Here is a 72,089-nt window from a genome sequence, read left to right on the forward strand (position 1 = left end):
AAACAAAATAAAACTGAAGATAAAGAAACATAGTTTTGCTTGTAGTTCAACAAGAAATTGTACTTCTTTCAAACAAACCTAAGAGAACAACGTGGTTTCACCTTCAAGAGATAAGTGTGGATTTCAGAGCTTCCTGAAATCATGTTCACCATGCAAACCACTTTCTCTATTGTATAACAAAGAATTCAAGTTTGTTTTTACTATCTCCAGGCATTGCTGCTTAGCACCTCTATTTAGTGTAATACCTCCTGAAGTATAAATACTTTGTACCCACATTTAAGGGGCCTGGGTAGTTTAGTGTAGTATTTGGTACAGATACCTCTGCAAATAAGTTAACGCTGTTCCTAAACTGCTTAAAGGACAAACCATGATAATTTATGTTATTGTGAATTGTGGGCTAACAAATTGCCAAGTTATGCTTTTAGTACATTAGTGTAAAAGCAGTAATAAATGCATTAAATTCTCCATGGAATTTGACTGGGATTTAAGGGGACCACAGAGTTTCTTCTTTCTGAAGACAACCTCTTCCAGTTTGATTCAGGAGTCAAATATTTCTGTTACATTCCTAGTTTTCTATTAAATTAACATCTGGGCTCCTGCACATTTTGTACAGACAATTCTTGCCTATTCACAGCTCAAGAATCCAGTCATTGGCTATTTTTGTACACGCCATTTCAAAAACTGAGACTGTAATGGCACTACAATTTTGGATGGAGATAAAAAATTTTATGGACAATCTGCAAATAGGAAGTAATCTAGGATATGTTGGTATGCACTTCCAAGATGAAAATACTTGTGTTTTTTTTCCTATATATACCTAAGAGGGTCATGTAGTTGAGCTGGTTAATTAGGGCAAACTATTTCTTGATCTTAAAGACTTCTCAATATTTTAAGTAATATGTCTCATTCCTAGTTACTCATTCTAATTTTTTTCTCATGGGAATTCTATTTTCATTAAAATAATCCTTCTACATTACACCAATGTGACTTAAGAAAAAAATTACAGAGATGTAGAGAGGGATTTATTGAATAAAATAGGGCTATCATTCTGTTTTCATACAAAAGATGGACAAATAGAGACAAAACAAGACTTGTGTTTCACTTTTATAATTCCAAGTAGTCTTCCCTTGGATGTCTTACCCAGTGAGCAGCAAGAAGCTACTACTTACTTGACATCTGAATTTATTTTAGGTTTTCTTTACTCAAGAACAATTTATTGCTCAGGACTTAATCTGAAGATAGCCTTTTATCTTTGAGAAATGAGAAATTATAATAAAATTTTTTGTTTGTTGGAAAAGAAAATGTTCTGTATTATCCTCTGATTTTGTAACTAAGTAGCATTTGACTTTAGACGGTTTTCTGGTCCAATTGACGTTTGCAAAGTGAAGACAAGTGATACTAAAGGCATAGGCATAATATTTCTGTGTGTCAGATATGGACATTTAAAAACAGTTGCTTTACCACTTCGTTGTTGATTACCAAACTGAGATATAGCATGCTATACTTTTTCTCTAAAAATAATTGGTTCCAGGTTTCCTGTGGTCTTCCAAAGTACTGGTCTTTGTGTATGTTTTTATAAACATAGAACATTTAGAATGCTTACAAGAAAAGTTGCAGTACCAATTGAGTATGTGCTGTGTGTGGAATTGTTCACTATAACTCACTAGTATGCCTGAGACAAACCAGAGACAATTGTAGGTGAAAGGACATCTATTCTATAATGGTAAATGTGTCTCTTACTTTACCTGCATGGGGAAGTCTTGTATGAGTAAAGACAGTCCCTTTTTTTTCCATGCTTAACTTGAGTTGTTCTGTTTGAGGTTTTGTTGTTTGCTGGGAGAGTTTTACTGACAACAGATTTGACCAGGCTGAGTACATGCCTAGGCTGAAATATGTGTTACTGAAAAATAGCTTTTTAGAATTACTCAGTTACTTTGGGCAACAGCTAAACTAAAATATGTATAAATATATGTGTTGCAAACCTAAGATAAGTAAATGAGTTCCAAGTTCCTATTCCCATTATTCTATTCCCATATTTTACTATTAAAAAGTAGCCATTACTGCAAACCCTATTTAAAATCTTTCTGAAAGAATGTGGAAGTTATATTACTGTATTTTAAGTAGATTTTTTTTGAACCAGTGACTTATTCCTTCACAAAAGTATTAAATGGAAATAAAGGCTGAAAATATACACATGAAGCAATGGAATAAATGTGTTTTGGAGATGACAAGATTAATAAATACTTCGGGAGTTGTTTTTATTATATTTAACAGAACTGAAAACTCAAACATATTACCACCTTTGTAGCAGTTTACAGATACCTATTACTTCTACTAGTTAATGGAGAAGGTTGCAATTTAGGAAAGAGAATAATCAGTCCCTCAATTCCTTATTCAGGTCTACACTGGAAAGTTGGAGTGAGAATGAACAAATCCATTTATTTGGATCCATGTTTTCTATTATTTGTTACAAGCTTTCCTGATCACAAATACCACACTTCTTTTGTTGAATCTGCAGCTACCTAATTATTCTTAATCTTGATCTCTCCATTCTGCCCTTGCCTGTCACATGTATTTTTTCTGCTCCTTGTCAAGAGTCAGGCTTTGTTTGAAATATCTCCCTCTCCCTCTCCCTCTCCCTCTCCCTCTCCCTCTCCCTCTCCCTCTCCCTCTCCCTCTCCCTCTCCCTCTCCCTCTCCCTCTCCCTCTCCCTCTCCCTCTCCCTGCCTTGATCCCATACCACATGTTCCAGCACATCCTATGTTGAATGGAAAACTTTTATTTTTCAAGTTTCTTCTTCTGTTTTGCATCTACAAATCTTTAATTCAAAGAGGTTTTTTATAATTTTCTGTAACACAGTAGCAGGATCTGTGTTAATGTTCCACAAATCTATATCTGCATGCCAGCTACTACAGTGTTAAATATTTTTTAACTTTGTATTACTTTCTCTGTGCTCTGGATTGTCTTTGATATTTCTGTTTAATTATCTTCCTTCTAGTTGCCTATCATTTTCTGATTAATAGATTGAGTAGAGGTGAACAGCTAAGTCACTATTTCACTGGCTGACATAAAATTATCTCAGACCTCAAGTAACAAGTGCCTGCAGATTTCCAAGAGCTTGTGATTGGATCAACTTTGGATCAATTGGATCAATTTTCAAATTTTTCTACTATAAAAATGAAATTACTTTATGATATTTTAGGCTGAAACTTGCCTGATAAAAAGATTGTTTCAAAGAGTAAAAGCAATTGGACTAAAGGTCTAACAGTAATAAATTTGTTCATTTGCTTGGTTTTTTTAAATGAACAAACACTGCAATAATTAGAGGATGAGAATAAAAAAACCAGAGAGGGAAATAAGGCATATGGTGTGTGGGTACTTAGGAAGGTTTGTTAGATTTGCTTGAGACTGGATAAGGCCTTCATCTATTATAGATATTGACCTCCTGAACATGGTTGAACATTGTAAGGAAAACTAAGTAATAATTAAACATTAGAAGATGAGACTGGGTTTCATTATTTTAGGAGTTTTTCATGTTTTAGGAGGACAATTATGTGAAGATAATGTCACAGTTAAAGAAGAAATTGAAATTGTAAGGGCTGTATAAGCAGGAAGTGAGTTCAGCACTAAAAATTAAGCCAAAGGAATGTAGAAATGAGACAGATGCACTTCAAGATGTTTGCATTTCTCAGTAAGATTACTGCTATTTCTGAGGCATTAATGTTGGAGAAGATGAGGAAGAAAATTTCCATAGGAAGGCAACGAGAGAAGTAAAATAAGCTGAATGTATAATAAAAGTAATTCTTCACAGAAGTGAAACAAAAGTAACATCAGTATTTAAAATTATAATTAGATAACATAAACAAAGGTCTTTATGATGTGGTATGTGTGTCAGCAGTCACACTAGGGAAGGAGAGAATGAAAAATGGATAAAAAACAAAGACACATGCAAATTCGGCAATTGCCAAAATGAAATGCACCATCCTTTCTTTGAAAATAAAGTTTAGCATACAGGTAAGGATTTGGTTCTTCTACTGCTATTCCTGGAACAATAATCAGGGCTTATTAAGTATATGTGTTTATTCTTGAAAATGTCAGTTTTTCCTTTTAATTAGAATTAAACAACATGAACAAAGAGACCGCTTCTAACATGCAGGGTAAAAGTCAATGAAGCTCTGTCATTTATACTGCTGGAGGGTTCTCCAGCCATTTATTTATCTTTTCTGCTTAAAATTGATTTTCACTAGCCCACAAGTGATATTCTCAAATCACTTCAGAAATCTGAGTTAAACAAATGGTTATGAGGATAAGAAGCTTTCTCTTCTGAATGAGCTGTCCTCCACAATGAGGAGCACTTTTCTTAGCTATAGCCCAGTGAATGTGTCTTAAAAGCCGTATGAAGGCCTTTTGCAATGAAAGGCCTGTTTCAAAGAGAAGTGACCATATTGACACCCTTGTCTTTGAAAAACTAATGCAGTTCTACAGGGAAAGGCCTTGATGGCATCAGCATTTTATCTCATGTGAAGACACCTTGTCTATTTAATTATGTCAATCACAACAACATTACTTTAAAAAAGGATAAAGGGGGATTTTTAAAATGAGATGCTTGCTTTGGAAGATTGACTGGATTCATTCAGTCACATTTATTAGCATGTTGCTAGGTCAAGAAAACATTTGTACAGATTACACTGGAAACTTCATAGCTACCTACTGTTCTATTCTTGTCAGCTGTAGACTTTTTCTTAATTACACCAGAATGGAGAGTAGAAATAAGCAGAAACATTGCAAAACCTAATGTATTATATAATATATGTAAACAGCTTACCTAGCCTATTAATCACATACTAAAGATGCATATTTTAAAACAAATGTTATACAAATGAACAAATAAATCTTTATATATTTTGAGAAAAACATCTTGATCAGTAGAACCACTGATATTAATGAATAAGCTAACATTCTTTGCTGTGCTGAGCATTGCTAATGCTCAGGTCATAGGCCGAAGTTAATCTCACCTCAATAATTTTTCTGGTGCTCTGACTTAAATGTAACACAGAAGAAATGTTAGTAATTCTTAAGGATTAGGTCTTTTCAAGAGGTGAAATATCTGTGTATCAGAACCCTTGGTCATGTCAATATGGAATCAGTGACTGGAAGCAATTTAGTGTGATTAAACTGATCCCTCTCAGGTCAAACCTGTGATTCATTGCATCTGAGGGGAGGAGGATTAAAGAAGAGCAGTGGCATAATCTAAATGACAGGTGAGGGGGGAAATGCTGGCAGCCTAGAGCTATGTTAACTAAGTAAGGTGAAGGAAAGTAAAGTTTTATCAGGAGTAGTTGAGTTTAGTTTACACCACTGTAGCAATGCCTTGTTTCATCAATTACAAACTTTAATAGTATGACAAGTTAGAAGAATTTTTTTTCTAAAATATGACTTTTTTCCCTTTTGGAGGCAGAACAACAAAATATTTAGCATTACTCTTATATTGGCATTTCCCTTTATTCTGCTGCTATGGATATGACTTGAATACTTGAATCCAACCAATATGGAAGGGTTTATTGAGCTTTTTAAAAATGACCTATCAACTTTTGTTCTGATGGGCACGCTATCCAATTCTTCAGTTATTTTAGCAGACACAAGAATGTAAATCAATGAAGTTCATCTTTTGCCTTGATTTTCTAATCCAGTATAAAATCAGTTGGAAAGAATGAAAAAAAAGGCAGTACGCCATTATGACAAAGACATGGCTTTCAATCAGCTTGGCACTGCTCTGTTACTTAATATTGCATTCATTTTTTCTCCTAAGATTATTTATCAAAGAAAGTGAAATAAAGCCTGGAAAACCATATTAGACTTGCATCAAGTAGTGCCAGAATTAAACACAGTTACTCATATTTACAGACCAGAATGTATAAGACAGTAAGTGTCCCACTGATAATTTCAAAACCCATCTGCTCTGCCTTAACTTACTGTATAATAAATGTATCTAAAATGTAACTTATGGATAAAGCTTAATTCTCTTTCTTTATTAGGTGTTTTATAATGTATTCTAGAGTTTCTTGGAAATAGAACATTAAAGATTTTATTGGAGTATTCTTCTATATTTTTTTTATAAAATACCTTAATACTGCATCTTAACTGAACTATAATTCACTTTAACCTAAGGAAAAGATGGCTTTCCAGGAGTTAATTTAAATCTTTGCATGTGTATTTATACATGTTCATCCATATGTATAACTATAAATTCAGAATCTACAGCTGCACTTAATGTGCACGTGTAGACTCTGACCTTAGGAGTAGACAGCAATACACAGGTAATTTGAAACTTTAGTTTTCCTTTGCTAAGCAAGAAAACCCTGTGCAGAGCATAACAAGTTTGAAGAAAGAAACAGATCATAGCACATTTAGATATAGATTCACTAGGTCAGCATGCTTACCAGCATTATTACACCATCTGCAAAAGCACATTATCTTTTATGGTATCTAAGAATGTGGCTTAGTATCAAGCTGAAGTCTGTGATGTGTCAATATAGGGGGACATAAATAGGAATTCCCCTGCCTGAAAAAATTATTTCTAAAGTATATTTGACAAACTTAGTGTGTGCGTTGAATCCATATCTGAATATGTGCAAGGCAGAATTAACTCAGAACCTTTAGAATCTCCAAGTCAGTCTGAAAAGTCTTGCTTTTACAAGATTAACATAAACTAATGTCAAATATAGTATAAAGCAAATATAGAAAGATACATGTGGTATTTTTGTCCCTGTTAAAGCAAATTATAGTAAACAGTCAGATTTCTCAGCATGTCCATGAAACATCATTCTGAAGGTTACATAGCAGAAGGATCACAGAGGCAGACGTTTGTTTGAAGAATAGGCAATTACAAGCGCATTCATTTTAAGTGTATATTGAATAAAGCAAATAAAATGATTGTGATGTGAACATCCATTAACTGCAGCTTTGCTTTGAATTTGTTATGAATATATTATAGATATGTACATACAATAATCTGTAAAGATTTAATTACATGTTTGATAAATAGAAAATTTGCACTACAATTTTTTTTTAACTTAGGATAAATTGAGATAAATAATAATTTTCTGTGTTCATGACAATCATGTGTTCCATAATCAAACACTTGTTTTCATCTTGAAATTAAATAAAATAGAAAAAACAATTTGGTACATAAAACAAACAAATCTACCTATCTGGAAAATCTTCCACTAAGCACACACCCAATAATGCAAAGAAGTACTGCAACAACAAACATCACGTAGAAATGCCTGTAAGAGAACTGGAAATGGCACAAGTTCTAAGAGGAGTGCTGCACTATGCTCAAAAGCCTTACTGAATTTTAAAGACTGCTGCTGAGGACAGCTCTATTCTAAGGATGAAGTCAATAATATTTTTTCTAGTTTTGCGTTGTTATTTATGCCTTTGGAACTTGCATTGTTACTTGTTCCCCTAGCTTTGAACTTCACTGTGCTGCATAATATGCATGCCACAGTTTATCTCAGATCAACAAACTTGTTTACTTGTGTTACAGAGGAAAAACTGATATTATCATGGTCTTCGTAATATACCTGATATATAAAGATTCAATGTCTCAAACTACAAATTCAGTGCTGTGAATTTCATATGCCCTGGTCAAACACACCCCCAAGTCTGAAACAACTCCTACTGGTGATTAGAACAAAGTGGAATTTTGGCCCTTCATTTCCGTGGGTCTCTCATATACACAAAAAGAAAGCTATTTCTTTCTGTCACTGGGATGTGTTTTGCAAGCTGTACCTCGACAATTTCCATAAGATTTTCAAATTTCTCACTCCAAAATTTAGGGTAAACTTAACCTAGAGCTAATTTACAAATTTTCCCATCATGGAAAGAAATTATCTTTACTCTCTACTCATCTGTGCACTGTGATACTTTCTCACCAAATTGCTCAATTATTTGTATGTCACATTAAAAGCATTGTCTAACATATGCACATCTAATCAACAATATCGCAGAAATGGTTCTAAAGACGACCTTTACTGATAGCATTTTGATTTGTAGAATGGTAACCACGCTAGACTGTCATCCTGATGCTGGTCAAATAAAGACAAAATCCATTTCTCTTTAGCTGGCCAAAGCCTTCAAGTGCCCTAGAATTTTTGGGAGAGTATAACTTTTTAATTAATCTTTAGGTTCTTAATTGCTACACTGAAGAGAATCTGCACATAGGTGAAGTGAAATATCCGATTATGCAAATCTCACCTGAAGAGATGAACATTCTTCTTTATGTAAAAATCTCAGGGGGAAGATTTCAGACAGAAGAAGGTTTTTTGGTTGCAGGTAGTAAATAAACTGTTCAGAAAGATGGAATAACTGAGCATGATGATGTTCATTTGTGAATTAACTGTTCCTCAAACATAAACTCATGTCAGTTTACCGGATTCAAATTACAGAATCATTTATTATGGAAAACAGCATTTTTCCATAGGTTTACAGTTGTGTTTAGGAGACAATAGAAAACAAGAAGACTCCAGACCATATTAATATTATTGGGTTGAACTGTGATGTGAGGGGCAGAACATTTTGCTCATAGGGGTATAATTGTCTGGCGACTTCTTTGCTCAGATTTCCTCTCCAGAAGCACACAGCTGGAGCTGTATGAAATAAATTAATTTAATTCATCCTGAGATTTTGCTCATGGAAACCTATGGTGGAGAAACCTTTAAGAGAAGACCTTGACATGCTCCAAGACACCAATGTCTTTCTTGTAGTGAGGGACCTAAAAGTCAGCACAGGATTGCAGGTGTGACCTCACCAGTGCCCAGTGGAGAGGAAGAAACACTTCCCTGGTCCTGCTGGCCACACTACTGCTGATATAGGCCAGGATTCCACTGGTCTTCTTGGCCACCTGGGAACACACTGACTCATGTTCAATGGCTTTTTCTACAAGGCAGCTTTCCAGCCACTCTAGCCCAAGACATGAAACTAACATTCTTTTCCCAACAAGAAATTTACAATAGCATTTTGGAATAAATTTTTCCAACTGTGACTGCATTCCAAGAATGCATTTCTTGGAAAAAAAAAATATATTAGGCAAAAACGTTCAAGTTTGTTTCAACATTTGGAACAAAATATCGCCTCCCTGGCATGAGAGTGAAAAGTGTGAGTTATATCCCTTTCATCATATATTCTTCACTGACTTCAGAGACAAAAGTAAGAAGGCTTGTGTAAAAACTTTGAAGCTCTTTATTTCCATGTACTGGTGTTGGATTAACATTAAAGTTTATATTAAAAAGTCTGGGTCAGCAATCCGAAAAATAATAACCATTAGGAGGAACTTGGTTCTAAACATACGTGCACAGCATGCAGTTTTAAACTGAGCCAGGCTGACAAACACTTATTGCTTCTTCTCCCTTTGATTGAAGAACTAATTAGATTAATCAGATTACTGTACCTCAGGAGGTTCCTATAGTCTTTGATTGTGTCATTCTCAACATTTTTCTTGACAAGCTAAAGAGAGTGATCTCCTTTCAAGTCCATGATTATGTGTATGACAAAAGGAGAAAAGGCAAAACTGCACTTCGTGAGTATAATATATTAGAGAGCAGGAATTAGGGTTTGGAGGGAGCAAGCATAGGAAATATACAAATCTACATTGATGTCCATACAGAAAATTACTTATAAACATTTGAAAGGAATACCGCAAACAAAGATTGTAGGAAGACTGCCAGAATTTTGATTCTTGAATAATATGTTTGACTTTTCTTTGATCTTGAGATTTTTAACATTATTTGGGGAAAAGAAGTAAAAATACAGTGCAGACACTGTCACTACACTCAGTACATGATCATATCCATGTAAAACCTATATAGCTATAGAGCTATACAGATAGATATCGATATAGTTATAGATATAGATATAGATTATATCCATGATATCCATGATATCCATGATATAAATATATATATAGAAAACACAAAAGTATGAAAATTCTGCTTAAATTAGAAGCTTTCCCCTTGGAAAAAGTTTCATTCATTCGTTCATTCATTTACTTCCAGTCAAGGTTATGGCCGCAATGATACAATATTCACTATATACTGTAATGATTATGTCTTTTTTTTATTTTTTTTTTTCCCCAGAATCATGGTAGCAGCACTGAGGAGGAAGTCTTGGGAGCATCTGTTGTTGAGAAGTGAGACAACAGTAAAGAGTGTGTGCTTGTAGCCATGAATGACAACCACATCCTGGGCTGCATGGGCAGCAGGTGGAGGGAGGGAATTTTGCCCCTCTATTCTGCCCTCATGGGATCTCACCTGGGGTATTACATCGAGCTCTGGGATCTTCAGCACAAGAAAGACATGGACCTGCTTGAATGGGTCTAAAGAAGGGCCGCAAATATGATCCAAGGGCTGGAGCACTTCTGATACAAAGACAGGCTGAGAGTATCATGATTGGAGAAGAAAAGACTGCAGGGAGACATTACAGGAGCCTGCCAGTAACTAATGGGGCCTACAAGAGAGCTCCAGAGTGAGTTTTTACAAAAGAATGTAGTGACAGGACAAGGGCTAATGGCTTTAATCATAAAGAGTAGGTTTACATTAAATACTAGGAAGAAATACTTCATTGTAAGTGTGGTTAAGACACTGGAATAGGATACCCAGAGAAGCTCTGGATGTCCCATCCCTGGAAGTGTTGAAGGAAATGTTTGCTTTGGCTTTGAGGCACCTAGTTTTTAAGGTCCCTTCCAATGTGAGCCATTCTGTGATCCTACATATTGCTATCATATGCTACATTTTTCTGCTTGAGTAACTTACTTTATATCTATTATATTGTAACTCAGTTTATAAGTGACTCTGTTTATATTATTAATCATAATTATTTATAATTTAAGGAATCAACATTTATTCTGTAAAAAAATTCCAGTAGAAATTTTATTACTGTTATTTTGTTATTGGAGGACCAAGAAGTAATTAAACCAAGACCTTCAAAATACATCACTAACCAGACTTTATTCCATATAATATATCGCCAAAAGGATTTTGTACTGTTGAACTCACTGCATCAAAATGGAATTATTCAAGTCAGAGACTGAATGCATCCCCCAAATTTGCAGTTGTATTCAAAGAAGATACTAAGTTGGAGTGATTAGGCTTAGGTTTCGTAAGTGCATTTTAATTGACATTAATTATATTAACTCCTCTTAATTCTTTCTTAATCAAACCCTGTACCAACTGCTCCATTATTTTCTTCAGGATCGATAGCAGGCTGACAGGACTATAATTAACCATATCTACTCCCAGTTTAATTTACATTTTCTAAATATTGACATAGCATTAACTTTCCACTAGTATTAAGAATTTTCACATTCTTCCAAAACTAACATAAAACTGGTATAAATAAGTGTGCCAATTTAAAAATATTACATGCTAATAAATGTCGCTTAACATGCTTGAGAGTTAGCAGCAGAATTAGTGTTGTCATTATCACGTATATACTGTATTCCTGAAATTCAGACATACTAGCTGAACTCTTTTGCCTTTTCTGCTGCCAGCATTGCTGCTGGCAATGCTGGGATGTTCTATGACAGTTCAGTGTCGTGCAGACACTAAAGAATCTTTAGGGCATGTCAACATGTCAGTGAAGACCAGAGACTCTTACACTTGAATATGCAAGTTCATATGGCAAGAAGGGTGTAAATCAGCAATATTGAGTCCAGAAGGCATTTAATACTATTAAATTTTCACTTTGTTTTACCTAGGTGTTAGTAGTAAAAAGTAGTGAGAAATGAAGTTAAAACACAAGAACAAATTTTGGTAGTATGGACTGAGTTGTTGAAAGGAAATTAAACCATCCTCTGAACTTGGCAGTAAGTATTTGCCTGTCTTAGCCTTTTACCACTGAAGGAAAGTCTTATTAGCTAACAAATAATAGAACCATAGATTATCCTGAGCTGGAAAGGACACACATTGAGTTTAAAACCTGCTGATCTGTAGTTTCTGTATTCAGGATAACATGTGACTAAGCATACTGATCATACTAAGCATACAGTGGAATCTAGTCCTCTCAAAATTGTGAGCAATTAGAATGTGTGTGTTTGTGTATTCATTTATTGTTTTACTTCTGAATTTCTACAGTTCACTTTTTTTCATCACTATCAATTTTCTCTTTCTATCACTTGCTATATTGTAGGTATTTGGTTTTGCTTTTTGGTGGATGCTTTCGTTTCTGTTTAAAGAACTTATAAAAATATTATTTCATTTCTTTTTCACTCATGGAATCCAATAAAATATTTTGTTCATTGAGGTTTTTATTTTACTAGCTGCTTTTATGCAAAGTTGTTTTGAAGTATCAGTAATGCTTATTAGTACCTGGAATTTCAAACATAGCACATCTAATAAGATGCCTTTTATTGCTGTGATCTTTTATTGTCACAATATCTAATGTCACATTCCCATATGTCAGAAGCAATGGTCTATAAGAACACTGAAGATAACTTTTAGGAATAGCAGTATCATTTTATAGTTACCTTCTCTGTTACTTGTCATCTATTATAAAATGAAGGCATAGTTATCCAACATTGTTTACTTCAGACTTTTCAATGCCTCAGAATTAATTAGTACAACATTTCAGATAGAAAATCGGTCCTTCTTCCCTTTTGCTCATTTAATCTATATTGATTTTAACAGTGCAATAACATGAATCCCACAAGTTTCAGTACTACCAATTAAAGCAAATTTATGCTCATAAACATGCAGTTCTAATTCTTCCTGTTTATCACTTACACTCTTGGTGCAGGCATATAGACAACTACAATTTTATTTTCTTCAAGCATCTTGTTGGCCTGATTAACTTTATTCATGACACCTTGATCTTATACTAAGTTAACTCTCCTTTATTCACCTTTTGCTGTTAGCTTTATATTTCCCTGAGTAATTAATTTATTTAACTTTTCTTCTAGGTGGTTATCATACTTCTCAAATATATGTGTGGGAAGCTTTTCTCATGAGAAAAAAAGGAATCAGCCCACCATAAGACAAAGAGTCTCTATTCGATGGGACAGCAGTAGAGTAATGTACAAACAATGTAAATTGAAAAGTATGATTGTGAGAAATTGTGAAGTATGGAAATCTGCTTGAACATTTAAGGAAAACAATAAATTTTTGATTTCTATGAATAAAAAATTATATGTGCAAATATTTTCATAATGTCTGGAGGCCTTAGATATTGCTGTTGTAGTAAAGAAATAGAGAAGGTGTAGTTATGCAGAATGTACTATTAATTCTAAACCAGCAGAGAATTCTGAAGCTGCATTTTCAATGCAATCTGTTCCATTAGCCTTAATTTTCTATAGAACGCAGATTCACTCCAAGATGTAATGTACAGTGCTGTGAATTAGATGGTTCAGATCTTAAGTGGAATGCTACTATTCCAATTAAAAACAACTAGTAAAAAATACATCCGTTTCCTCTAAAAAAAACCTACTTGTCAATGTCCAGTTTTGATATTATGAAAATTTTTAGTTGGACATGTAAGGAATGCATTTATTTTTGCTGATTGATATCTATTTATCCTCACAATTATGTATCCAATTTAAATATCAATAAATGCAAATTTTAGTGCTGATCTGTTCCAATCTTTTGCCATAACTGCTGTTAAATATTTTTTCTTGTTAAGTTTCAGTAGGCATAATTGAACTATATGAATTTGAAAACAAATTAATTCAATACTTTGATTGAAAATGCATGTAATGCGTTTAAAATGTTCACTCAGCTCAAACTATAACATTTAAAAACCTACAAGTAAGCTATTTTGCTGCCTTTTTTGTTTTTGTTTTTCAGTATATCAGGCATCAACTAATTCTTTTTTACTAGTAAGAATAAAACCCTAGGTTTCTTATTCTTCCTTTCAGTTTTTTTCTGCTTTTCGTTCCCCCAGATGAGAAAATTCCACAAAAGCTGAGGTACAGACTTGAGCTACCACTATGGGGCAGAGTTGCATCCCTGCTTGTACTCCCCTAATGTTTTTTCACTTTTGGAAACATCTTACAACATACAAATTGTCCAGGTTTGGCAGCATTCCAGTAAAATCCACGTTCTCACAAAAGCTTTTTGTGTTAGCAGACAGGATTGATTTTCCAGCTATGACAAAAGGCAATTAGCATTCATAGCTGTATATTGTTTTCTGATGAAATCCTGTGCCAGAACATCCCTGACTGCAGCAGTAGAACTTCATTCTGCCAAGCCCACAACTTCTATTGCTTTCCTTTCAAAATAAGACAACTTTGAGCAGAGGACACAGGTTTGCAATGACTTAATATATTCATGGAGCTTTGTAGCAGGTGAAAAATTACTTGTCTTAGCTGACCTTAGTGGCTGCTGTAAAACAGTCTAATTATTGCACTCTTAGAATGACTATAATTAATGCAATCTTCAAAGCACAAAGATATTAATATTTCTACTTGCATATTGTCTGTCAATTTTCTGCACAACCTGGTGGTTTTAATGTGCACGCTGCACCATAATTCACAACTAATCTTTCAACACTGTATCTCTAAGGCACTGATTCTTAATAAATTGCAGTTATAAAACTCTAGGTTTGAACTTAGCTATTGTCAAAAACTGGCAATTCAAATCCAGAAATAAAGTAATACAAAAAAACTAAATTAAAACAAACAAAAAACCAAGCAAAAGTAGATACCATCTCTCATGGTAGCAATTAGCAAGAGCAAGGTACTATTAATCAGGCCTAGATATTTAACAAAGTTGACTTATTGTATCCATTGTTTCATATACACCTTCAAAATCTTAACTGTGTTCCAATGGAATTTACAGAAACAGAGGACATGACTTTAATGCTGCCTACTTTAATATTATCCAAATTTTTAAATATCTAATAAAATATTTCTGCTATTAGTTTACAGAGCTTTTCTTATATCTTTGCAAGGTATGTAGTGCAGGCCGCTTTGTCAAAGAATGTGTGCTAACCTTGAATTACCTGATAGAGTTCAGGTATATTTTAATAAGCTACTAAAGAGAGTAGCACGCATTTGTGTTGAAAGGGATTTGTGCTGCAAATGAATATTCTTCCCTGAATTACACCTAATCTGCTTAAAGATTTTTAAGAATTCCGTGAAGAATTTTAATAAAAGTCTTTCCTGTAAATATATTGTTTAAGATATTACAGCACAGACAGGATGGCGCTTGGCAAGGGATATTAAAAATAATAAGGCATTCTGTAAGCATTCAGAAAGAAAGACTAAGGAGAATGTGCCTCCCTGAAAAACGAGAAGGGAGAAGTAGTGGAAGCAGGAGGGGAGGCTGCGGCAAGACAAGAAGCAGCTGGCAGCTCAGCTCTGGTCACAGAGCCAGGACATAGCCCTGGCACAGCAGCATCCCAGGTCCCAGAGTAGGACAGGCAGCTCAATATGTTTCATCAAAGTGGGATTCATTCCAATGGGACCCACAGGTACTGCCTCTGGAACATTAGACAAGCACAATCACAGTGCAGACCTTCACCTCTGCTAATGGGCTCTTCGGAGAAAGTCAATCCAGCCAAGGCTGGCAACACCTTGCTGGCCTGGCTCACTCAATATCTTTGGGTCAGGACTTGGCTGGAGGAGAAGGCATCAGTGTAGCAGAAGTGCTTAGAAGAGCTAGGGAAGCTGGCAGCTGAGTGGGATGAATTCCATAACCAAGAGCAGCTGATGCAGGAGTGTCCAGAGCACAAGATGGAGCAATCCCAGAAAATGGACTTCACCATGATGAGACTGGCCAAAGTATAACAGCAGAGTTGCTTGCTGTAGCCTCCAGCACCACCTGGGACACTCCAAAGATGGGTTCTGTCCACAGGGGAGATGTTCAGCACTGCCTCCAGGTGCAAGTTCAGAGATATCACTCAGGGTGGTGAGAACCAGGCTGTTACAGGAACAGCCTGCACCAGTGTGTATCAGATGTGCCATATGACAGCAAGCATTTTTTCATGCTCCTGCACCTCCATTCTAATCTCAGACAAAGTAAAACTAAACTGTGTGAACCTTAAAGGGCTGCCTATTCTTGTTCTACATCTTCCCTGTTATTTGCAATCTTAAAACCCAGTCCTCCATCTCCATTTTCTTTAACACCTTGGACTGTCCTGAAATCACACTTCTTCATGCACGTTCTTTTGGTTTAGGAATGCAACTTCAGGATTCCTTCCATCATTGTGCACTCTGGCAGGATTCTGTGACCACCAATAATATAGATGCATAGAGTATTTGGTGTAATACTGCACTCATCACCCCTCTGGGGACATATATTTTACACTCAGTCATCACAACTATTTCGGTGCTTGTGTTCCACACTGAGCACTGCAACTCTGAAAAAGAGTTCGTCAGTAGTTCCTCAGACTGGCAAGCAGTGTAACATACAAAAGTGTTCTACTTTCTGGGAACATTGGTGTCTATTTCTGTGACGATTACTACTTAATTTACACTTTTGAAAGCAATCAGATTAATAGTTTAAAACCTTTTTTAAAGTGGCACAATTTAATTTGTTGTCTTTTATGAGAAGAATGTAATTTCTTTGCTGTATTGTAAATGATTGGGTAGATAAAGGGATTTTTGATAAAACAAACCAAGAAAGTGTAAATCTTTCAAGTAGTCTATTAACACAGATTTTTTCCTCATTTTTTCTGAAATGAAAGGGAATTGCCATGAAATGAACAGATATCATTTGGCCAAAGAAATGAATAAGACTAAAGTTAAAAAATGTAAAAGAGAAAGAGATGTAGAGACAAACGTTTTCTTTTTTTCCAGTAGGCCTACTGAAGAGTCAGTTTCCTTTCAGTTCATAAATGTCATAGGTTTGTTTTTAATCTGTAATTTGCCCAACCTTTAAAAAAGCTCAAGTTATTTGGAAAAAGATATATAGAAAAGTACTAATATAGAAATTAGTTATGTTAGCATTTCCCTACATGATTTTCATTGAGAGCTCAGAAATATACTTTCACATAAAGCACCTTCAGAGATGCAATTTTTCTTTTCCTGGTGAGAGAAACTTTTGCAGTGTATAACCCACAAAACCTATTCAAATATTTCTACAAGTATTTTTCTTTTTCTAATCAGACAAGTTAAAATTAAAATGTTGGCAAAAAGAAAATACTCCTTCAGGAAAGTGTAAAGACTTTTGCCTTTTGCATATCTACCATTTATTTTACATTAGCTAGATGTTTATGAAATAATATAAATATCATTTGAACCCAAGTAGCCCTATTTTCTCATCCCTCTCTGGGGGGAGTGGAACTTACACATTGGGGATGTAGCTGCAGAGGCAGCAATGGAGTGACAGCAGAAGCAAGGGAGATGGCTCCTCACAGCTTGTCTCATATTCATGGATGACATCTTTAGCTGGCTGGGGTTGCCCCTCTCCCGGGTGGGAGAACCCAGCTCTGCTGAATTCTATCTCCATGATATTCTCATCCTCCCCTGTCAGCCCCTGCTTCCCTCTTGTGCCCATGTCCAGGCAGAGATGCTCCCAGAGGTTTTGTCTGCAGGTCCCACTCAGAGTGTGAGGTTATGGGGTTCAGACGGGCCCCCAAAGGGAACCAAGGATCAGTGCCAGCCCACTGCTCTCTCAGGAACACCCTCCACCACAGCACGGTTTGGGACACTTCCCCCGGGGCCTCCGGGGAGGGCAGAGGCCGCGGCGCCGTGGCTGAGGCCGCGTTCCCGGGCAGCCGCGGGCACAAACAGCCCCGTCGCTATGGCAACCCGGGGCGTGGCCGGCGGGCCCATGGGGGCCGGTGGCAGCGCCAAGCCCCGCGGCCCCTCAGGCTCCTCCCGTGCCTTTCCTCGGGCCTCTGTGTCTATCGAAGATGCTATAAAGTGGCTTTCTGGGTCCAGGGAAGGCTGGGACACACCGCCATGGTGGGCGTGATGGGGCCCGAAGGCAGGACTGTCGGCTCCAAAGTGGATACGCTGGGACCTCTGCTGGGGGGCAAGAGCGGTGGGGGCTCTGCACGGCCAGAGCTCAGGAGATTCGGTGCTTACTGCTGTCCCTGAAACGGGAAATATCTCTGTGGTTCCCCTGCATTTCATGCGCCAATTTCCAAAGAGCATGAGCAGGAGGAGGGCTGTGCTGCTGTTTATGGGGTGCTCTCAAGAAACAGCCTCTCGCCTAAGTGTGTTTTGGGAAGGTGTAAGTCACCTGCCTTATATTCTGATGAGGGAATTTGTCTTTCTCCCCAGACTACCACTGGCAGAAAGAGTTCAAACGTGTGGTTTCCTTTTTTCATGTAAATACTCTGATAACCTGGAAATGCATGGGACAGACGAGGGTGACATTGGGAACAGGTGGCATCCCTGGCTGCTGCAATCCTTGTCTGAAATTTGCAGTGGAGTGCGTGGTGTCCTTCCTGAACTAGAGATGTGTGGGACACATATTGAGAAAGTAAGAAAATTACAACCTGGAAGATATTCCAGGCTGGAGCTTTTCAGCTCTGTTCCCAGCCGATAAGCTGGTCCAGCTCAAGGCTAGGGAATTTCTCCCAGGGTGATAATTTGGTCAAAATAAAAAGGAATTAATAACAAGATAGAACACCTGTTGTGGTGTGTGACCAGGTCCTGGGAATGGGGTGCCTTCTCTCTGAGCCAATCACCTTTTTTCTACTCTTGGAATTGCGAGTCATGCTATAAAACCAAGTGTGTTTCTGAATAAACTTGTCTATTTCTTCCTGTCATGAAAGATGACCATGTATCTGTGCATCTTATTTCTGCCGCACTTAAAGAGTTAAAACGCCTTTCCACGGCTACAGAGATGCTGTGTCCTGCTTCTGTCAAGTGGATTTGCTTATTGAGGACCTATGTTCCTTTCCTGGGGTCTTTCCCAAGTCTAGGGAAGAATCTATGTATTTATTTAATTTCTCCTCCCCTAATCCATAAACGCTTAGCAGAGGGCCTTTTGCAGCCCTGAAGCTGAAGCAGTGCTTTCAGAGTTGCCCAGGAACTCTGAGATACTGTGGTGGGAGAGCTCACATGCAGACTAAATGCTTCTTGTGGCCAGAGACTAATTGAATATTAATCAGCTGGCTTACTTGGTGAAGATATCCTATTCCTGGCCAAGTGAAGCTAAATCTTCTATTCTCCAGATACTAGCTCAAGAAGTTCTCTCTAACCCAGCAAGAAAGGTGTTAGCTGATGATGCTCATGAGGCTGGAGATCAAACCTTTCTTCTCTGAGGATATCAAAAGAACAAGGCTTATTGGGATTGGGAACTTTTCTACCCATTCTTTGTGAGCTTGGCAGCTGCAAGAACAGCGTCTTGATACTCTTCCTTGAGGAGCCAAGAGAAAGCTCAGGGATTTAGAAATTTGTGAGAACAAAAAGAAGACAGGTAACCCTAGCCCAGGGATTGTGAGAAGATTGACAGGGGTAACAGCAAGAGCTTGGGAGGAGAGCAAGATTTGTTTCCAATGCCCTTGCAGAGGAAATGTTGTGTCTGTAGTGGTGCATAGGGTTGCTAGTGGGCTCTCTGTCAACAAGGAGTGGAAGGTGACTGGTGCAGAACTGTCAAATTTTGCCCTCAAGACAGCCTGGGAGTATTTGCACTATAACCCTGGCATAGCTGCCTTTGGAGATGGGCTGATTCCCAACAAGGAAGCTGCTCCCAGTCACAGTCTGGAGGCATGTTGCTCAATATTTTCAAGGGTAAATTTTTCCAGCTATGTTTACCAAAAGACAGCTATCCCAGTGGGAACTGCAGGGAAGAAGAAGGAGGAGGAGGAGGCCAGTGTCTTTACAGATAGCTGCTCCTCTGGGCACTGGCTTAAAGCTGATTCTCTAAACGCAGAAGGAAGAGGATCACAAGAAGAAAAACTTGTCTTTGGACATTATGAGTCCTCTTGGCCCAAGGACCAGCTGACAAGGTGGCAGCTTGGGAGGTATCATACTCTTTCTGTGTGTGTAGCTCCAGCTGCTGGCCCTGCTGCCCCTGCAGTGGGAACAACAGGATTCCCAGGGTCCCCTTGCAGGCAGAATCCCATTGCAGGTGGGTATGTAACTGCTTCTCCTTGAAGGAAGTATGGATCTCAGAGCAGTGGCAAACTGAAAACAGGCCCTGTGTCCAAATCTCCTTTTCAGCTAGGCATAGCCTTTTAAGGGAGACCACGGGGACTGAAGGCTGACACTGAAAGATAAGGAGCTTCTGGATTTGGAGCCACAGCTTCCAGCAAAGTCCAGCTCTCTTGCAGATGGAAAGCACATCCCAGCCAGCCAACTCCCAGCTACAGTATGGCAGCAACTAAAGCTGACCCACTAAAGAAGGAGGAGGACTGTTTGAGTGCTGCCTTGGCTAAAAAGAAATCTCAAGTCCAGTCAGACTTTCAGGAGAGAAAGACCCAGCCCTTGGAGGCCCAGGCAAAGGGCTGGATCCCCATTCTCCTGCCAGGTAAAGGCATGGTCAATGGCTCCAGGTTTTCCATCTGCTCCATGTGTTGCTATCCCAGCAGGACTTCTCAGAAATCTTTGGTTCAGATATAGGGAATTCTAAGCACCATCGTCTTTCAGGCTGGGGTTATTATGTGAGGCTTTCTGCCACTGTCCCATCACGTCTCTGAGCTCTCCTACTATTTGCATATATGGCTCTGGATCCCATGGATCTGTCCTGGATCAGCACACTCCCACAGACTTCCCCATCCTCCTTTTTCCTGCCTCCATTCTCCTCCATTCCGCCAGTTGCAGGCAAAATACCTCCTGTGGTTGAATTCACATGGAGACACAAGTTCAGACTTGTGGCATTCGAATGGGACTCAGCAGTTAATTGTGGACAAAGTGCCATGTGTCATGGGCAGAGGTGCGTTAGTTGGAACTGCTGCTGCCCAGGGGCAGGAGATAGATATAGTAACAAGAAACACCATTGATGGAGGTTTTGAGGTGTCTGTGCTCCCTCTGAAGCAAAAAACCTGAATCCTGCCACAGCCAAGTGAGACAAGTTGTCAGCTGTCGGGCAGGAGTGGGTTTTGGGCACAAGGATCTCATCTTTCATCGTCTGTTTGACTTTTTTCCATTGGATGCTTTTCACTTGAAGCCAGACATCTGCCTTCACAGGAGTACCACAGCAGGCAGCTCTCTCACAAGACAAGGCAGCAAGCACAGGTGGTTCAGGGTAAGGCCTTCTTCACCTTTTAGGCATCCTCCACAAGAGAGGTGCTACATGTGTGAGGAAATGGGGAATGAGGAGAGTTGGTAGCTTCCAGTGATCCCTTTGGAATGGAACATCTGTTACTGAGAGGGAAGGCAGCTCTGAAGTATCACCAGGCTCTTGCCTATTTGATCCCAGGGGGCCAGACAAGCTTTAAACTGAAAGAAATGTAAACCAAGCGAATGCCTTTGCACCTCTCCCTGAGTTGTGACACTGGTGATCATCACTCGTGTCTCTGTGCCCATGCAGCCAGCCCGACCCTCAGCTTAGCACTGTGAAAGGATCCTCAGTGAAACCATCAGTATCTGCAAAGGCAGATCACTTCCAAGAGGCAAGACCTCTAGGTGTGTGTCATGTGATGGTACAGTTTGGGTGACCAGAGGCAGAGAGGGTGCCCCTGAGCTGCAAAAAACACCCATCAAAAGGCAGGAGCCACAGTATCACCCTTGGCCATGGGAATGCTCTCCAGGCTATGATCAGCCATCCTTGGAACAGATTGACTAGTTGCAGGATTCCACCAATCCCATTTTGTGGTGTGGTGGAGATATGGTGTTGGGGGGCACTGAACTCAGGAGGGGCCCATCAGGTTAGAGAGAGGTTACCCTTTGGAGAAACTAAGTCAGGAATATGTCCAGAGCCATCATCCCAATCACTTCCTGTCTGGTTTCCAGATAAACCTGCCAGAGCTTTCCAGCTTTTTGCAGGCAGCACTTTGAGAGCCCAGTGCACCTGCTCAGAGGCCAGCAAGAAGTGAATATCTTTTAGACATGGGATCTCACCCTTGGGGAGCTCTCTGTGCTCCCCAAGTTCTTCTGATCTGCCTCTCCCTGTCTTCTCCACCTCACTCTCCACCCCAACAGCTGTTGTCTGGGAAGGTGGGTAACCTGCGATGCCTTTGAGACCTGAGATCCCAGAGCCTGAGGTTTTCCAATGAGAGCTAGGTGTCCCAGAGCTCTATACACCTTCTGTGAATATCTCTTGTAACAAGAGGTGCTTGCTAAATAGAGCAATCCCAATACTGCTATCTTTTATCCCAGGGCTATTTTCTTTAAATTTTTCTCTGTTGTACAATTGTGGCTTCTGTGCTGTGCCTATCTGGTCCCCTCCACCTTCCCTAGCACCGCCTGGCTGTCCCCAAGGTATCCTTGCTGAGCTCATGTGTGGTGCTGCTAACCCCTGGGCTTATGTCACAGGTCTGCCCTAGAGATGACTTTTTCAGCAGACACCCTGAGGAGGGCATTGAATTTGTAGAGGTGAGGCCAAATTTCAAGAGAGAGCCTTAGTGTTTCAAGGGCTGGGGCTGAGGTAGACTAAGATTCCTGGTCTCACCTCATTCAACTCGGCATTGCAGACCAGGGATGAGCTGTGGAGTTGTTTCTAGACACATGAAGGTGAATTAGAGCTTTTATGGCAGTGGTAGCTCTTGCTTAGTCGTGGAAGCCTCTAATTCTCATCGAGATAGGTCTCCTTACCCTGCCGTGGTAGCAGGATCCACTGTCTCCCAGAGCACTAACAGTCTTCCCTTGAGCCTGGCCCTCAAGCTCAGCGTGCTTATGCCTGGGATAGGGGTTGCTCCTGGAGAGAAGGGACCCAAACCAGCAGTGGGGTTGAGTGGGAGAAGGGTAGGAGAAGGAGCTGCAGTAGGATAGGTGTTTCAGAGTGAGGAGGAAATGTGCTCCTTGACAGCATCCCTGCATCCTCACAGTTTACTACAGCTGAGACACAACTCCAAGATTCAAAAAGCTGTTTGGCAGTGCTCCTTAGTATCCAGATCCTGGTGTCACAGCTGTAGAGATTGGTGAGCCCATTGCCTGCTGGCTGGGGAAACATGAGTGAGCCAGGAGGGGCAGAAGGGACCATTTCTGCTCCAAATAGTGCTGGGGTGACTGCGCAGGTACAAAAAAAAGCTTGCTGTCCAGACATGCCTATGCCCCCCAAGTGCTGCTCTAGGAACTCTGTCCTGGGGTGGCAGAAGGACCTTCACTGTGTCTTTCTGGCAGGTACAGACACTGAAAGTGCATCAGACACAGCAGGAGCAGTTACTGGATTTTCTCCATCAGCGACACCAGGAGAACCTGTATTTCATCACACATGGCCACAGGTAGCAGCCTGTGCTCCCCTCCTCTGTCAGGTCTTTGCCTACCGCCCTATCCATCTCCCCTGGGGTGAGAATGATGGGGCATCTCCCCAGTCCATCCCTGAATTGGGGCACAGAGCCCATCAGGGGTCTGGTGGTTGCAGAGAGCAGCCCCACAGGTGAGCCAAGGTGGGAGCTTACTCTGCCAACACTGCCATGGATGATGAGGAGGGGCTAATCCACTACCAGCACCCTTGGCCATAGGAATCCCAAGAAAGCAACACTTTTTCTTTGCTGTGACTTCTTGGGCAGCAGCCAGAAGAAGGTGGTGAAGAACAAAGACAGCAGGAGGAGAGGCTGGAGAAGGAACAGCTGGCAATTTGGTTCCTGTTGAAGAGCCAGGACATAGCCGTGGCACAACAGCATCCCAAGTCCCAGGAAGAGGACAAGCTGCTCAAGGGTATGTTTCATCAAAGTGGGATTAATTTCAATGGGACTGAAAGGTACCACCTCTGGAACATCAGCCGCAGTGTAGACCCTCACTTCTGCTAATGAGTTCGCTGGAGAAAGTCCAGTCCAATTGTTATCATAATTGGTAGAATAAACTCCTTAGCACCAATGTAGCATTAAGAAGCAGGCATTCTTTATTCAGTGCTGGATGCACACGGGATATTTCCACCTATCATGCATATTGAGTAAGAAAAGCTCCTGTTTACATACTACTTTACATACATATTCATTGTTTTTTCCAAAAGAAAAATACATTTGATAATAATTTCCCGAAGTCCAATAATATGCTTTCCCTCACACTGATGCATGTGTCCTCCTATCTCAGGGGTCCCTTGGGTGGTCTTTTGTGCTCATCAACCCCAAAGCTGTAGCTGACTGCTTGACGAAATTGGTGTTACTTCCCAAATACAGAGATGATGGTACAACTAGTCTCGTTCTTTGTTTTTGAGACACTTGGTCAAGAGAATGTATTTTCTTGTTCCTCTTCTTGGTTATGTTTAACGTGTTTTTTGAGAATAAGCATTATATTTTCCATAAGTTACGCAAAAAGATCTTCATATGATGACACAGTTGAGCCTGACAAAATGCAATTATACTTTGCATTTTTTTATTTGTTTATTTGACATTTTTTGAGTGCTGCATTTTATATCTTGTAGACTAGCATTTTTATGCTGCTCTGTCTAGTCTAGTTATTATATATTTCAAACTAATAGATATGGATTTTATGCATTTCAGTACCTTGTTTATAGACTGATACAAACACATTAATTAATGACTATTATCAATAAAGAAATTATAACATCCAGTTGCAGTTTTATTGACACTTGGCATAAGTATCTGATCAAATGTCGTGTTTCATTTGGCTTACCTAAAATAAACAAGATTAATTTTCAGCTGATTATATAAATGTATTTCAACTACTTGACCTCCAAAGAGTCTCTGTTCTAACGGAGTACAATCACATTCAGAAATTTGTTCACCTGTTAGTAAATTATTCACTGTTAGAACTTCCTCTCTCCTCTGAAGACATTAATGTTTATCATTCATATAAAGTTAAAAATTTCTTTGTTCCTTTCTTTAATAAATTAAATGAATCACCTGCTTTCAGATAAGTTCCTTTCTCACTAAATGTACATATGATTATGAATTTTTTAAATATTTTAGTGTGCTTTCTGCTATTGTTCACAAAGGTGTTTAGAAAAATATACTATTTCAAACACTTTAGATTTTATGCTTTTTTCATCATGGATATCAATAGTATTTACTTGCAATGCAGAATTTCAGTTTTTCCCTGTTATTTCCTATGTGTCTGTTTTTCAGCACCTTTATATGTAATCATATTTTTCATAACAATTCCAAAGATTATGGATAAAATCCATAAATATTCCAAGGAATGGTCATCCAACTAGAAGCATAGCTTTGAGCCATTAAAAGTAAGTGACTAATCAGAAAGTGTGTATAAGACATTAAAAGCAGCAAAAAAAGAACTTATGAAGGAATAGAGAATAAGAAATCAGAGCTGAGCTTAGCTTAGCTCAGCTTAGTTTAGGTTCACTTCTCTTACGTTTTCTTGGCTTTCTTTTTTTCAGCATTTAAAATAGGATATGCTGCTGAAGCCAGTGATGTGTGGCATTAGGAATGTAATATCATAAGCAATGCAGGGACAATTTTCATAGGCTTTGGAAGCTCTGACAAGGAATAGGAAAGATTGGTACAAAATTTTCAGGTAGGAAAGATTGGTATGAAATGAATGATACCATGAGAGCAGAGGTGTAGATTGAGCTGATGAGAAAAGTAAGGCACACTTGCATACATGCATTTATGCTAAATACACAGTAATAGATGATTTCTCTATTTAGGATATTTAGCAATCTATCTTTCAAATGCAAGTGATTCCTTAAACCAACTTTTCTAACATTTCTCTGAGGCTTTCTTATGGCCCTGATCAATAAGATTTCTTTAACTTAGCTTTTGCTGGATGACTGGTCATATTTCAAATGTTTAAAGTGATATGAGAGTTAAATTATAATATTGGTGGTTGGGGTTAATTACTCTAAGTAGTTATTCTGTATATATATTCTGACCAACTGACTTCTCCTGGAACTCTTCTTACTTGCTGCTGTGGAAAGTAGTAGCAATATCAATGTATCTGGTTTTACATATGTTTCCTCTTTGATGCTAATGCATCTGTGAAACAGATAACATGACTAATTTCTTACAAATTATTTTCATTACTTCCTTAGGAAAATAAAAAAATGTATCGAAAACCCCCACATGGAAATATCACTATCTTCCATCATTGTCTTTTGCAAATTTTATCCTTATTTTTTTACTTCAGAATGGAAGTAATTTATGTATATATAAATATGTATACATAGACAATGTTTGGAAGGACCTATACAGGAAAGAAATAGCTGGGCAACTAAGGGAGCTTTGATAAATGAGCAGTGTGCAAGAGTTTAAAATTCAGTGAACATGTTGAATTAATCCAAACTTATGGTGATTCTTTTTTCTATGTCTGATGTATTGCAGTCCACTGAAGAAAGTAGGAAAATGCAAAATTTAAGTGGAAATTCTAACAGGTCATATCATATATTAGCAGTTTAATCCTGATTGTTCATACTTCCCATTTCAATTTGCAATTGGTAGGAATATCCAATAACTGTGTATTATAGATACACTTCTGTCTTATTTTATTCAGGTTATTTGAAGAAATACAAATTATCAGCACTTTGCAAGAGAACTTAGAGGTTATAAATAGAAATAATTAGCAAGGGAAGATATAAGTTTGTGACTGGATAACATCTAGTGGCCCAGTGTTTTGAAAGTCCCAGGGTAAGGAATGTATGTTTGAAAAAATCTTGTCACTGCTTCCCTCTAACTGCTAGGATAGACTAGAAACAAAGTTATTGAAATTGGTACTTTGAGGCATTTTAGGGAAATATAAAATAAAGTAATTGCTTTACAGAATTTGAAGGGAAACTGTCAATAAAATTACTACTGGGAACAGAGATGAAGTAGAACCAAACAAATTCATGAGTTTCCAAATTTCTTGGCAACCCATACACTGCTGCAATTTATCAAAACATTTTTGTAGACCTATAATTTACAAAAGTTACTGCATTATCAATTTAAGTTGTGAACATTAAACTTGGGTGAAATCACTGTTTTCTTAACTAATTCATGAAAAGGAAGAAAAGCTCTTGAACCAAAGGGAAAAAAAACAATAAAAAAGAAGCCCTCTAACACAGTTGAAGCTTGGATATCTACAGGAGTATTAAATGAATTATAAAGAGCCTGATATTGAAAGGTCATGTGAAAGACTGAACTTCCTTGCATCCTTCTGGCACAATGGCAATGAACAATACATTAAATGGAATATTTGAATCTTGTGAATCAACATCTTTAAACCAGAAAGTCTTCACACTAAAAAAATTTAAAAAACCCCACAAGATTTTACCCAGACACACTGCTGCATTGATCTTTTCAAGCATGATGGTTGATGTAAAAAAAAAAAAAATTAAAAAGATAGCTGGATTAAATATCTCTGTCACATTTTCTTGTCAAAATGGTTGATCCACAAACTTCAATATGCCCATTGTCATCAAGTGGTATCTGGAATTACATTTTGAGATGTGGAAATAAACACAAGTATGTCTAAACTGAAATCCATTTGTAGCTAAGAAGCAAGACAAAACATCAGAACTGTGTGAGAGACTTCCCCTGACTTTTCTCAAATTAAATTAACAGTGTTGATATTTCAATTATCATCACTGAAACAATGTATTAATTCTTTTAGCTGAAACAAATAGAAAATTTCACACATTCCATAGATGCTTTTCATAACTACTTTTCATGTCTTCTTACAAGTTTAAGCAGATGCCTCATCAGAGATATGCTGAGGTTTCGTTCACAATCATAAATGTTAGACACATTTTTAAAATGGAGGGTCAGAATCTGAATGAAAGGACAGAATTGGATTTTTCTCTCTCTTAGCAGCCAGTGAATAGCTTCAAAATGCCATAAATACATACTTATACCATTTGCACTCTTTTCAAAACTTCGGTCTAAAAGCATCTGGGATATTACCTATTCCTTTTTGCTTGAAGTGATTGTATGATTGAAAGTTAAATTTTTGACCCAGTAAGAAAAGGAGATTTCCAAAAATTTGTTATTTGCCTTTCTACTAAGTCACAGTTCTGCAAAATTACATTAAAAATAAATATTTTACCTTATCCTTTCAAGAACAATAGCATGTAGTTTTTACAAATCAAAATTCACCTTCTCAAATTCTAAAAACTTATGTCCGAAAAGGAGTGATTTCCATATGTTTCATTCTTACAAATTTCTGAGTAGGAGCAGTCCCCAGACTGAACTTTTAGGTACTGAATTTTGCAAAAGGGAAGTACAGAGTTTTGGACCACTTTGGTGCATCTAGTTGATCCACCCTTCTTTGGTGGGCTGTTTGCCATACCTAGGCAGACTGCTACTGTAAAGCGTGCTTCAGATATAAAATGAGCTTGAATTTCTCAAAAATTCTGTGGAAAGAAGATAGTTCCATGAAATCATTCTGGTAATTCATCAGAACTGGTAGTTTGTCAGCATTTTTCAAAAAAATAAGCTCCTTGTTTCCATGTCTCTCTTCAGATCTCAAACCGGGCAGTGGTGTGTTGCACTGCTGTTTCACTATTTCAACCACCACTTGTGAGACTGCACTGTCAGGGAAGTAAGTTTTAGTTCCATTTGAGCTAATACTACCTGGCTGGATCAGTGAGGTTTAATAACCTACAGGTCACATGCAGAGGAGAGCCTGTGTCTGTCACCTGGTGCACCCATGAGAGACAACCCTAACAGCAGAGCTGAGTACTGCTGGCAGGAATCAGCTTCACACAGGATATGGATTTCTAAATAGATTGACCTGCCAGACACTTCAGTACATTTTCATCATTGAAACTTTCTCTTACTGGGCAATAAAAAAAGGCTCCTAAATTGGCTTCAGGAAAAAAATTATTGCCTGAAAATTGAAAAAGTCTAGCTGAGAATAAAGGACCTAATATCTAAAGCAGCATAGTTCTTTTGTACCAAACAACTCCAGATAGTCAGGCATTTGATAAGTAATTAATTGTATTACTTTATTATAACAGATAGATGTTATGATTTAGAATGCTTAGATTTCAGATTTTATCAGGTCGATATAATAATGCCAGAAGAGGAAAGAAAAGCTTAAGAACTATGAAAAGAACCCACAGTTTCATATCTGTGTAAATCTGCAGTTCTAAAACTGGATTACTTGGAAAGGAAGAAGTGTTAAAAGTAGTAAAGCACAAAGAGGCTCATGATATTCCCTTGTCCATACCGTTTAGTAAGATAATATTACTGAAACAGAAGCATCCTTTTTCAATGAGGAAGGAAATTTCTTGTTTCTCATTCTGCTAGTAAAAATAAACACAAGCATTGCAGTGGGACTGCAATCATAGGAGACTGTAGAGCATCTTTTATGAGTTGTTCTGTGTTTATAAGAATTGAAATGCAAATTCTCCATGGCATCTATACAGTGAGATGGACTAAGATACTTCATATTTAAAGTAAGTGGGGAAAATGCTCCAATTCCTGTTTATTTTGGGGTTTGGTTGGTTGGTTTGGTTTCTCATTTTTATTTCCTATTTATCTATCTCCTCTGTTGTGTTATTGGTTTAGAGCAAAATTTCCTTCCAAAGTTATAGCCAATGTTAAACTGACAAGTCTGTTTACAGTGAGAAAGGAAAATATGTTACTGCCAATTTCTCAAGTTTAGTGCACTGATACTTCTCAGTTTTGGATGACTGGTCAAGTTTATGACGTGTCATTACTTTCTTTCATGATTTCTGACCCTCTATTAAAAAATGTACTTTTTGCCTACATCCTGATATTACATCTCCTTAATAGGTGAGGTCTATTTCTGTGGCATTGCAGAAGAATAAATGAGAAAATTGTAATTCATTTTCTGGCCTTATGAAGAAGTATTGTAAGTTATTGAAGGTCTGCCAGTTCAGAAGAATTTGTGCAGGAGCAAGAAAAATTAGTTCTGTGGTCAATAAGCATTTATATATATTCCTGTTTATTTAGGGAACATATATCAGTATTCTATGCACTAATTAAGAATAATTTGCCTATATTTCTGGGGTCCTTTTCCTTTTAATATTACTTATTATAGGTATCAGTCCTGTTGAAGACAGTGTGCAAACTTTTTAAGTCAATGTGGTACCAAAGACAGAGTAAAAAATGGCAGTAGATTCAGATTCATAGCAGGATGAATGGGACAGTCGGAGAGACAGATATAACTTTTTAGCTTCTCTCTTCTCTGACCACTCTGTCAATATCCTAACCCCCTGCTCTATCAAGCCATAATAAATCATTTAACTGTAATGTATTTTTATAATTTGTGCATGCGAGGTTACATTTTAATCATTACAACTCCACATTTGAGCTGTGAACCGTAGTAACATGTTTAAAGACTCCAAAGTGTATTTTTCAATTGCTTTATGTATCTTCTTATAAGAGAAAGATGTCAATATTTGCATGTGTGATAAACCTGTAGGTACACGTTTACAGTGCTATTCAGCCATGAACAAAGTTCTTGATTCTGGAAGTTGCCAAGCCCAGCAGCCCAAGAGAGGTGAGGCAGTTGAAGCTCTAGGTTGCTAAGTCCAGCTATGAGCACTGAGCCTATCTACCCAGTAGAGACAAAGGCACATAAGCATAAGACAAAGAAGTGTATGTACATGGACAATCACACAGATAAACACAAATAAAGAAACCATTCCATTCACTCAAGTACAGATTATATCAACAGCATCATTCTATTCTCCTCTGTCTGATGTGGGTGAAAACCTAAATGCACTACAAATTTATATTATTATACACATGTTCAGTACAGGTCTCTTCAGTAGGAGATCAAGACAGGCCATGCAGCAAACTTCAGTTGCATCCCCATTTAGCAGCTCTTCCTTTCACATGGGAAACACCCACACAGGCATGTGCACTTACAAACACTATGGATCCCACTAATAACTGGGTTTGTGCACTCAGCCTAACCAGTAGCCCTTGGATCTGATCTTCCAGTGGCTCCATGGATGAAGATATAAATGCAAGAGGAGTTCCTCTGCCAGCTGATCCAGCTCAATGGCCAGTAGTCTACCTCAAGACCCCGTGACTGCTCCAGCTGCTTGTTTGGATCCCTGATACCTCCAACAGCCAAATCTCAGCCTCCCTGATATCTTCAGTATCCAGCCCGAGCTTATGGCCACCTCAGCACTGGCTTCTCAACCTCTCATTCAAATTTCGGTCTCATATTCACTAGCAAAATCCTGCTGACATGCATACCCATACAAATACATCCACCTCTAGCTGCTGCCAGCACAGATACAGTGTGTGACACCACTCTGTGCAGTCTCTGTTTGCTGGCACTCACCCCCTTCACTGCCTCGTGGCTCTGGAATCTCCTTGCACATGCAGATTAACCTCTAATTGAAGAAGCTAGCACCTTCTTTCTCCATGAACTTCCTTCCACCAGTGAAAATCTGATCTGTTATAAACAATATATAGAAATGATGCCATGTTCCCAAGAAGACATTTTCATTATGGAATTTAATAAAAGGTTAAAAAGTCTAGTGAATTACTCTATGGCATGTGAATAATACTCACTTTTTCAGTTAAAATAAAATTTTAGTTGTCCCTAAATGGATTTGCTGACTTTAATGAAATGGAAAAAATGGAAAAAATCCTGTTATGGCATTCCAGCAATGATAAAGGATTTCTGTAAGTAATGCATTGATTACTGTCAAGAGTACTGAAAACTTGGTCTGCTTCTTTAAACAGCAACTGAAAAACAAAATTTCTAGAATATGTATTAATTACATTTAGGTTCAAACTATTACCAAGTGCTTTTCTTTCAATGTCAAATGCTGCTGATATCTTTTGTCCCCCTCTTTACAGCACTTGTAAAGAATGTTATTTTTCTATTATTGTCTATAAAACTCTACATCTGAGCTTTTGGTTCTTTCTGGTATACAAGAATATTTTTAAGAAATTGATGCTCAAATGTGTTTACTTAATTACACGTATTACATACACCATAATTTTCCTCTTAAAAATTGGACTTTCTAGAATGTGTAAATAAATTTTATTTTGTGCAATATTTTCCATTTTAGTTATTATTAAATCCAAAGCATAGTTCCCTAGCCACAAGGAGCAGGACCATTCCTCAGTGGCTTTAAGACACTTTTGAATTATTTTGTTGTTCTGTCCTATGATTGTGCCACTGTGCCTAGCTTATGTCCTGGTATTACTGGGGGTAGTGGAAGCAGTGTGTACTCCTATGATTTGGACAAACAGCCTTCCATATATATGTTATCAAAAATTAAATGCATAAACTGTATGATAATATATACTATTTCTGCGTTTATTCTCTTAAAATAACAGCACTTTAATAATTCAATTTTTGAAGAAGAAAGAAACAAGAAACCCCAAAGTTTTCACTTGTTAGAATTTGTCCCATCAAAGATTTTCCATGGTTAGAAGGTAACATAAAATTGTAATGAAACATATTGATAATTCTCAGAGCTACTGAAACCCTGAAAGCTATTGCACTGAAGGAATATATCAGAAAAAAAATCAAATCTGTATTTGCAAAGCAAAAGTGGGGGGTTCTTTTCCTCCAAGAAATATTTGGATTATTTTCTAGTGTAACATTTTACTTTTAAGCATTGCAGAGCTAATATGAATTCTTTTTAACAACTTTAATAATATTTCCAAATATTTCTGTTTATATGCATTTTGATACAAAACTACTGTGTTTCTGTTATACTAATTCAGCAGCTAAAATAGATTGAAGTAAATTCTGTTTCTTTTGACATTACATTATAAATATCTCTTAAATTGTAGAGGAACAAATCTAGTCTATTATAGATCTGTTTTCAGGATTTTATAAACTTGAGAAACCATTTCTGTCTTTTCCTTCTGCATCATGTCTTTGGAAATCTACCTATCATAATGGAAGATAAATGCCTTTATTACTTGATCCTCAAAGATATCTCAAATATCCACCCACTTACTGTAGCTCCCAAAAAACAACCTTAAGAGCATACAACAGTGAGGTTGTTAAGGTCAAGGAAATAATGAAAACATTTTAAGGGCATCACTATAACATTATAGAATAACAGAAGCCTAGGTTCATATAGGTTGGAAGAGGTCCTTAAGATCATTGAACTTAACTGTAAACCCACCACTGCAAATCCACCACAAACCATATCTCTAAGTGCCACTCCTACATGTCCCTTAAATCCCTTCAGAGAAGGTGACTTAGCCACTTTCCTGGGCAGCCTGTTCCAGTGCCTGACCAGCCTTCCAAAGAAGAAATATAGCCCCAGACGATCACATCACCCACAGGTTCTTCTCTGCTCATAAACAGCAAGTCCAATTAGGTGTCTTCCCCAGTTATCTCCCTAACCATGTCAGGAAGTTACCTGTCACTCAGAGCAGGAGCCTCTTGGACCATTTCCTCACTAGCTGACATCTGATAAATGGAAATCCCCATAAGAACAAAGATTAGTGATCATAAGACTTCTTCCAGCTGCTTATAAAATGTTTCATCTGCCTCTTTATCCTGGTTAAGTGGTCTGTCCTAGACTCCCACCATCACATGTGACTTGTTGACCTTCACCCTGACTCTTATCCATAAACATTCAATACTGTCATTGCCATTAGGCTCTAGAGAGTCAAAAATCTCCCTAACACACAGGCTTACTCCTACCACCCTATTCTTCACCAACCCCTTATGAGGAGTCATCCATCTCTGTACTCCAGTGATGCGTTATTCCACCGTGTTTTCATGGTTGTAATTACATCATTGTTTCCCAGCTGCAGAATGGTTTCTAACTCCTCCTGTTTGTTGTCCATACTGTTGTGCATTGTTGTGGATGAACTTCAGCTGGGTTATTGATCCTGAGACTTTTTCGGGGGGAGAAGCCCTAATTCCTTTATGACTGTTCTCAGATGCTTCTGTGGTTTCAAATACACCAACAATACTTGAGTCTTTGATGCCAAAGTGTCAAATCTCAGGCATTGATGCCATGTGTATCTCCACCCCCTTCCTTCATTGAGACTTCCAGGCTTCTATGTGCATTAGTCAGGGGACATTTCAAATGTGTCACTCAGCACACTCTGGAGCAGGCCAAAGGGCTACAATAGCAGACCTCAAAAATTGATGTGCCACTCCCAGGCTTATCTCTAATGAGATTGATTTTATCCCTTTCCCCCTCAAATCTAAGTTAAAGCTCTTTCCACGAGCCCTGATAGCTCCTGCACAAAGATCCTTTATCCCTTTGAGACAGCTGTACCCTGTCTGTAATCAGCAAGCCTGATCCATCAGGCTCAAAAAACTCCAAATGTTGCCTGTGATACCAGCCGTGGAGCCAGGTACTGATCTGTTTGGTCTCTGTTTCTCTAACATCATTCCCTGCAACTGACAGTTGAGTACACCAATGTGCTCCTGACACTTCCAAGGCCCTGAAAACTCTCTTGATTGTCCTATGACTCCTCAAATCAACTTCATCTCTGCCTACCTGTGAAATCAATAATGGATAATAATCAAGAAATCAATAAAGGATAATAATCCAAGGCCCTGTAAGATTAGGAAGATTTTTTGTCATGTCTTTCAACTGGGCCACAAGGAAGTAGCAGAATTTCTTAAGAAGTGGGTCCAGATCTTATGTTTAGTTATTTCAAAGGATCTTTTTGTAGTTTCCAGGCTTCCTAAGTGAATGGAATAGAATTTCTCCACTTCTTGTAATACCTTCTGCCACTTGAACATCCCTTTACTTCTCATTTTCATTGCTTTAACTTTCCTCTGTGCTTTGGAAAAATTTCCATTTGATTGATTTACTCCATCTACTTCTTTCTTATATCACATTATCTCCTGATAAAAAATGAACCTATAGTCTGTACATTGTGGATATTTTAAGAGCTTTCAAACACTTGATTGCTGTGTAGTTCACTTTGAATTGTGACTGGAAAAAAAAATGAAGAAAAAGCATCTACTTGGATGAAAGCTATTTCTATTCATTAAGAAAGTCTATTGCAGATCCTTCTTCAGTGCCAGGATAATCTCGACAGTGTTTGTAAGAAATTGTACACTCTTCTCCACTTATTTCCGTGACCTTAATTGATCGATTTGAGAAAGAAATTGTCTTTTATGATAACAGCAAAATAAAAGCCATTAACTGACTGACAAGCATGGGTCCAACTATCTAAAACCACTTTCAGCTAATGGAAACCTGCATAGATGATATGAAAGTTTCAGCCAATGACAAAAAAGGTCACATCTATTTTTAAATTTTTTTAAAGGAGGAGTGAAGAAAAAATGTCTTTATATCAATTAGAAAAGATGGATAAAAGAAAAGGCAACTCTAAAAAATAATAATAGAATTGCAGAATCATTTAGATTGGGAAAGACATGAGAGGCCATCTTGAATGGATAATCACAGGAATTTAGTAGTATGTATTATACCCTTTTTTGTTTGGCATTCTTTCTGCATTCTCTTTTAAAAGCCACTTAATTTTATGTCTGCAAATATAAAGATACAAACATTGCAATAATATCTGATAAAATCTGAGTGTGTTCAGCAAAGAAATAGAGCTCTCATGGTGTGATTCTTTCTCTCGTAAAACCAAAACTTAGATTTGTACACTTTATTTAAAATAAAAAATTCACTAACATAAATACAGTCCAAAATAAGTTTCAGAGAGTAACACTGCATATTGTGAAGATAATGATGCTCATTTCTGTCAGAGTATTAGGAAAGTAATGCCATAACCCTCAACTCAAACTGTTCACGCATCTAGGTTTCTTCCTGGCTTCCCAGTTGAGCTGTGATATTATGGGCACAAGGAGTGAAAAGTGGATAAGGATTCTGTTCTCCTTAAACTGCTACAGCTAAATACAAACACAGGGTTTAAAAAGCATATCAATGGAAACATCTAAAGTGTTTATATATATATATGATGGGGACAAATTAACACTTTTATTTCTTTGGAAAATCAAAGTGTGGAAGAAAATTCAGACGCTTAAGAGAACATAACATCAGTAACACATTTTCTTCAGGATTGTGGTTAATGCTACTGTGTTTCCCCTATTTGCCATCATGTGTCTACTCCTTTTGGCAGATATAACAGGGGGAGGCTGACAAATGCACTGTGAGACCTGTCTATACTAATCAGCTGATGTTAAAATAAGAATCTGTGCTTCTCTAAAATGCTTGAAATCACTTTTATCTCAGATTTAAAATAATTCATTAAAATAATTCTCGAATGCAATTAAGTACAATTTGGATTAAATTAATCCAGGCTATAATTTTATCCATGTAATAATCTCCTTAAAAGGAGAAATAAAGAAGCCTTTAAGTATTCTAAATATGATTTTTTTTTAGAATTCAGCTTTTATTTGATAAGAGCAAGCCTAAATCTACTTTGTATGAATCAAATTCTTCATTATATTTATTAACCATACTATAGTATTTTTAGAAAAAAATATTAATCTCGTAAAATATTTTTTTTCGCAGTTTATGGGCTGACAAAGCCATATGTATAGTCTGACAATTACAATAAAACACACAAGAACCACATTTTCTCTTTCTTTTGAAGACACAGATGGCACTTTTTTTCAACATTTGTATTGCATGTCCTCATTTGGTCTTCAATACTTCAGCTAGCTTTTAAAACATGTAGTGAAGTTGTTCCTTTTGTAACTCATGTAACTCATATTGGGCTCACCAATAAACACAAATTAAGTGTTCTAAAATATACTCTATAAAGACGGAGCTATTTAAAATTAATTCATTCTAATATCCATATTCATTTCCATGTGGCTTATGGAATATTAAACTTTGCACACACATATATGTACAGGGACCAGATTATTCATTCTTTTTTTGGCAACTCCAGTTTATATCGACATATATGCTTTAATCTGAGTGCCATTTAGGGTTTTCACATTCCAAGCTCACATTTTTTTCACTGAGTTTATAGGTTTTTGTTTGGTTGCTATTTTAATATTATTTATTTTCCTGATTTTACATAAAGACTTTTCAAAGGACTAAAGATAATCTTGACTCATAAAAGGAAATCATACAAACAAACCCCAAAGCCTTTCTAGTTTAATAAAATAATTTTCATACTTAATTCTGTTAGAGATTAGCAGCCCAATAACATTCTTAGGGCAATCTGTAGTTAGAACTTAAGAGTAGAATGTATAGATTTGAAATCAATCTCAAGATCCATCAAATCAAAATACTTGTATCTTTGTAAGTAGGAACCAGTAATTTTCTTTCCAAAATTTCAGCATGGACTCAGCGCAAAATGAATGTAACTTATGCTGTTTTAGGATGAGATAGAGTTAATTTTCTTCACAGTTGCTAGTACTGGGCTACAGTTTGAATTTGTGCTGGAAACAGTTGTTGATAGCACAGGAATGTTTTTGTTCTTGGTGAGCAGGGCTTGCACTGAGCCAAGGACTTTTCTGCTTCTCACCCCACCAGTGAGCAGGCTGGAAGTGCACAAGAGGTTAGGAGGGGACACAGCCAGGACAGCTGACCCCGAGTAACCAGAGGGATATTCCAGACGTGCTGCATATACAAAGCTAGGGGGAGAAGAAGGAAGAAAGAGGATGTTAAAGGGGCAGCTTTTGTCTTCCCAAGTCACACATGAGGAAGTACTGCTCTTCTGGGAATACTTGAACACCTACCCCTCCCTGGGAAGCAGTGAATTAATTCCTTGTTTTACTTTGCTTGTGTGTATTGCTTTTGCCTTACCTATTGAACTGTCTGTACCCCAACCCACGAGTTCTCTCAGTTTTACTCTTTGATTCTTTGCCTCATTCCACTGGGCATAAAGTCAGTGGCTCTGCGGGGCTTAGCTGCTGGCTGGGGCTAAACCACGACAATTACATACATATAAATGATGCTTTAACCAAGGAAGTAAGTAAACTACATACATACGGATCATTTTACCACTACTAGGGATATCGACAATTAAATTAAGGCAATTCATTAATGTTCACTACCAAAATTTAGTCTTTTTCCTTTACTCTCTAATTCCGATTATTTCCCTGTTCTTGTTAGTTGTTTGATATGCAGAAAACACTGGTACATAACTGACCAGATATAGAGACTTTGATAGTGTGATCAATTACAAGCTGTGACACTTCCCTCACCAGCACACCTGTATAAGAGCCTCTGAATGACATACACCCTAACTCTGAACTGAAATAAACAGAATGTGATACTCACTATGCCTGAAGATGTTTCTCTTTCTATTAAATGACTCTCTAACCCAGTTTGCATAGTCTACTTTTTCTTCAGAAAGGAGGACAATGACAGCAGTCCTTTTTTATTATTATTATGATAACTGTGAAGAACCTATAATCTTCCAAGGATATTTTATTCTTCCCAAAACTTAGCTATTCAGTCTGAACTAGAGGGATAGATAGAAAACTTATTTGCAGTTTTCTTTCTGGAGACAGGCTAAGGATGATTACAGTGGCAATATGAGTTTGACATGAATTTGTGGTATTCCTGAAGGATCTTGCTGCTGGAAGATGCCAGAGGTCGTTCAAAGCAATTGGCAATTGCTGGACAGACCCCCAAGAACTGTGGATATATGGACATACTGGAGAAATTCCAAGAAAGGGACACAGACATGTTTATGAATATGTCTTGTTAGGAAAAACTGAGAAAGATGTAACAGTTCAGCCAGGAGAAGAGTAGGGTCAGAGATAATTTTATCAATATATAAATACATGAAGGGAGGGTGCAAAGAGAAGGGGAAGCCAGACGGTTTTCCATGGTGCTAAGAGGCAATGGGCACAACCTGAGGGACAGGAAGTTCCCACTGAACGTCAGAAAACTTTTTTCACTGTGACCATGACTTGAGGAGTAACACAGGTTACCCAGAGTGGTGTTGGAGTCTTCCTGATGGGAGATATATGAGTAAAAAAGCCCATTCTCAGCAACTACGTGGAGGTGGCTGTGCATTAGCAGTAGAAGTACATCATAAAGACCTCCAGACTCCAAAGGTCCCTTCCAACCTCACCCATTCTGTCATTCTATGAATCCTGCTTAGTATATGTTTCTATTTTAACACTAGCCTATTAAAAAATATTAATGAGAAAATTGTTGCATACAATTTTATATTTCTTTAACCATGGTTTCACTTTGCTATCTCTTTTGTAAAACAGTGATTTGACAGGATGTCATCTTAAAGAATCTCTTTTTATCACTTACTGTTTTTTTCTCATCTTTCTCACTGACAGGCAGTACTCCTAAACATTTTTGGATCTGAATACTTTATAAAGTAGAAATATCTTTACCAGTTTTCTCCCACTGTACAGAATTATCACTGAGAATTCTACAGCAGTAAGAAATCTGCTTAAAAAATCCAATAACTACACTTTCTAAAATCAAGTAAGTCAGCTGCTGAATTGCCTTTAAAATAGTTTGAGATAATAAAATATCCCTGATACAGATAATTTTCAAGTGCCTCAGTATTAAAAGATCTTGGGTTTATTTTGTATTTTTGAGGTCACAACTCAGAGATAAGGAATGAGAAAACACAACTCTGCTCTGATCCTCTGCAATACTTTCTTTTACAAAAAAAGTATTGTTAAATCTTTTGGGAGGGATCATTGGATCTGTCTTGTCTTTTAATTTTTTTTCCCTGAAGGTTGTCTAATTAATACAAAATCAGGACAAAGAGGCAGTATGTTCACTCAAAATAATTTAAAAATATATTCACTTAAAATTATCTTAATGATACATGAAATGTTCCTAGATGTGTTTCTCTGCCTTTTCTCAGAGCAGAATTACCTTTTAAGACTTGAGGCTATCACAACTGTTCAGGTTTACTGTGTGATTCTCCCAAGCTTAAAGGCCATATACACAATTGTCTTGGTTTGAAATACAGGTGTCTGCTAGGGAAGGCAGGAGCCTCCCTTTGAAGGGAAAATGTAACCTCCTCCCTCTGAATTATTATAAGTTTGAAATTCAGGGCCTGTCAGGCAGAGACAGGGGATAGGAATAGCAGCTGTTTGCTGGTGGGTACAGCAAGGCACCCAGACAGCACCAGCGGTGTCACTGACACCAACCAGAACAGGAGCCCAGCTCAGCCCTCTCGGCCGCGGGCACTTTCCCCTTGCTGCAGTTCCCGTCACCGCCGGCAGGGGGCGCCGCTGGCTCCCGGTGGGCGGGGCAGGTGCGCTGATCCCCGCGCGCCGGCAGGGGGCGCTGTGGCGCGGGCTCGGGGAGCAGGCGGTAATGGCGGCTGGGCCCAGACGGGAAGGGATGGAAAAGAGAGGCTTTGCTTCAGCAGCCCTGCGGCGGGGCCGGCCCCGCTGCCTAGATGGGAAGGGATGGAGGAAAGGCATTGCTTCATGATCCCTGGGGCAGCAGATCCAGGTGCCCCAGCAGAATTCCAAGGAGCAGCAAGCTGGGACAGCAGAAATGAGCGGAAATCCTGAGGTGGTGGACAAGATGTATCAGAAGTTCCACGGCAGGAGCAGGAACTGCGGGATGTCTCGTCAGGGCAGGAAATGTGGGGCCCAGAAGCAGAGGAAAGGCAGCTCCCAGTTGGGTTATGGCAGTGGCAGCAAAATTATTTTTCACAAGTGCAAGTCCAGCCACCTTCCTGTTGTGATAAATGTGATTCGTGCTAATTAAATTGTAACTATATTAGCAAAATTGTATTTAGACCAATAGAAGACAATTGTTACAGAGTGAGGGGGGAGATGGGTGAGACAGGACAAAGGACATCTTCCCGATGTTGGGAGTCAAAGAAGGATGTTGTAAGGGAATAGTAGAAGGACGGAGGTCTGACAAGCAGCATCTAGAAATAGAAAGTTTCGACCTTGACATGGGCCAAAATGGGATGATTCCAGGCATGGGATTCAATTAAAGCCTTGTTATGGAAAACATCTGCTCAGTCACACAGTGTGCACACACTACCTGCAGGTCACACCTCGATCGCTGATGAAGACGATGAGCCTTCATCAGAAACAAAACCCTCAAAAGGATGAGAGACCCCCTCACCCATTAGTAGAGCCTGTGCCGTACACATAGTGACGTAGATTCCAGAAATAGACACTAGGAGGAGTTTTCTAGAAATTTCTGTAGCATATGGGATATAAGTGGGATTGCTAGCCTGGATGCTTTGGTATGTGAGGAATGGCGAGCCCCTGCCCATATCCCTCGTTGAGGGCGGCCCTCCCCAGTCAGTTTTGCTCATGCTTTATACGACCCTCAATTATACTAAATTATTTACTGCCAAAATTTTACTTATCCTAAAATATATGTATTCAATACTTTGATTGTATTCATTTCCAATACTTTGATTGTATTCATCTCCCATACTTTATATGTATCCATTTATAATTGGTGCTATTAAAAATTTGCTGCTACATTTGCTGATAAACTGGAAAAATAGAACATCATTCATAACACTCTGAAAGCCCCTCTCTGAAGAGAGAGCAGCTGTCCCCACCCCTTTACCTGCCCAGTTCCCGTGGTAACTCCTCCCTTGGAAAAAAAGAAGTGCAGCCAGATGCTACACTCTTCTCCCGACCTTGGCCACTCTTTTCTTTTTTTAAGTACCCATAAGTAGCCAGTAGTTAGTTTCCTAGCAACTTATGGGAAAAAATTCTAGAAGTAAAAAAGAAAGAAACCCAACCTGCAAAAATGACCTGCAAGAAAAAAATAAGCATGTCTATATTGATATATAGTATTTTCCTTCTGCAAAAAATTCTTTGAGTAAAAATATCAATGGCTTTGGATAAAGGAGAACCAATATGAGGAGGAGAAGAAAGGTTTCTTCAAAACTCAAGGTGAGAGAAAGGTGATTTTTTTATGCTTAATAAAAGGACCAGCAATTTTTGCATGTAATCCTGTCCTAAGGTAAAATGAGCAATAATATAATAATGAGATCCTGGTGAGGAACACACATGGCAAAATGTCTATTTAAAATGATAACATCTATTTTTAAAAAGAAATTTTCAGGTGAGTAAATCTTGCTTCAAAAATTGTCTAGATAAGGAATTTTTCTAATTAGATTTCATGAAACAACTTGATCACAAGAGAAAAGGACAAAAATCTCCTCCACACAGACAAAATCCCACCTCCTTCTCTTTCGTCAAACCACTTGAGAAGAAAATTTTGATTTCTGGAAGTTAGCTGTTTACTGCCACTTCATTATGAAAATAATTAATACTTTCTGGGACTTCATGGCCCTACGTTTGGATATGGATCTCTGACTGTGGGATATTATTAGTAGGCAGGAGGAAACTAGGAAAAATTTTATCACAATGATGCACTTTTAATTTACTGAAAGCCTATCCTTATGATTTTTATTATTTCTTGGCAGAACAACTACTGAATATGTTCTGGTATATCATGTAAATATATTGTTGTAGAAGTACATAGGATTCTCAAACAAAACTAAGGCCCCTTGCTATTACCTCAACACAGATGCCATCAAGACATATTGGTATACCTAAAATACCAGCATGGAGCTGGCAGAATTCACCCAAATCTTGTCAAAAACCTGTCCATTTGTAAACCAAAAGAAGTACTCCAGGGAGTCTCAAATGATTTTTATTTAGGCAGCTGCATCTTGCCTGGGTGACAAGAGATACATAAGAAGAGAAGGAAAGAGAAGGAAGAGAAGTAAAGTGATTTTCAAATTCCAAAGCAGGTCAGCAGCAGTCTTCAATCTCTTCAAATACAGGTTTCTTCATCCTTCAGATAGTGATGAGTTTCCTAACAAAACCTTCCTATCCTTATGTTCATCAACAATTAAATTGGTGATTCAAGTGCATTATGTATGAATTCATCTGTTCTTTTGCAGCTATTTCCTGCATATCTGTCATCAAGGAGTTAAAGAAAAAAAAATCAAAACTTCACTGATAAAATTATATTATCTTTGTCTAAGGAGTAGGCTTGCTATACTACTCATCTGTTTAACCATCACTTTAGAAAAAAGAATAAATGCGTGCATACATTTTGAAGATCATAATTATAAGAGCATCATTTAACTTAATTAAGGAGTTGAGAATATATTGGCTGCACAAATGTGCCGTTATTGGAAAATTACTGGTGTGCCCAACTATCTTATTACCAACAGAACATCAACTAATATTCAAATGGTTGCTTGCATCTGCCACTGTCATGCTTCATTTTATTGCGATGTCACTATAATGTTTTTGCATAGAAAACATACTATCCGTGATGGAAAAAAACATTTAACTGGAGCTCAAGAATGCACATATCTGTACTTTCAGATGCATCTGAGACAAGAGTTGAATACTGCCTTTGTCTCAGGATGATTTGGGTTGGCAGAAAGTCTTTTAGAAGAATACAATTAAACAAGGAAAAGGTATGCTGTAGCGGTCCCTGAGACTTCACCCTCTTTCCTGACTTGCTCAGATGTTAGGAAGAAGCCTCTGGGATCCACTACATGGATGTGAATAAAAGATAACAAAAGAGGCTCTTTCCCACCTGGGGAGAATCTGAGATTTATTTCTTGTGGGTCTCCAGGAGTGAAAAGAGGGCGAGGTCAGGGGGCACAGGTCTTTTCTAGGGTCTGTAAGGGAGCAAGGAGAAATTGGATCTCAGCCAACTGGGCACGGCCAGAGAGGAGAGTGACCAGAGCACAGGACACTACAGGGGTCACGGAATCTGCCATTTTCAATACATCTAGTGAGTTACAACTGTATGCCAGTGATAAACAGCAAAGATGTACCTATGGCATGACTTTCTGACTCTATAATGAAATAAATTATAATGATATTCAAGTTAGTTACTCAGTTGAAGCAAGTTGATTGTCATTCTTGTAGTAAAGTATATTCCTACTTGATTAAAAATTGCATTGTTCTGACAGTGTTTCAAGAATTGAATAAATCACAGAATAGGTAAATGCCTAGTAAGGTATAGATTAGCTTATGTGTGATACCTTAATGCAGTAGTTTAATTTATAGCCTTGGTACCATGGTTTCAGTCAATATAGAGGAGCTCTTGTGCTAAAGCTGTCTAAATAAAGGCAGCTCTATTTTTTTGTTAATCTCAATTTCTTTAATAATCCTTGTATGTATTATAAATATATGGCATGTATTTATACCTACATACAAGCAGCTGATACAAGTTTGGAACTAACTGAGTCTTTAGAGTCTACCCCAAATTTTCAAAATTGCTTCATTTGCTTACATACTTGAAATAAATTCAGTGGCATACTTTCAGAGATAGTCTTTTAAAACTGTATTCCATGCTGTGGTAAACATTCTTCTTCCCTCACAAAATCCTGTATTTTGTTCCTAGTATTTTGGGTTTTGTTTTTGTTGTTCCCTTTTACACTATAATTATATTCCACTTATCCCTGTTCTTCGAGCTGTTGGACATTAGAAAAATTTACAGTAAAGAAATTAGAGCAGAAATTTACATTTCCCATGACTTCTCTCTCTATGGGTCTTGTCTAGACAGGTGGAAGTGCAAATTTCCACAATCTGCCACTTTCCTCTTATTTGTTCTATTACTTTCAAAGATTTATTCCTTTCTCTCTTTAGACCACACTCCCTTTCTACTCTTCTGATCAAACAACAATTGTAAAGCCTTTTTGTGTAAAACCTGTCATAAAATGAATTATGATAGCTCCTTGTGGAGGCCAGTGGGCCTGCCACAGCTCCACCCACAGCCTTGCCATGGAGGGATGTCCCTTGGCTGGAATGTCCCTTGAATGAGCTGTGATTAGCTTATCTTAACCCTCCTGGAAGGATGCTCCTTAGGTTGGTACATCTTTTCTTATCACGGTGAGCTATCCCCAAAGGTTTCAGCGATCCCTAGTAACCATGTTAATCTTTTGTAATCCATTGGTCTTTGCCCCTTTGTACCACCCTTGCTTTCCCCCATAAAACCCTGTCACAATCCGCTGTTAATACAGAGCGGGGGTCGAGATGGTTCGTTTGATCTCAGAGGTGCAAACAGGCAAAATGCAGGGGACAAAATCAGTTTATTTGACAACAGCAATACATTTTTATTAAATGCCAACAACTCAGTTGCGATAGAGGGGAGAGATATAGGAAACAAAGTATAGAGAGAGAAAAAGAAGGGGATGGGAAAATAGCTACCAACGAGATGAGACAGACATCCTCATGGGCCAGCCAACAGACGAGTCTTCATCGGTGGGGAGATCTCCAAGGGTCTTTTCCAGAGGGTCACTCTTTCATAGTCCTCCAAAGTGAGTGGCCTCTGGCCAAAAAGTGGGAAGATTTATGGACCCTTGCGTGGTTCTGTGGGAGACAGGTGCAGTCGTGCAGTACATGCAGTCTCCAGTTGTATAACAGTCTCCAGTTGGTGCAACACAATCTCCAGTTGGTGCCACAACAGCACAGTCCAGTGAACACAATACACCAGCAAACAGTCACCTGACAAGCATCCATCGTGGCCAGGCCAGGAAACCATTGTTGGGAGTCAGCCTGGGTGGGGCTTCTGGAGGTCTCCTTGTGATGGTCGACAGGCAAAAATGAGGGAAACTTCGGACTGACCCTTACAAACCCCCAGTTTTCCCCCAGTTCTGGAGGGAGCTGTCGTCCCTGGCTCCCTTCACAGAGCTGCTGGATAATAAAAGAATCTCTGTGGAATTTGCCATGACGCTTCCCATCTCTCTGTCCCTGAGTCTGCCTGGGATGGCCTCGCAAGCAGAGCTGAAATCTCTGATCAGAGCTGATCACTTGTGGCCACAGGCCACTGCTTGCCGAGGTTTATCCAGTGGCTAGGAGACCTGCCAGAAGACCCCCTTAGAAGGCAGTCCCTTGTGGGACCTTCTCTCTGGGAAGATTCATGGCTTCCTGGGTGAGAGCATCAGAACTCCACGGACCCTCCTAGCAGCCTACAGCTCCTGAATTACATGAATTCTCTTTCATCTGAAAGATAGCGATTAGAATGACACAATAGAGACAAATTAATGTCACTGTGTCTAGACTATATTCTGTCCCCTTCAATTTAAAAATGCAACAGGGAAAGAATTCATTGACTAGAAAACACTGAATGGAAAGAATTCTTCATGCATTTGATATAAAGTATTTTTAGAAATTCTTCTGCCACATCATTAATTCATCCATTGTTTATATTGCATCATGCCACATCAAAATATAATCTTTACATTATTTATATAATCTTTACATATTTACAGCATAGTCTTTTACATACTCTTATTTTCAGCTTTCTGAAATTAGTATATATTTACCATTTTCTAATACGACTTATTATCTTTGAGGTGTTGAGATATGCTGCCCTTGGATAACAACAGCCCCATGCACTGTTGCAGGCTGGGGACAGAGTGGCTGGAAAGCTGCCTGGTGGAAAAGGACCTGGGGGTGTTGGTCAATGCCAGCTGACCACAAGCCAGCTATGCCCAGGTGGCCAAGAAGGACAAGAGCCATGGCTTGGATCAGCAACAGGGTGGCCAGGAGGACTGTCTTGGTTTGAAAGACAGGTATTTGCTGAAAGAGACAGGGGCTTCTTTTTTAAAAGGAGAGTACAACCCAGCCCTCCCTTCACTTTACCTTGATTTTGAAATTAAAGGGCTCTCAGGCGAAGTTCTTTACTGATTATATATGTATGTAAAAAGGCAAACAAAACACAACAACAATAACTGCGAGATCAGCAGTAGCAGAGCAGCAAACCCAGTGAACAGTTCTCCCGGCTGTGGACACCTTTCCTGTGCGGTGCAGGCTCCGTTCTGGCGCTGCCTGCCAGCTCTCGCTGAGCAGGGAGGAGATGCGGTGATCCCACGGGGCTGGAGGGCGCTGCGGTGAATGGCGTCCGTGTCCCTGATGGGAAAGGCGGAGGGGAGACGCTGCTCATGGATCCCGATGCTCCAAAAGCATGTTCTGAGGTCAGCAGGAAATGCAGGAGAGAGAGAGTGTCCGAGCAGGGAGGTTGCGGGATCCCACAGCCAAGGAGGGCAGCTCCCGGCGTTGGGATGGCAGAGCGGAGTTTCCAGCGACCGTCCTTCTCTGAGCCAGGCGAGCGAGAGAGCGCAGCTGCCCCCCGATCTCACGGTGTTCTTCCTCTTTCCCCCACCGCCCCCATCACCAGATAGGGTGTAGCCCGCAACCCTCTCAACCTTACAGTGGGGAAAATTCCACTGAGAAACCCAATCCCCAACAAAGACCTTGGCAGTGACTATCCACCTGTGCTGGCACTGATGAGGCCACGCCTTGACTGATAGATTCTGTTATGGGCCTCTCATGACAAGAAAGGCCATTGAGGTGCTGGAATGAGTCCAAATAAGGACAACAGAGCTGAGGAAGGGTCTGGAGCACTGATGAGGAGTAGCTGAAGAAGTTGGGGATGTTTAGCCTGAAGAAAGGGAAGCTCATGTGTGACCTTACTGCTCCCTACAACCTACACCTCCCTGCTCCTCCTGAGAGGAGGGTGTAGCCAGGGAGGTATTGGCCACTTCTTCCAGGCAACCAATTACAAAAAAAAGAAGAAATGGCCCTAAATTGCAATTGGGGAGGCTTAGATTAGATATTAGATATTAGGGGAAAATATCTTCACTGAAAGGCTGGTCAGGGATTGGAACTGATTGCTGAGTGAATAGGTGGGACCAACATCTCTGACAGTGTTTTAAAAAAGCCTGTCAACGTGGCAGTGGATATCGCTTAATGGTGGAAGTGATGTTGCTGAATTAACAGTTTGTTACCCTGGATGTCAAGTGTCCACCTGGGCTGGATGCCTGGTGCCCACCGAAGCATTTCACTCACTCCTCTTCTTCTCCTGGGCAGGACATACATCAGACACATTGCAAAGACATTGTTACAACCTAGAAAATTATACAGCAGTCCATATTGCTATATGCTTTGCTCTGTGACTGTCTGTTCCCTGTTACAACAGCTGTGAAAACAGGGCCAGTGAGCTGCAATTGTTTTCACTAAGTAATTTAGGGCTGTAGATTCTGAATTTTACAATAATGAATGAGGAGCAGTACAGGGGATGGTAGTGGGATGATATATCTCTAAGGTAATTCACATTAAAGTCTGACATATTTCTTCTTTTAAGTTTGAAGTGATATTATACCTATTTTGGACAAGCTGAATTTTTCCAGACTGTAGCAAAGTAAAGCATACAAATACATAGATGTCTAAAGCAGCCAGATGGCAAGACAGAACGTCTTGCTAAGAAGCAAATAGAAAACAAGCATATAGAAAATAAGTTAAATATCTAAATTTTTTTCTTTCCTTAGAAGTTAATTGTTTACAAGACTCTGGTTTTGTTCAAAACTTTTGATAGAGAAGTCTAGACTACCATAGTTATTTATCTATTTTTATTCAACAGGTCTGAATTTTCTGACTGTAGTTTTTGTTTCATGCAAAATCAGGGCAGTCGTGATCTATTTAACATCTGCCATGCAAGAGACAAGTACCAAGATTTTTAAATACTTAAGTATCATACAATAGAGGGAGGTTTATTTGGAAAAGTTGTATTTTGTATTTTATATAGTTTCATTGTTAATAGTATTAGGTTCTCACATATGCATATATATTTTCCATTCTAATACAGATCCTGTGACCTTACAAGTTTCAGTACCTTTAGAAAATGTATATTGTCCTCATGACTTTTTCCCAATAAGTTCACAGCCTCACTTTCAGTAGCTTACTCCTCATCTTCTAAAATCTCCTTCCTATATGTATTTTTTTTAAATTTATTTTTTTTTCTTGGTCTGGAGAGAGTTCATCAAAATCTTCTGAAGGCTTCTTTATGCTTACAAAGCAAAAGCAATATCCTTTATGTCTACCTGTACCCTCAAAAAAAAAAAAAAAAGAAAAAAAGAAAAAAAAAAAAAGTTGCTTCCCATGACATTCTGAGACCAGATGTTCCATTAAACACATTATTTCTTCCATGGCAATTAAGTCCCTTTCAAACCAAATTTTCATTCTAGACATGCTCTATACTTTTCAACCTAGTTTTCTGTCTGTTCTAATGATTAGGTAGTTAATGTATATATATACATTGACATATCCGGTTAATCTTTTGCTACATTCACAACTTTAATCTCATTTACATTTGACTTTAAGCAACTTAGTATCAAGGCATTTTCCCCTAAGAGCATCTGTGAGGCAGGATATTTGGTCCCAGCTGGTGGTTTTAACCATTAAAGTTCAGAAAAAAAAACCTAATTAAACCAAAAATTTATTTATTTTCATGCATCAGGATCATATATCTTGTTTGCAGCTGATTTCTGCTCTTCAGAGGATGTGCTCTGCTGTCATGTTCTGGTTAATAACTTCCCTAATGTTAATTAAAATCTCCTTGATCTTATTTAATTATCTCACAGTAATAAACAAATACTTTTCAGGACAAACCTCAAATGAATGTAGTTATATAAGCATTCATGTAATTATTATAGAATCGTTCAGTTAATTAATTAATTATCAGAAGCCAGATCTCATGTCTTGTAATGAAATTTTACATTGTTTCAATGAATATACACTAAAATATTGATGTAGAGTGAGCTTTGCCACTTTAGAAGGGCAGATGGGAAAAAATGATACTTCAGAAATGGGGATGTATCAGCATACAAAGTTGGAAGAGATGGACCATCTATGGTTCAGGAAATCTTTAATCAGAAAGTGTTCAAACCCATCTAAGTTGTGTCAAATGCTATTCCAGGCCGCAAAATGGTCTTTAAAGTGTGCAAAAGTTTCTCATCCAGCTCATTTAGTAGTTTTTTAAAACTGACATTTCTAGACTGAATATTGTAAGTGCTCTTTATCTGGAACACTGGAAGTGTGGTTTATGTACTATTAACAATATCATATATTTACACTTCATCCTATGACATTAGTATTCTACAATTGCTTCTGGGTTTTGTGGTATGTTACACAAAGACTGTAGTTGTTTATATTGTTTCCATGGAAAAAGAAAAAATTATAAAAAATGGAAAAATTCCACAAAAGAGCTCCAAGTATTTTTTAGTTAAAAAGCATCCCATGCCAAAAGGTTGTTGAGTGATGGGGTTACGAATGCCCCTCTCAATTTGTTAGTGTGCTATTTTCCCTATGAAGGACTTATTCAGTTGGTGAATCAAATGACAAAACTTGTAAATATATTTAGCAAAAAAACCCCAAACAAAACACACCAAAAACCCGACACCACAAGAGAAATCTAACTTGTGCTGTCATTATCATAATGAAAATTACAGGTTCTTCTTTTGCATAGTTAACAAAAGACACAGTATATTTTTCTGCAATTTTGTGTTATTTAAATATGGCTTTCCTATCTCCCTCATGGGTATTTGAGATAACAGATTAGTTCTGTTTGCTAATAGTCCTGCATCTGCTATTTCTAATGCTATAAGAAAGTGCAAACAAAACCACGTAACTTTAATGTCAGGTGCTCTAATTTAGATTGACGGTGAAATTATAGTGATTTGGTATGAGACTGTGTCTGCATGCAGATTAAGTTATATATTCACCCACTTATCACTTTCTTTCAGCGTAAAAGAAGAATTACAACAGCTTTACATTTGAAAAATTAATTTTCAGTATGATACCCCAAAGTTGAAGATGCAGGGCTATGTCTGTGATTAGTGATTCTCTTTTTGAAATTTAAATTAACATTTTAAAAGTCTGTGGAATTATTGCGAAATATTTCAGTAAAATAAATCCCAACTAGAATTGAGGTAGAACTCCATGAAGAAAGTTTTATTAGGGTGATGCCACAGGGTGGTCAACAGATAAGACTGGGAGGAGGAAAAGCAAATAAACATAAGAAAAAGGAAGAGGAGTGAAGCAGTACACAAACTCTGTAGGAAATTAAATTGTAACTTCGACTGTGATGGAATACCTTAACAGATATTAATGAAGTTTATGAAAAGTTTATGAAGCCTTCAAGACATACCATGAAACAATTTTGGAACAATCTTGTTCTAGATAAAGTGATATTTGTAAAAGTTCAGTACAGCAGTTATGGTGCCCATTTCTAATGTGGTTAAGTCTATATAATTGTTACATGTTCTCCTGAAAAACAGAAAAGCCTAAACAAAATGCTTCCCACCTTACATCCCCAGAATCTGGATCCAGAACTTCTGGATATGATTTTGATTAATCACAGTTTTGAAATGAGCTCCTTTTTTTCAAAAATGATGAGAGTTTTTCATTCAAGGTACAAATACCAAATACAGGGTCTTTCTGCATGGCAGAAAAAGTGAACCTCGTTTAAGTGAATTTTGAATTTCCACCGTCCATCACACAGCACTTCCTCATAACTGTTCAAGTTTAAGAATAATTAGAATAATAAAGTTATTTCTTAATTTTGCTTCATTCTCTGTCATGCTTTTCGTTTTGTATTAATTTTTCCACTAATGTTTTTTGAAGCACTCTAGGTTCTCCAAAGATATTAATATTTTAGAGTATTTTCACTTACACAATTAGATCTAAAAAAAAGTAGCCCACTGTATGTATGTCCTGGTTTAGGGCAAATTTGGGAGATAGCTTCCAAAGGGCCCCCCCAAGAAAGCAAACCTGAGCAGCCCCTCCCTCAGCTGGTTCGGGAAGAAAATTTCCTCAGAGAGAAGTGGAAAAAAACCTGTTTATTCAACAGGCACAGCACTGCCCAGCACAAAAAAAAAAATACCCAATACCGAAGAACAGAAGCTGTCAGTGCTCTGCAGAGATGACAAATTCAGAAAGTCTCTCTCCTGTTTGTGCAGCTCGGCTCAGTTTGTTCTCAGTCCCTGCGGCGCTGGAAAATGGCGCTGCCCAGGCCGGGCCCCGGGGGCCGCAGGTGCGAGCTCCTGGTGCTGCCCCGGGCCCCCAGTCCAGAGCAGGGTCAGATAATTCCAGGAAAAAAAAGGAAAAACACTTTCCGGGGAACTTCTCTGCTTCAGTTAGTCAGAAACTAACAAAAAGCAAAGGAGAGCTCTCTGTTGTCCAGCACGGTGACACAGCCCAGGAGGACGAGACGATGGAACTCCTGTCTCTGTGTTTTGAAAACAACCCTCAGACATTCCACTGCTTCTCCTCCCCCCTTCATTCTCAAATCCAGCCTTAAAGGTACAAAACTTATTTCTGGACTAAACAGACAAATGGGGATACAATTCAACATGACAAAGTCACCCCAGGACAATGTACTACTTGTACATGCATTTTACAAGTACTTTTACTAACATGAGTCTCACTCCAATATATTTCCACTCTGGATGAAGGGACAGGGGAATGAGAAGCTGAAGAACAACCCCTGCATAAAGAAACTGAGTGTCCTGGTCAATGGCAAGTAGATTCTGAGTCAGCAGGGCCGTGGCAGCCAGGTGGGTCAGCTGTGTCCTGGAAAGCATCACACACATCTGGGCAAGGGAGGGGATTGTCCTGCTCTGCTTGGGATGGGACAGCCGCACCCTGCGTCCTGGAGGCAGTTTTGGGTACCAAATACAAAAAAGATATAAAGCTATTAAAGAGTTTCCAAAGGCGTGCCATGAGGATGGTGAAGGGTTGGATGGGAAATCATATGAGAAGCAACTGAGGTGACTTAGTCTGCTCAGCCTGGAAGAGACTGAAGGGAGACCTCATTGCAGTCTGCACCTTCCTCATGAGGGGAAGAGGACATGCACACAACAATCTCTTCTGTGTGGTGACCAATAATAGGACCTGAGTGACTTGCCTGAAATTGTGTCAGGGAATGTTTAGGTCAGATATTAGAAAAACATCTTTACCCATAGGGTGTTTGGGCATAGGAACAGGCTCCCCCAGCGCAGTGGTCACAGCACTGTGTTCAAGAATGTTTGCAAAATGTACTCAGGCATATGGTGTGCTTCTTTGGGGTGTCCTGTGTCAGGCCAAGAGTTGAATTTCGATGATCCTTTCAGGGTCCTTGCAACTCAGGTTATTCTATTACTCTAGTATTGGAATAGTTGGGGTGTTTTTGCAGAGGAGCTCATTGCTCTCTTGATCTGCAGACAGCTTAATGTGTACTTTAGTCACGGTAAGTAATTGATCAAGGAATACATGTTTTCCATAATATTTTTAGAGCTTCTTAGACTTAAACTAGAGAAAAGAGTGCTAGCTGATAAAAGCAGAGCTATTATCCCATTCTTATTTTATTCATGAGCACCAGCTATTTTACTTGAAGGCTGATAAAGTTGAGAATGGTGCAAGGTTCAAATGCAGCCAATCAACAGAATAATCTTTTTTCACCTATCACAAGAGATTATTTAATGTGTTTCAGGGAATCATAGAATCACCAAGGTTGAAATATAACCTTAGGGTCACAAACCTAACCTTGCCAAGTCCACAAATAAACCAGGTCCCTAAGCACCGTATCTGCTCATCTTCTAAATACTTTGAGGTATGCTGATTCAACAACTTGCCTAGGCAGCTTGTTGTGGGAAGACAGGTTGTAAGGACAGTGCAGAAGGCAATCTTTTCCAATGAATTAGGGCTGTACTGATTACCAAGGAGTAGAAATAGGCTTGCTGGCCCAATGAGGTTGGGTGTTACAAAAGAGTGGGCTAGGTGGTCACAAGTTGCATTTGCTGTTTGAGCCCCAAAGCCTGCTGCAGTTTGGGATGGAGTCTGCTGGCTGTGCTGTGAGGAGGTAAGGGACATGCAGTCAGGCAAGGGACAGACAAGGTAAGAAGATGTTGTGTGAGGGACAGACAGGGTTAGGTGGCCGGGTAAGGGACAGGTTGGGTTTACCCGGTCATGTGGAAGGAAAAAGGAAACTTGCAGAGAGGAGAGAAGGAATCATTGCTGTGTGGACCTGCCTCTGAGGAGGAGGAGTCAGAGTTGCCTGAAAGGAGTTCACTGAAAGAAGGCACGAAACATTTCTAATAAACGAATGGTGTTGGTGCCAGTCATGTCCATCTCGACATAATTACTACAGCTTGTTGCAGTGTTTGATATTGAGTGCTTATTCATTAAGAACAGATAACTCTACAGTACAAATGAATGAGTTGCATTGTTTCAGATTTTTAGAGTGGCATATATATATATGTGTGTGTGTGTGTGTTTTAGAAGTGAATTTTTGAAATACTTCTATAAAATCAGATTTCATGTATATAGTTTTGTACCACTTGTAATATGATAAGATATCATGGATTACATCCGGATTTTAATACAATCACCAATTCTCAAAATCTGCCTGATGCCTTAAGTTTAATTTTCAGATTCTGTGCTGCCTTGGTGTGGGACTCCAAACTTCATATTAAGTGTTACTAAGTCCTCTTCACAGGGTCGTTAGATAAAAGGATCCTTTTCCAGTCTGAGAATCAAGGACAGCCATTAGAGCCTCAGGCCTAAAAAGTGTAAAGAGCAAATTGAAGGGAGCAAACCAGAAGGATGGAACCTCATGACCTGGAGCTGTAATTGGACAATTAACCCCAATATGTAAATAGACGAAAACTTATAAAAGTGTGAAAACTCATGACCTGTCATCCATCTTAGGTCCATCTTGCATCCATCTTGGATCCATGCTGGGTGTGGCCATGGCTGGGCTCTTATACTGCCCAAGGTGTATCCCTTAAAGCCTTTCAATAAATACCCATTTTATTCCTTTAACACTCTCTAGCCTCTGTTCCAGGTCAGCCTCTCACAGGCATCATGTCCACAAGAATATCTGCTGCATCTAGAACTAATGTCATTTTTATCAACAGGAACACAGCTGACATTGAACTTGATAGAGCTTAGTAGCTTCATTTCAAGAATTGCAAGCAAGAACAATAACCTCATAAACCCAAATTTAATTTAAATACTCTTTCTTGGAAAATCTGTTTAATCTATCATAATTGTAAAATAATTTCCAGAAGTTTTCTCAGAAATATTCCTGTGATTATGAATTCTTAACTTCCATTTCCTAATTACGAATAATTTAACTTGTGAATATACTTTTTCTCAGAATGACTGCTAAAGAGTCCATAGATCATGTTCTGCTCTCAGACAAAGAGAATAATTTTTAAATTAATCTCTTAATTTAGAGATTTTTACTATTACTAATGTTTTCACATATAATAAATTAGTTGCCCAAATTGTCATCTGCTATGTTAAATCCTGAAAACATAAATAAAGTGTTTCCACGACCAAGATTAGCACAAATGGGTCTGTCATCTCAGCTAGCCAAACAAAATGCCTGCCCATCCCATGTGTGGAACACACATATGTGATGTACAGATACACTTGGGGTGTGAAGTCAGCTCTGTAGCTCAGTCTAGCTGGATACATTCCTAATGGCTTACTGGATCTCTGGTGTTCAGGAGGAGTTGCTGTTTTCCAGTAATTTATAAAGAAGAGGAACAGTCCAGTGCCATCCCTTTTCATCTTCAAGCTGGATTGTGATTGAACCAGTGTTGCTAATTCTATCAACTGATTTACAAGAACTAGAAAATTACTGAGATATTGAATTTTTCTGAGTTGCTCCATACTGTCGTTGCCCTGGTGAGTAGTTTTATTAGTAGATTTTCCTGCTTTCCCATTTATTTGGTAAGTACTGAAAATATGGTATGAAAATATGTTATAAGAAAACTCAGAACTTCCTTCAAAAATATCAGTTTTCCTTTGTGAAAACAAAGTGTAATGATTTGCAAGTCTAGAAGTTAAATCACATCCTCAGTAAAAAGTGAACTTCAACTAAATGTTTCTAAATTAAAAAAAAAAATCGTACATTTGTTATGTACGATATTCTCAAAATGCAGCTATGGAAAACCCAGTTAAAATGAATGGCTTTGTCTTTCAAGAAAAAAATGTAGACTAACTTGCATTGTAAAAATGCTGCAGAAGTGCAGAAAACTTTAAATAGCTGTTGTTGTATTCCAGTTTTAGATGACTGCAAAATAATTTTGGTTATCAAAATCAAATAAACTTATGCACTTATGAAATCTAGTTTTCTTCTTCCTAATCAGTATTGTGTTCAGTCATTTCAATTTTAACAAGCTAAAAATGGCAACTTTGTACATAGAGCTTTAAACTTCACTCAGTATTCAGCACATTTTTAGTAATAATGACATCCTGTAATTAAACAAAGACATATTACACTCTAAAAAAGTTACGTTCTAGGCTGTGTTCTTAGGAATTATTGATGATTTTAACTTCCTTGATCAAAAAACCTGAATGATGGTGATTATTTTTTCAGATAAATGCCATAATAATGATATTAAACTTTTAGTTACTATTTCACTTTAAAATTCATAACATAACCCCCCATATTATGCCTTATTAAAACAAAAGTATAATAAAGTGTATGACTGTCCCTAGGTTCTAAAGCTGTATCTATCACATCAGAAATGAACTTAATGTACTAAATGTACTGTCTTTAAAAAACCACCCAAATCACAAAATCCAAAATTGATTTCTGCATGATACATGCTTTTTCCCATATCAAATAAAATATTTTAAAAGTGCCATACTCTTTATTCAATGAGCAGTATCATTTATGAAAATTAATTTCAGAATTTAGACATAAATACAGCATTTGTCTATATATACATTTTATGAAGATTAAATATTATAATCCTTATTATTTTGTTAGAGAAAAATGTGACATCACTAAATGTAACAATAAGAAATCCTACATGTGGAGCTCTTTAAAGTTTAGATAGGTGAGATTTTGCCTTGCTTTGTCCTGTTTCACTTTTTAAGACTATGTGCTTTTTTAGTTTGCAGAATAGTCACTATCTAAAATATCAGTCTAACAGAAACAAAGATGGCTGAAATGTAAATTTTCTTATTTTCATAATTTTATATGACCACATATGACCATGATTTGGTCATGAAGACAGGATATAACGCACTTCACTGATTAAAGGGACATTTTCTCTGGTTATTGAATACCATAACTTTCTAAGATACACTTGCCATTTTTAATTTGGATACTTGTCCCAGTCCTGACGGTAATAAACCTAATAGAAAAAAAAAAAAAAGACAAGCAGGTAAATATTGAATTGTTCTCCATGGTGTTCAAAGTAGAAAACAATACTGACAGTACCACAAGTCTTTCAGGACAGAACAACATGATTTTGGGAAAAGATGGACTGAAAAAACAGTGAAGTATTTGTTAATTCATTAGATCAGATTAATTCATTAGTAGCTGCTAATTCATTAACAGTAATTCTCTTGTAAGATCATTAAGTTCAACAAGACCAGAAAGCCAAGGATGAACAAGAGAAATATTGAATAGGCAGCATATTTCAGAAGCACTTCCAAATGTTTCATATGGGATTGGATGCAGTGTTAATTTTACCCTTTGGTAAAAGCAGATATAGTCTTATATTTCATTAATTTTGGATAGAATTTTTCTTCTATAGAATAAGAAGGATTTTTTTAGCCTGCAAGACCATTTTAAGTATGAATTTTCTCAAATCACCTATAAAACAAACCCATCAAGATATTCAGCTTAACTTCTATCTCACACCACTAGGCAGATATATTTCTGTACAAAACATTAAAGCTAAGGAGTGAAACCTTAATTGATAATAAAATAGTTTGCAGGATGGTTTATTACATATTTAAATGATAAAATTCTGAACTAAAATTCATATAAATATTTAATATTCTGTTAAGATGGGAAGGATATTTGACAAAAACAAAATAGATAACAAATTTATAAAATAAGAATTACAATTCTATCTTAGCTATGACAGAGAAGAATAATTTTGGTATAAAATTGAAAGTTTTAATTTATTCAACTGAAGATTCACAGCTATTAAACTGCAAAAATCTTTTAGCAGATGGCGTCTTAGTTTGCCAGAAAAAACTCATAACAAATCAAAGATAGGAGTGCTAGGTTAGAAATAAGGAATGTATTTTTCGTCAGTGTGAAACAGACTGGATTTGAAACTTCTGATAATTGCCATGACATCTTTTCTCAGACTTTTAGAACTAAAAAAATAGGCTAATGAGTTAGACTATTTTTTTCTTTTGCTAAAATGTCATATTTCAGTATCTATAAAGATAAGCAAACAAACGAAATGCTTTCTTGGCAGTTATTGAAAGATTGACATGAAAGGAAATTTTATTTTTCTGGGAGAAAATGAAATAATAGCTTCTAACAATGTAAGAATATTTTTCAGAATTTTTCTCAGAGCATTTAAAGGTTTCTGTTTGTACCTTATATGACATGAAACCAGATGTAGAAAACTTAAAACCATTTGCAAAATGGAGATTGTTTACTAGATACAGTTTTCTGTGTTTTACTTAGTAATATTGTCAAGAGAGGAAAATATTCCTTATGAAATATAAATATGCAGTATATTGCATACCTGAGCAAGCCTGAAATAAGAACTCAAGTGCAGAATCCTGTTGCCAAATAACAGAGGAAGTAGAAAATAATTTACAAAATATATTAATTAAGTAGGCCTCTGTGATTTTTATGTCAGTTTTTATGTATTTTACACACCAGTCCACACAAAGAAAATACTAATATAATAGAAAATAAATGAGAAAGAAGAGTAATTTTAATTTTACAAAATACTGTCTATTTCTTAAGATGAACGTTGGAAATCATGGCAAGGAGATGTAAACACACTGGCAGGAGAATATTGCTTAGTAAAATTATTCTTCCCTAGCTTGAGTAAAATAGAGAAAGCAAAATATACCATAATGAAGTGTTTTGGAGCAAGAAGAAAGTATTGGAACAACTATCATTAAAATCAATAGAGATTTCCTTTATTCTAACATACTGGGATATTGGAATAACATATCAAAAAACTGTGGTATTTTAATCAGTACTCAGTGACTGCAAGTGAGGAATTATATTCTTTTCCTTAACTGAGTCAATTTCAGACTAAAAGTGTTTTGTTTTTCCTAAACATTGCAGTATTACTGGAAAAATCTATTCTGATTGTATTCCAAATGTTAAACTCATAGCACTTTCTGTTTATCAATTAAGTGCAAAGTACATTTATGTTACAAATGTCTGTTTACTGTAGCTATGACTCTAAGCTTCATTCAGAAATATGCAATTAATATGGTTTCTGTTTCAGAAATATCATGTCTCATTGGCAAATAAATGTTCCACTTAAAAATCACCTTCATTTACCATAGGTTTGTGCTTTTACATTTTTATCAAACTTCAGTGCTAGTCTCACAGCTCATCTCTTAGAATACTGCATGCTCTAAGTGAGAATATGATTAACTGAGACTGGAATAAAATGTGACCTTTAATTGCTTAAATCAACCTAATCAACTGGTGTTCCGTATCTTAAAAGGAAAAGTAATAATAAATCTGAGCACAATTTAGCAATTCATCTAAAGACAGTGGATTTGGATAAAATGAACAAATATGACCATAGTTGTTCAGAAGCTTCGTGCCTGACATAAATTTGCACACTCCATATTCAGTGTGGTTTTAGGATGTAGCATTCTGCAGATCCCATGCACTTTGAGACAAATATGGCTTTTTGGTGTCCAGGAGACTATTGTTGCAATGATGGTCATGGTTCCCTTTGAACCTGACATGCAGTATTTAAACAGATTCCACTCAGACTGTGTAATGGGTGGTGTTAAAAGAGGGAGAATTTTAATTGAAAACGGGAAGCTTTCTGAAGCCTGGGGCTAATATAAATACTACTTATCCAGAGAGAAATTACACTAGTTTCAAGTACCTAATTATCATTATTGTTCAGAATGTCAACAATTAGTAATGAGGAATTCCAGAAAAACTAGACCCCAGCCTACCAGTGTAGGTACCATCATAACTTTTCTGCTCTAGATATCAAATAACAATGACTTACTGTGAAAATGATAAAAAAAAAACAAGCTGTAATATGTGTGTATTATTTATTTCTTGCAGAAATAAACATAATTGATTAAATGGTATTGTGTGAATGAATAGTTTTTTTTAAATTAGTAGCTTCACATGATATCAAAATGTATCTATTTTTTTTTTCTTTTCTTTAGTCAGGGGAAAATATCTGTCAAAAGAAGAATTTTTCCTCTCTCTCTCTCTCGTCCTATTTTGTCTGCAGAGCACATTGGTCTTCATTATGCAAATCCAGTTGCATGCATTAATATTAGAAAATATGATTTTGCAATTTATTTAAAAATAAATAAATAGTTATGGTATTCTGAATATCTTTCTTTAGGTAGAGGAGAAATATTATTCAGTGGCTATGATGACAGTAAAAATTATGTCAACTCACTGGTAGCCTTTATCATAGATATGGAAGTTAATCATAGATCCATTATCCTTCAGTTTCTGTCTCTAAGATTAGGCTAACTGCACTACCATAGTTTATATTCCTCCAAAAGATAAATACTTTAGAAATTGTTAGATCCTTTGAGAACATAACAAAGCATGATTTGAAAGTAAAACACAAATACAGACTTAATGGGAATGAAGAGATTTTAGAGTGTGTTTAGTTTGTTTTGTAAGACATGTATTCAATGAGTGTTAACAACTTTCATTGCCATCATCTGGATGGTGAATCTTAAATACCTTCACTCTCATGAAGAACATTACTACACCCTATGCAAGAAAAGTTCTAATTCATTTAATTTCCCCTGATCTTCACATGAGGTTAGCTTCAAAGCTAGAGACAAACAAGATTTAAGGTTACAGTTTACAAAATGAGGAAACATAAACTATGACTTGGGGGGCTTCTTCCACAGTATTCATGATTGGAGTGAAACTTTTCAGTTTTCATCCAGTTGTAGGAAATGAAGTAACTAGATAATTATCAAGATTTCATTCTTTTTCCTCCTGACTAAGGGATTTTTTATTATATCACTCATAGATTCAGCTGAACAGTGAAGGTTCTCAACAAATTATCTGGCTCCAAAATCAAACTAAATTCACACTTTGCTACTTCCTGCTTTGCTAGGGGGCTTTTTGATGTCTTCACAGAATTATACTCCTCCTTCCTGTACTTTGAGTTGCTTATAAAAACAATTTTTCCACCATAAAATTTATGAAGGAAAAAGCTGCCAATTATCATGATTGCCCCATGACTTCAGGAAAAAAAAAGTGACAAAGAGAGAGAAAGAGGTGGGGACAAAAACCAAATACTATTTTAAAATATATTGCCCAAGCTGAAGGAGACCTATTACCTGTAATAGAATGTGGATACCATCTAGTGTAATAGAACATGGATATTGCCTTTAAAAGCAGTAAACACAGATGGCTACAACATATGCTCTGCTTTCAAACCAAAATTATTAGAAAAAAGTTCTAAGAATATGCTAGAAGCAATATTCAGAAAATATTAAGAAAACACGAGCAATATATGAGGCTGCAGATAACTGACTAGTTAAAGGAAGTTTCCAAGAATTTCTTCTGATGTTTATAGAATACAGTGTCATAAAATTGCTTCTCTGTAACATGGTATCTTAACAATGAGCTCCAGTATTAACTGGGAAACTGCATTTATTTTAGCAGGTGTTGCATCCCGTTATTTTACTGCTGTTTTCCTTTGTTAGATGGTTTGTTCCCTTGTTTGTACCCCGCCTTGTGGTAGTTCAGTTGCCCTAATTCCCACCTTTCCCTGATCAATCAACCCTAGTCCCAACCCACCTTCCAGACTGTTCCCTGACCTTCTCCCTAATCCCCTCCCAGGCCTATGCCAATCTCTCCTAGCCCCTCCTATCCTGCCAGTATTTTCTGTATCAGTCATCCCCTTCTTGGTATATAATTTGATGTCACATGTTTCCCCGCCTGTATTTCCCCCTATTGGTTGTATGGATAGTTAGTCCCTTATGCCTTATGTTACACCCCTAAGCTGTAGCGATTGGTTGCTGTATTTTACCCTCCCTTGGGGGAGGTCCCCTATTTAAGTTGCTGTCACCCTCCAATCCTCTCCTTTTGTGCTGTTCTCCCCTCTGTGCCCATGGACTGCTGTTCCTCCCTCCCGTTCCCTTAATAAATCCTCTCCTGGACCCACAGAAGGACTCTCCCTCATCCTTTGCTCTTCCCTGGACGTGTGGATTGCCAAAGGGTTTCAACCCTAGCCACATCCCTGGTTCTCGGATCCAGGGAATGGCCCACTCTCGGTGCTGGTCTGCCTGTGGAGCTAGCCAGGGCTAGCCAGGGCAGGGTGGAACAGGCAGTGGCGTCAAGCAGGGTTAGACATGCTTATATTATTTATATATATGGTTTATGAAAAAGTAGTTCAGTTCCTTCTCTTTATCTGTTGCAAAGTATCAGTAGTAAGAATTGTATAGTGTTAAGCTAATGTTAGAAATAATGAGACAAAAAAAATCTGGTATCAGAAAGGAGAAGAGTAAGATAAACTTTAGCAGACTAAAAGATTCACAGCAATAACTAATATATTTAATTGACTAGCTGATGAAATCTTACTTCTCCAGGTCTGTGGTTTGTCAAAGGTTTCTTTTTTCAAAATAGAATAAACCCCCTTCTTACCTGGGACGAGGACACATGCAACTGAATTAGCAATAATACCAGAAGTGAGAAGGTACAACAGTCCAAATCTGAAGACCAGTTTTTCAACTTCGTATATTTATCCCCCACATATTTTTCCAAGCCTATCCAATAAAGACAGGATTACACCTGACAATACCTTTCAGTATTCCTGGTATATTTTTCCATGGAAATGCAGAAAAAAACATAACGTGGAAGTAAAGAAATAGATATTGTCTTAGATATAATAGAAAATTAAAAACCTGAAAGTGGCAGTGATTCAGTTCTGCTTTGCTCCAAGATAAAAAAATAAAAGAATTTTCAAATAGTTTCCTTTTAACACACTACATACACTCATATATCACTTTACTTCTTCAGTTGTAGCATTGTGGTACATAGTGAATAATAATTCAATGGTTTCAGTTTTCACAGGATGATAGGCAGTAAATCAATGAAGGTCAACAGAGACTTGATTGTCCATCAATGATCCAGGGTCCTGCTCTCAGTTATTAACTACTGTTAGTTTCTTGGGGAGGAGCTTTGGATCCCGTATCTGTTTTTCTGAATATTCGTAATAAATAAGTAAAAAAGTGGTGGAACATTTCTGGAAGATGTTGTAATAATATTGTTTATACAATTTAATATGATAATTCATAACATATGCCTTTAACTTGATGGGATACAGAGGGTGAAACTTGTTATATTCTAATGATTTAAATTTAATTTGATGTGTCTCTAACTAGAATGAAAAGGCTAAGGACTAAATTCAAGTAAAAATATTGATCTTTAAAGTGTAACTTAGCCGAACAGAGCTGCCAAGTGTATATTTATTTCTTGTAGTTGTATTTTTCCCTTTGATCAGAAATAATTCCTGTTCACCCTGACAGTAACACCACTGCAAGAGGAAATGCTCTTAATACAGAGTACTTCAGGTGTCACATGATGTCTGTTTATATATTTATAGAATCACTTTAGTCTAACTAGCATGAAAATTTCAATGCCAAGATTTTGAGACTTGTTTCTTTTTCCGTTTGCACCAGGTACTCTAGCAGACATTTTGCAACCTGTTCATAAATTCGGAACTGGTGCCATGCAAAGAGTGTGAACATGTGGATTGGTATGGTGACTTTTCAAAAACAGCAAAACCCTGCCAACCTTGCTGATTAAAACAAGAAGGTAAGAAGTGGATACAATCCTAATCAGCTGCAGAGAAATCAAATACTCAAAAGATCAGATGCTGAACACCAACTATTAAAATTTTGGGAGAAAATAGTCTGGAAAAAGGAAAAGGTATTTAAGTTCTGTTGCCTAATTAATATATTAAAAACCAATATTATGTTGAAATTTGCTATATACAGCCTGTAATGCGATCATTTTAAGACCTCAAGTGCAATATATTATCTTAATTTCCCCCTCTGTTGTGTATGTGTATATATTTAATGGTATTTCAACAGAAATTTCTAACCACATCCAACTGGCACATGTCAGACCTTACTCTCTTTCTACTCACTTGTATCTCAGTTCAAAGGCACAATATTTAATGGTGATTGAAGGGCTGAAGTAATTTTAATTGTTTCTTCAGCTAAAAATTGAAGAAAAGTCTTAAATTCTAAGTTGGTTGAACAGCCCTTCAGACGTTCAAAATCATAGTTCTGTATGAACTTTAGCAGGAACTCAAATCTCAAAAGGATCTCATATTTGAATACAAAGTTCAGAAGGACTTGTTTGCTCAAGAAATTTTTGGGGTTTTTTGGTTGATTGGTTGGTTGGTTGGTTGGTTGGTTTGGGATTTTTTTTGGTTATTTGTTTTGGCTTAATTTGGGGTTTTTTTGACATCTGTCTAAATAAATAACTGACCTTTTCTCTTAGGAGTTTTATTTATTAGTGAAGGTGTGAGCTTCTATGTTTCATATAAAACGATTGCATAAACAAAATTACATAAGTAAAATAATTTTAAAAATCAAAACTTTTATGTGTTCAATCCTGAGTGTTATCCAAATATGTCAGGTAATTAAGGCAATAAAAAGAACTAAATTTCTAATGGTTCCTCAAGTAGAGCTACTTGATAAATTTCTATCTGGCTTTACTGAATAAAGTGTAATTCATATGCAGCTTTTATATATAAAGCATAAAAAAGACCTAGTGTAGAATAGAAGACAGTTCTGCTGTTCAGAAATTATGGTTCAGGAATGAGCGAGATATTTTCACTTTTGAGTCTAGAATGAAATATATAATTCTGGTACCACCATGACACATGGAAGTGCCTGCTATTTTGTTACTCTTCTCAGACCACAATTTTAGCAAAATTTGAAGTTGTTCTTTAGTTTGAACAAAACTTTTAACAACTCTTTTCTCTCTCATGAGGGATTCATAAATTAGGATGATTAAATTCGGTAATAATTTGACAAAATATTGCAGAAAATCCTGTACATATTCTTCTTTTACACGATTTTCAGTAGTTCCAGTTTATTGCAGATCACCTGCACTAAGCTTTATTTTCTAGATCACATTCACAATTTCCAAATGTACCACACACCACACTGGAACGGATAATTTTAAATCACTGAGAAATAACATCCCTTTTAAAAAACTCCTAACTTAAAAATCCATCTTCTGGAGGTCACCATGTAAAAAGCAATAAAACCACATAGTCCTTTATTTTTTAAAACCATTTACTATTTGATAAAACATTTAAATGGTAAAAACATTTACCATTTGATAATACTGAAATCAATTTTACTTAATTACTAAATTTGAACTAGTTGAAAACTGTTTGGGAATCATGGGAAAAGAAAGCATCACAGAAACTATCTGGTTATGAAGTGGCTGATTGCAGTTCCCAGCTTGTAGAGTTAAACACCATCTCTTTTCACAACTTCAGCAGCCTTACTTTCCATTCTTTAGTGGGTAGAGATTTCATAAGAAGCCTTGAGGTATTTTAGAAAAAGTTAATTACACCTATTTTAAACCTCTGAGAATAAATAGACTTAAAACTTGTTCACATTGCCACACAGTGTTCCAAACAATTTCCCCTAGCAAGGGAGGAAAGACTGGGCATTTAAAGGTATATCAGTGATTCTTCAGCAGCAAATCTTACCGTTTCATTAAAATTAAGAAAGCAATAGCTTTGTGATTGTGTAATATATTGTTAATACATAAGTTGCATAAAATGCAAGCCTGTTGTCAGAGGAAAAGACTTCATGCTAAAAGTTGAAGAGTTTGAGGTTGACTTATGGATGGTTCCACAAAATACCACATTTAGCCACTCCAGAGGGTAATTTTGTATATAGTCTATTTCACAGATTAGCTATGAAATATTTTGAGTGCATCTGAAAATGAGCAATTACTTAGGGAGTCTAATTACCTTATTTATTAGATTTAAGTTAATTAGTTTTTTATTTATACTTAGATTTAGATTTTTTATAAGATCCTTAAGATAGAATCAGACTTTCCTCTTTCTTACCAGGAATCTGACTTCCCTCTTTCTTTGGTCAAAGGTAATATTATTAAATAGGCAGTATGACAGAAATAAAATCAACAAAAATATAATATCTAGGGATCAGTAAAAGCAGTAAATGTCTACTAATGGAACTCATCAGATATGTAATGCTAGTGGTGAAGTTGTATGTTTTTTATTCTCCAAGGTCAGCTAGAGATGTAAAATTGAATAGATTAAGGAGGCATTGGTAACGGTGTTGAGAAGAAGAAAATAAGTGCCCAGGACCATCCTGTCCTTATCCAGTGCATGTTTCATTATCTGATATGGTAATGGAGTTTTTCTGAACTTGTTTGCCTGTCTTGATGCAGAAGATCAACACTGATAGTGCCTAAATATAATGACCCGAGCTCAGGTTCATGTGTTTTCTTAATGTACATACCAAACAAACCAAAATCGTTATAAATTTAGTTACTCTTTGTTCCCAACAATTTTTATTATTAGTTATGAAAATGTAACCGTACTATTCGACAGAGATTGATTTGCTCTATATTAATCTGAGAATTGGGAAAGTTCGTATTACATTCTTACTGAGAAATAATAAAAGAAAATCTATTGTATCTGAGAATCCTAATTAAGTGATCACTATAATGAGATGTAGACTTAAAGTTCAAGATCTGTTTCTGTAAATATATTCTCATCCATTGAGGTGTTTATGTAGTACATAATAATGTTTTAGTATTTATGGAGCCAACCAATTCCTAATTATGGAAGATTTATATTGTGAGACTTGAGACAGACAGCTTAATGCAACTTAATCAGACCTTCATTGAATCATCTGTCAAGAGCAGTTGTCTCTTTTTTTCTTTTTGAGCATATTTTTATGAAAAATACTTGGCTGAAACAGAAATTGACGGAAAGACAAAGATGCAGATGCAGCATCAGTGTGCTTGTTAAACCTCATGAGATTCCCATAGACCAACATCTCAAAGTTGTCCAGATCCCTCTGGATGGCATCCTGTCCTTCAATTGTGATTTTAATTTTATCTGCTAATAACATATTAAGACAAAATAATGCTTAGTTATCTAGAAAGCCATAAGGGAAAGAAGACAAATTAATCATAGAAGGAAAGAGCAGGAATGAGAAAATGTGAGTTTATTGTTTTGTCTTTACTGAAATTTCTATCAGGAGGCTGGTAGGTAGTTCTTGTATGAGGCAGGTGTTGTAGGTAGTAATTGAAGATCTTGTTGCCCAAATTAAGAATTACTAAGAATTACAACCAGAAGTACTGGCTTTGTCTAACATGTCAGAAGTCCTTATGTTATGCAGAGTCCAGCTATTTTTGCAGACCATCAACAACACCATGAGTTTCTAATGATCTCACAAACAATTAATGTGGATGTAAATGAAACAGGAGTGGAACAAAGCCAGAAAAAATATTTTTCACATGCAGAACAATAGAATAATGTGAAGAATTAATGATGTGAATTGAATGTTCAATTGCATGTGATTTAGTAATAAAGAGAGCATAATCTTTAAGGTGTATTGGTCTACACAAATATTTTAAGTCTCAGCTGACAATTATTTTCACAGGTCAGTCTCAGTCACTTTGATTTAAAGAAAAAGGTGACTGGAAATGAATATTGGTAAGTTGTCATTTTTTTGTGCATTTAACATGAATAAATAATCTGAATCTCAATTCTGGTTTAGCATGAAAGGTGGAAAAATAAATAAATGGAAGATTTTTCTGGTGTCTGTAGTGGTTATCATCTGCTAGTTTTGCCATTGTGAAAAATAAAGCTTCCTAGTATCTATAAAAGCTGGTGAATTTGGTTATAGGACGAAGGATTCCACACATAAAATTTACAGCTTCAGCGGGAAAAAGCATCAGCTTTTTGGGAGCAAATTCCTAGAAATAACTTCCTAAATAAAGAACTTCCAGTTTAGATAACAAGTAAATCCACACTTTCTTGTTTCTGTGCTTTCATATTTTGATTAATTTGTCTTCCTTATCATATGGATTTCTAGATAACTGTGGCATTTTGTCTTAATATTTAATTAACAGTCAAAATTAAAATCACTGAAATTATGACATGAACTTACTATATCCAAGGGTTTTATTGTTCTTACTTTCTCAGTTGTCAAGGGCAGTGCTTTTATAAGCATTCTACCCTTTTATGTATGAGCTCTGATAGTTTAAAACAATTGAAAACATTAATGGTAATGAAATAAGTCGGTCAACTAATGAACAGGTTAGAAACTTATCACCTGAAAACTGAAATTGATAAGAAAGCCAGAATTAAGATCATAATTTATTTTTCTTATCACCAGTCCACTCTCCACTTTTTTTTTCTCTTTTGCTATCCTGTGTTCAGTTAGGGAGAGAAACCAAATGCACTAAGTATTTTAATTGAGTGTTTCTTTTATATTAACTAGCCTCAGGGATGATATACTGAAAAGTTCAGGCCAAATTCTGTATCTAAAAGATTCAATTTCGGGAACAGCCAAAAGCACTTGATTATAATTGTCAGATATTTCTGAAGTTATGACCTTGAACTTTAAATTTATCTTTCAAAATCTGAACCTGAGATGAATATTATAATTTCCTCAGCTTTGAGAATATTTAGCTATTTTCATTATAGATTGATAAATCAACTAACTTCAAAATCTTATTTAGAATGACAGCTCATCTACTCCATATAAGCAACAAGTAAAATGTAGATTGATAACTTTACCTGACTTCATGCTTTGATGCATAAAAAAAGGATTTTAGTTCAACCATCAGCTTAGATCATCAATTTACTAAGCAGTGTTGCCTGCCAGAGTGATTGTGCTTTACTGGCTGATGACTGAAGGGGTTCATGGTACACACTGAAGAACTCATTCATTTCCAATATTTGTTTTCTCTGCTATCTTTGTGAAAATCAGAAAATCAGGAAAAAATGTGTTGGCTGTAAGATCTCATATTTCCGTATGTATGTATATGAACCTGAAGTTCACACATATACATATACATACATACATATATAAATATATATATATACACACACAACATATATATATATATATGACTATAAAACAGAGATGTTATGTCATCTTTAAAGAAAAACACAATTAAAATATTAGTATAAAAATATTATCTAAAATTACCCTAAAATGTTAAAAGAGTCAAAAATAATTTTATACTGACTTGATAAAAAGATCAAGAAAAAGTGTTGATTAAAAGAGTATTATTTTTCAGAAATTCCCTTTGGAGTCTCAAAGAATTTTTTGTTAAACTCTTTTTCTTTAATAATAGAACACATTATAAATACATGTTTAACAAGTGAGTAAGAGAAAATCTGTGCTGTGATTGATTTGGTCAAATGTGTCTCTGCTGCACAGAATGAACAGCGTGAAAAAACAAAAAGGTGGTTTCCAGTCCATTTCAGAGTTGTAGACTACATGACTTCTAGAAGGTAAATTAATTTCCTTCCTTCCTTCCTTCCTTCCTTCCTTCCTTCCTTCCTTCCTTCCTTCCTTCCTTCCTTCCTTCCTTCCTTCCTTCCTTCCTTCCTTCCTTCCTTCCTTCCTTCCTTCCTTCCTTCCTTCCTTCCTTCCTTCCTTCCTTCCTTCCTTCCTTCCTTCCTTCCTTCCTTCCTTCCTTCCTTCCTTCCTTCCTTCCTTCCTTCCTTCCTTCCTTCCTTCCTTCCTTCCTTCCTTCCTTCCTTCCTTCCTTCCTTCCTTCCTTCCTTCCTTCCTTCCTTCCTTCCTTCCCTCTTTCAACATAACTTACTTAATACATGAGTCAAACTGTTTTATATATTATTCATAACTTCACCTGGCATAAAGAAACTCCTTTTCTACAGACAGTATGCTGTATTACTACATCTGTTGCAGACTAATGAAAATATTATGCTCCAAAGATTCTTCCTTTGCTTGCCCACTTTCTTATGCAATAAATAAATGAGAAAGGAAGAAACAAGATAAAATCAGTATCACAAACAGTTTGTTGCTCTCTCTGAAACATTATTTGAGCATTAAATAAGGCTCATAAATACAATATAGTCTATATGGAAACATTTATAAGAAATATATTTGTGCATAAATAAAAAGTTAGCAAGTTTGAATGGTGTATAGTTAAAACAGTCAAGCTAGCAGTAAAGAACAAGTCATAAAACTAGGTTATTACAACACAGACACACAGAATTCTATTATTTCACTAACAAAACTTTCGCATATCTTCACAATTTTCTTCTCCTATCGTAATTCAGTATAGAATTCTGAGTATCTTTTAGATACTGAAGTGTTAAGCTACATCTTTAAGAGCACAATTGTATTTAAATAATAAGTAAAATACAAGTAAGCAGTGCACCTTGTTACCAAAGGAAAAAAAATGTTAATATCCTTAATATCAATCTTTCTATTGGCATTCACTGCCTACTTTGCAAAGTCAGTGAACAAATGCAAATACATAACTCTCCTGCTCTAACAGAAAATGCAAGGTAAATCTTAATAAATCTTATTCCATTGAGACTTTAGCTCATTAATGTACAATGTTTTCATCCCTTATTCAGTCTTGGAAGGCTGAGACCTTAGTCAGAGTATTCCAGAGGCAAAAGGGGTAAATTCAGTAGCTTTAGGTCATAGTTGTAGATTAGATTTCTTAGTAAAAGGGTAGTCTCCTCCTTTCTGTCCTAACAATTATTAAAGTTTTTTTGAATATATTTATTTATTTTGTCTTACTAAACAAAACAAACCAAACAAAACCCAGCCTCAAACCCAAAAAATTCCCAAAACAAATAACAAAATTCAAACCATTATTCTACACCTTTGGAATTATAGGATTAAAGCAGTACTAAACTATATGTGTTTGGATTTTTTTAGTTATTGTTCCGGGGAGGCAGAGAGGATTCTTCATTTCTAGAATGGATTTCCTGAGGGATTTCCTCCCTTATTGCTTCATGTGAAAGGGCCAATATTCCTTTTCTCCATTGCCATTCTAAACTAAAATATTTTTAAATATTTTCTGCTAATTTTAGAAAACTCCAAACAACCAACATAACACACACACACACAAAAAAAAAGTTCAAATTTCATAGAAAGACCCAAACTTTACTTTCTCTGGGAAAGTAAATGATCTAAATTAAGCCTAACTACCTTAGAATCCAAAGACCTGATCTCAATGCTGTGTTTGTAAGTATAGAAGAAATTTTAGCTGTTTCTTGTCTCTACTTCAGTAGAAAGATAAACTACATGAATTTGTTTCCTCCCACCACCATGACCTTCCTGAAAAGCTTAGGCATGTAGCTACCAATTTTTCAGAATTAAGAATGCACAGAAACATTTGAAATTTTGACATTTGTTTGTTCTAAGATACGTATTTTGGCAATATTTTATATTGCTTATTTCAGGCTGAGCCTGCTCAAAACACCAATATTATGTTGTTCCATATTCAGAAACATAACCTTTTCTGTATATTTCCACAAAAAGCAAGAAACCTGACTTAGATCTTGGTATTCCAGTGGAGTGGAAAATACCTATTTACCTACTAGTTATTACCCCCTGTATTATTTCCACTAGTTACTTTACTTTTTTAGTGAAAAGGAGTCCTTCACGGTGTGCAATGTCAGCTTTTTCTAGAGAAGGGATGGTCATTGCAGTTGCTAACTAGAGACTTTCTGTGGCTAATGAAAGCTATGGAGGTGTTACACACTTCCACTGAGAATCAGAAAAATGAAAAACTTACCTGCTTTTAAACCATTTCTTCAGAGTATGCTACATAAATGTGCATGTAGACAGTATTTGCCCACGAGCTGGTGTGATTCCTCAGAAACTTTTACTCATAATTTCAGTTGTAAGTATGTCCAATCAGATACAAAAATGTCAAAACATGAGAAAGAATGAGATGCTTTTGAAATTATGCTCTCTATTATGGAATTACTACATGGGCATTCATAAATGTGACTTTCAACATGCCTCAATTGCAGACCCATCACGAAAAAACGTAGAAATAGGATAATATAAAACCTTCTATTTTCTTACCTATAATAATTTAATTTTAAAATAGTTTGCTGCTTTCACTCTTTAAAAGTATTCTAGACAGAAAAGCATGGACAGAGTGCCACTTCAGCTTCAGAAGTACAGTTGGAGCTTGTTCACTTTTTCTAGGGATAAATTGCATACTACAACACTAAGTGTTATAGTATGGAAATTACAGATTTGCTTTTCCTGCTCCTCCCTTGAAGAGGAGAATTTATGAAAAAGAATCTTCATATGTGAGCTATTTAAATTATTTGAAATGTACATTCCTAGACTGAGAGGAGAAAACCTATGAAGAAGTTCAGAGCCAAAAGCATTTGCATTACGAAGCAGTTAGAAAATGATGGAAAAAATTTAAAATGGGATAAAACAGATCATTATAGCTGAATGAATGTAGTTACAATTATCCCTAGATATGAATTCAATGGGAGAAATAAATATCATACTCTTGAAACAGCAT

The sequence above is a fragment of the Sturnus vulgaris genome, chromosome Z (genome assembly GCF_052056855.1).
Source record: "Sturnus vulgaris isolate bStuVul1 chromosome Z, bStuVul1.hap1, whole genome shotgun sequence".
In the NCBI taxonomy this organism is placed as follows: domain Eukaryota; kingdom Metazoa; phylum Chordata; class Aves; order Passeriformes; family Sturnidae; genus Sturnus; species Sturnus vulgaris.